Here is a 70,368-nt window from a genome sequence, read left to right as displayed (position 1 = left end):
TCTATCAGCGTAAAACATGAATGAGCATTTTTGCCTTCTTTCTCGTGTGCCGAGTCTGGAATCCAGCATTGATTTTACATTCCCATCCCATCTCCATTTGAAGCAGACATGTATAGAATGTTCAAGTGTCATGTGTGCCTAGCGGTGAAGGCACTGGCCGGCAGGAGTGCAAATAGTCTCCTTGCTTCATGGTTCCTCCACAGCAGACTCGCTCAACCACTGTTAAGTTGCTGCTGTGGCTTCCCACTATGCGGAAGATGAAGTCCCAGCCCTTCATTGCGGCTGACAGTGTCACCACATCTGGCTGTGGCTTCAGAGGACATCACCTCCATTCTCTTCAGCCCCTAGCTGCAGTTCTTATAGCTTCCTTGTTCAAGACGGGACAGGCTAAGTCCATTCTCCCCACCTGTTCTCTCCCTTTGACCTTCGCTCTGGCAGATGACATAATGAGGTGGGTGACAGAGTACATGGGGACACAGGAAGGTCTGAGACCTTTCTTTAGGTGCTTGGTACAGACATTCTTTCAAGTTACACGAGGTGTGTCAGTATGTCCCAGTTGGGGCTAAGTGCCAGCCAGCCCCTAGGAGGACCCTTCAACTCAAGGGTCTTGGTAGTGATGACAGTTCAGGCATTTGGAGAATAATCTTCAGTGGGGCTAGGTTGGCCTGTTTCTACCCTGGCCAACAATAACAGTAGAAAACGGGGTTACAAAAGAACTAGTGGGGCTCTGTAAGGTTAGTTTTACTAGCAACCTCTTGTCTTGATAGGGTTGACCATGGTCCTCTTGATTTGTAGACAGGGTCAATGAAACCACATGGCTCCTTATAAGGGGAAACAGTGATAGAATAGTGTGAATAGGTTAATGCTTGCAGACAGGCCACAGCCTCAGTGACTCCTTCCCAAGGGGGCCTGTGGAGTCCACTCCCTGGAGCCTATGCCCAGGTCAGTTGCAATGCCTAGAGAAGTCCCCGAGAGGCTATCTAGTGGGCAGTGGGGGTGTAGGCAAAAGAAAAGAGGTTATTGTCACTCTAGAGCCTTTTACTGCTGAGAGGACAATGTATGTCCTGCCTGGTGCCCTTACCATGTTCCCCATGGCCATTGCCATGGGCTGATTAGGCAATGGCTAAGTGCCATCACCCTTTCTCATCTACAGACAGTAGCAGGAGGTGCAGGAGGCTGTGTAGGGGCCAGGTTCTGAGTTCAAGTCTCCTCACTCTGTACTTCCTCCTGAACCATCTGTCCACTCTCAGTGTTTTAGCTATCTTCCACCCAGGCAGTCCCATTCTTGGCTGCCTGTGAGGGTTGAATGGAGAGTTTTAAGAAGACCACAATGCCAGACCCCTCAAATACCTTTCATTAGCATCCGAACTGTGCTTGGATACCAGGGTTCTGGAATAGTCTTGGGCTGCCAGGGTGCAGAACTCCTGATTTGTTTTTAAGCCCAGGCTTGCTCGCCCAGCTTCAGTCTCTTTTCTGAGCCTCTCACCCCTCTCCCCTGTGATGCAACCCCTCTTCCTGAGCTTCCCTTAGGGTACCTCAAACCCATTTGACACAAGTCTGGTTCATAATTCTCATGGAGCCCGTTTCTCCCTGCAGACTCCCTTCAGCAAATAAAGCCACCAGGTAGACAATAGTGCGGCATGGTGTCAGCCATAGACCCTGCCAGCTTCACCCTCCATAGACCTCATGGCTGGTCCATCATTCTGAATGTTTGCTTCATCTGTAGCGACAGCGATCGGCAGTGTCAGAAGGAAAGAGAAGCAGACTGCTTCCTTGAATACTAATCCAAAATGATTCACGTGGAAGCCAGATCCTCCTCAAGAAGCAGCTTTCTGTTCCGCACGAGACTGTGGGAAGGAGAGAGATGGAGAAGCAGGAGACTAAGGAGCACAGCCAACAGGAACCAAGGACAATTGTTTCTCCCTTGTTACTCTTCCTAGGTTTTTCTTTCGTTTCCATTTTTCGGAACATTGCATATGACTAATATAGGCAGTCATTTGAAGCTTCCTTGCTATGTCCACCTTTGAAGGGGAAACTCCCACCTGCCGACCTTCCTTTGGTGACCTCAATGCTGTTCTGAGGTTGCCACTTCCTCAGCCCTTACCTTTCCTAAGTTGCTTGGAGGTAGATGGGAGGATCATGGTGCCTAAACAGGGGTGAGGATGCTCTCTTTGCAAGTCTTGCAGAGATGACTTCTGTGTAGTTCTCGGTGAGTATAGACAGGCCATGTTGGAAATGTTTGAGGGTGTTTTAAATTTCACAGTGACTAGCCATGACTACTGGGAAATGGGGCCAGAGACACCCTGAACGTTGTCTGGGACAGCAGACAATAAAAGGTCTCAACCCACATACCTTCCTTGTCCTTGCTGAGAAATGAATGTGGGGTGATAATGGCTGAAGCTCTGTGGTTGGCATCATGAACTCAGCTTAGGAGGAAAAGTCTCTTTGCCACCATCCATCAGGCCGCTTCTGCACACATCTCACTTGCCAAGTAGAGAAAGTGATTCTTACTGGAGAGATTTTATGAAACCTGCCGGAGTGGTAAAGGCTTTCCTTAGATCATGCTCTGTGGCCACATGCACCACGTGAGGCTGGTCATGCTATTCCTTTGTGGTACAGCTGGGGAAGTCTTTTCTTATTTCTCCTGGAGGACAGTTGGAATGCTCTGGGGTCCTCTTCTCCTTTCTAGACAGAAACCCTTGAGCCTGTGGGAGTGAGCATGTTACTTAGTCAAAGGCCTGAGGAGGAGGAGGTCTTGAACCCTCCACTACAGCTACATTGAAGAGAAGAGGACCGCTTCCTCCTACCTCGATGATGGCCAACGATTTAGAATCCCTCCTAGACATTCTCTGGAGAATGTCTCTTCAAGAAGGACAGCTGAGGAACCTTCATGAGATCTGTGAACTTCATGGCCCATTTGGGACAGTCATCCATATCTGACTCCATTTACCAAAATCATCATCCTGTTCCCAACACCAGGTGGTGCTGAGCTGGCTTCCAGGAATGGACTTGACCTAGGCACTGAGGGAATGAAGAAAACATAAGCACACAAACAAACATGCAGGGAAGCTGGAATTGCGTGGGCTAGGACCTCAAATGGAGAAATCTCAGTACCCCTGAATCTCAGCATGTTTATTATACAGAACTGACTCAGAGAGCAGAGGCATTGAGTCCAACTGAATGGGAGGTGAGGTTATAACACACAGATAAAGAGGGAGGTGAGGTTATAACACACAGATACAGAAGGAGGCAGGGTTTCTGGCATATAGAGAAATAAGAAGGCAGGGTCTATGACAAACAACTGGATCAAAGAGGCAGGTGCCCAACAAAGCTACTTCTGGAATCATGCCCACACTCAAATACACACACACACACACACACACACACACACAAACACACACACACCATACACCAGAGCAGGATGAGTCCATTCTGAGGAGCAGGGGGAAGGAGTATGGGCTAGGGCTTTGCAACTGAGTTTCCAGAAGGCAGTAGGTCTCAGGGAACAAGCAGTTCTTTAAGAAGAGTCCTGCCTTCACAGAGAATTCTATGGAGATGGGTGAGATTCAGAGACGCCCACTGAAGCGTACTGGGGGACTCAGAGTTGGGTCAGGGCTCTGTTCTGAATGAAGATTATAGGCCATTTTGTGGCCTAAACCAAGGCTTTCTCTGAAGCCAAGATTAAGGCTAGTCTGAGAAAGGGTAAGGGGACAGGCCTGACTGACCGGCTGGCTGAGGTCTGTTTTGGGGTCTCATACTCAGTGCTGCTTATGCACTCCTGCTATCTTTTCCTAGCTCAGTGTTTTTATCCTCCAGCTTCCTTGGTGTCACTGGCCTTGCCTTTACTTCCCTGGCACTCAAGGCACAGCCACATTCTTCCTAGAGTTTGGGACATCAGAGTGAGACAGAAAAGCTTCAGAACCTAAGGCTCTCTGCAGAGGGAATCTACAAACTACCTTCATCAGGGAAGGAGAGGGTGGCACTGGGTTCTGGGGTTCTGCCAGCACTGGCAGCTGGATGAGCAGCTGTAATGGGATTAGGACCAGCCATGCCCATCTCCCTCCCCCAGTAGCCTGATTAGGATGCAGTGTTGGCTCTGCTGACTGGACCAGGAAGCTCTTTGTCCCCACCCCCAGCTCTGCCAGTGCCTAGCAACCCTCACAGGGGAGCCCTTTCCCACCATTCTGTCCACTAGCCTGGCCCTAGGCTCAGAGCACACACAAGCCCCACTTGCCATTTTGTTTTTACACTGAAAGGGAGCCAGCTGGTCTCTCCACATCCTCCCATGAATGATCCAGTTCCGAGTTGCTTCTGAAAGTCTAGGCATCCTTTCCAAGAGTCCTGCATCCTATCAGCGATGCTCAGATAGAGTTTTGTTATGGAATCTCTGAGTCATGTGGCCTATTCTAGAAAGCCAAAACCTCAAGGATTTTAGGGCAGGGGGTCTTAGATTGATGGGCTGGACTCTATCTAGTACTTGGTGAGTGTGTTAGAGAGGAGTGACCTAGAAATGAGGTCTGTGGCTGTGGGTCACGGGGACACAGCTAAGAGATGCTGGAAACAGAAGCTTCCTTTTATTCTTTGAAACTGCAGTTTCTGAATGTGCAGAGGGAAGGTAGGATTCAATCTCTGATTTAACAGTGTCCAGCTGCCCAAGCTTGGGCTGGAGAAACAAGTAAAGACAGATTTGACCCTCGGGCAGTTAGTGATGGTTTGGGGGAGATAAGTCTTACAGGAAGAGACAGGTGGTGTGTACTGTATGCACAGAGAGGGCTGTGGAGGAAAAGGCTGTGCCTGGTGTGGCAGCACATTAACCCTAGCATTGCTGAGAAGGAGGAGGATCCCAGGTCTAGCCTGAGTTGAGTGGGGAGAGTCAGCCATAAGCAAACAACAACAAAAACTAAAGCAAACAAATCAACTAAAACAGTATGAAATATGAAAATGAGCAAGCAAGGGAAACATGGCTCTTCTGTATCTACTCTATGTTAAGCATTCACTCCAAGGCTATATATGTATGCTCATATACATATGTACATATAAGCACACACATCTATATATTTTCACAACGGCAGCCTTAAATACTCAATACTGTTATTTAACAGAATGGCAGTTTGAACCCTGAAGGCTGATGCTGAAGTCTCTGCCTGGTCAGTACTGTTTACAGGGTTCCTGGTGGCAGGGACATGGGAACACAGACTGAGGAAGAGGAGGGACAGTGCATCTGGAGATCTGGGGAGAGGGTTCTGGGGAAATGTGTCTGTCAGGGAGTGGGCTGGTGGCCCCTTCTGACAATAAGGATGGGGGGGGAGGAGCCTGAGGGCTGAAGAGAAGCTCCCCACTAGGACCTGGTAGAAGCAAAAGCCTTAAGAGCTGCTGTGACTAGGGTAAGTCTCTGCTCACCCCAAGACGACATTCTCCTGCGACCTTTCCTTCCAGGCCACTGCAGATAAGGTCCCCCATTCTATAGACTGTCCTCAAAACACAAAGAAGCAGCCGGAGAGCCAGCCTGGTGACAGAGATCGTCAGTCAGGCTAATTAGGAATAATTGAGAACACCTCTCCCTCTGTGGCATATCATCCCCAGGTGAATCAGATCCAGGACTGATTTCCCCCAGGAACCTGAACAGAAGTGCAGGAATGAGGGAAGTAGCTGAACATCTTTGCCTCTCCCTGCACATCTGTCCCCTGGTATACAGAAGCAGTGTCTGTGACATCATGGTTGAACTGAGCGGGCTGGCAGCGTCTTTGGACAAATGACTTGGCCTCTCTGAGACTTGGTTTCTTCACCTGCATACACATGACACCATGTCCCTCACCAATACAGCTTGATGGACTCCTACAAAGACAACACAGAGCCTGTCATATCAGCTCCTCATCAACGGTGCTGCATATCTTGTTTCAGCCTTACCATCTGTGGCTTTGGACAGGTTGATGTAGTTATTTTTCTGTCCCGGGCTTTGGACTCCTCACCAAGGTACAATGGAGACAGGGGCTGGTGATTCACTTGTAGTCATCACAAAGTAGGTGCTAAACACTGTGGGTACAGCCAGATAGGCATAGGTTCTGACTTTAGGGAGGTGCTGTAGTGGGCTCATGAAACCCAGTCCAGCCCTCACACTCCAGGATCCAGATGATGGGGACTGCACTAGGTTGAATTTTAAGTAGCCACAGTTCCTAACTCTGGCATGAAGTATCACATAAATTCACTCTCTTATGAGTGTGGACAAGACTTATAAGTACAGAGTGATTTTGCTTTCCTGATTGGAGCTCTTACAAGGCAAAGAAGAAGGGATCTTACTGGTGTTACCATGTCTGTTCCCCAATGCGTTTCCTTTAAGTTTAGGAACATGGAATTTAGTCAGAAAAAAGCCTGAGTCAATCAGATGGGTCTTTGAAGGAGAGATCAAGGCCAGAGAGGCAGAACAACTCTGAGGATTACAGTTCCAGAATGAGCATCTCGGCAGCACATGGTGACTAACTTCTAAAAGCTAAGGTCCAAGTTCTACAACCACAAGCAGCAGAATTCTATTAACACCCCAGGTCTCCACTTACTGTCTTCTTTATTGCATGGAACTTGTGATGCTTGCCAGCGAGCCAGGTATATTATCTCAAGCCACCAAGTTTGCAATAATGTTTTGCACAACACTTGAAAATCAAGACCACATAGACACTGCCTTGAATATTTCCAGGATCTTAGGCCATCCCTTTCCTGCCAGTCAGATCTAGGGCCCAGGCACCTTCTGAATTTCTTATAGACAGTTCTACTATCAGCCACAGCAAAGAATTATTTAATCAGCTGCCAAACCGTTCCCAAAGTTGGTCATCAAATAACCTTCTATTTGCCCTACGTTTAATATAATTATCAGCTTCATTTGCATGACACCAACTCAGGTCTCTGTCATAGGCCCTACATTATTCTTAACTGCTTTTTCTGGGAACAGCTGTATTCATGCCTCATGCAAGCTGCCTCCTCCCACATGAATTATCTGCAATTTCCACACCTCTGTGCCTGCCTGCTGAGGCCCTTTATTAGCCAGGGCTTGTGTGGGGCTGGGGCATACTGTCATTTTTAGAGCAGTCAAGACAGATTCTAGGAAGCTGGAGGAGCAGCAAGTGGAAACCATTTTTGCCTGTGATATCTATAAGAAGGGAGCAGACAAAGGGGATGCATGAATCTATTGTGACAGGCCACGGGTAGCAGACCTGCCCTTAGCTAAGGGTAGGGTATGTGAAATGGCCTTTAAATACCATGTGGTAGCAGAAGCTGGAAGGGTCCTTTCTGCAACTGAAGAGGCTGAGCACTAACTCCAGGTGTAAGGAAAACAGGAGGGGATGGAGGGATAAGAAAAGAATCATGGCGAGAGAGAGGCTGTGAGAACAGAAGTATTTCATTCCCCATCAACCATGGGCTCTCAGAACATTTGGCTCCCATGAGTAACCAGCTGAATCCCAAGGGAAGGCACTACAGAAGGTGAATGGGAAATGTCACTCACTCTCTGACAAGAATTGCCTAAGAGTGATGAAGCTATTCGTCTGCAGGCAGGCCCTGCTGTCTGCCTGCGATCCCTCAGGAGGGACTATCTCTATCCCAGAGGAGAGGGTGTATATTCAGAGTCTAGGTGTGTGGCACCACCTTGAGAGGCTTGCACACAAGGCATTGGGGGGGGTTCCCGCGATGCTCCAGAGCACTCTGGCTGTATGTTAAAGCACCCTAGGGAGCTTTCAAAAAACACTCCTACCCAAGCCTCTCCACAGACCAATTATCTAATTATCTGCGGTGGCTAGGCCTGGGTAGAGCTGTTTCTTTCAAAGCTTGTGAAGAGGTTTTGTGGAGAAGAACTAAGAAGGGTCTTTTCTCTAGCAGAAAGTGCCAGGAATCCTGAGTGGCCTTGGATCTACAGAAGGAGACCACACCAGAAATGACAGCTCTCCACCACGAGACACCTATGTTCTGTAAGGTGCAGCTTATGTCTGTGTGGCGCCAGGGTTGGGCTAGAGTCACGGAAGGAACGGCTGCCCAGGAGAGATGAATGCTGGGTAGGGTGGCCTGGCATCCATCTCCCTCAATCCCTCATCTCAGGAAATCAAATTAAAACCCATATTTTTCAGCTGCTGCCTGCCTAGCTGGCTGGCTGGCTTGTGGAGAGGGATGAAGTACTGAGCTCCTCAGGGTGGGGAATTGTGGGTGTGGGGGCCCCTCATTCTCCTTCTCTGGGAGGGAAGGCACCTCAAGAGAACTCTGGGGGGACCATTGTCTTGGTGGTTCTTTAACGCAAACCCCCAAATACTTTCCAGATCTTGGTAGCTAGGGTGTGGGTGGTGGGCTGCCAAGCGCAGAAGGTCAAAGTTAGAACTTGATCTGGGGTTGACATTTTGGGTGAAGGAAGGTAGAGATAACCAGAGATCCTGGCTCTGTTCTGGAGGTGATCAGAAGCCACTACACATGGGGCTGTATTTGTTAGGAGGACCAGAGACAAATGCTTGTGACAGGCAATGAGTAGCATCAGACACGGAAGCTCGTCCTGACCTTATAGAATGATGGAGGGAATAGATCACAATTCACTCCTCTGCTGGGGTATGCTGCTTGATCTGGTAAGAAAATCATCTTCGTGCCCCTGGGGAATGAAGCAACTAAGAAAAAGCACCACATTTGGATCACTTCAGACATACCTGGCTGGGTGTGTCGTGGCTTTCCATCAGCCCTCTGCCCTTATCAGCTCTATTTCGGCTGGGTGCAAGTAGGAACAGAGGCCTGACTGCCCAGTCTGTAGGGGACTTCTTTAAGGTCATAGGCTTCAAGGCAAAGGGAGGACAGGTGTGTGTGTGTGTGTGTGTGTGTGTGTGTGTGTGTGTGTGTGTGTGTATGCATCTCACTTCCTTCTGCACAGCTGGCTGCCTGGACAGAGAAAGATGTACATCATGGCTACGCACCATGATGAGCAGCTGGTAACAAAGAACAGAGCAGGTTCTGGTTCCCAGACACAGATACCAAACCAGGAACTGGATGCACAACTTCAAAGTGGCATGACTCCCATAGGGGACTCTGACTGTCACCATCTCTGAGACTGTAGGTGACCCCATCTCCCCATCCCATGCATCCCCCCCCCAGTGCCAATGTCCTGCATTCTGTGCTTTGCTTCCTATCTGGAGGTCCCCAACAGCCATGCCTTCCTTTGGTATGTCTCACAGTTTACAGAGTACTTTCATAGGTGACATCCCATTTGATTGGGCTGGAGGCCGAGTAGAGATGATGACCTCCTGCTTGGGAAAACAGACTAGAAAGAGATGCAGTGCATTCTAGAGGGTGGTCTTACTTAGCACCTGACTGTGCTCTTTCTCTTGATAGAGAAGACTGGTATTCTCTACTTCTCTTCCTCTGGAATATGGCCTGAAAGGAACACAAGCTAGTGTCAGCTAACAGTGAGGTGAGGCGGGGTGGGGGGTGGCTGGTCGGAGCTTAACAGGCTGGGGGGGGGGGAGATCATGGACCTGCTCTGTCTATAGGGCACTTCACATAACTTTTGGGACATTAGGTTGCTCCTTATTCTGAGCCTTAGTGTTTTCTTTTGTGAAATGGGGTGTAAAATGGTCAGGTCTTACATGGTAGGGTTCTGTATTGCTCCCATCCCATGGTTCTTCTCTGTCTCCTGGACCTTTTATCTTCAGCTAGACTGACCTTGCCAAAGGAAGGCTCAAGTCCTTTCTCCTTACCTCTTTCTCCTTGGGGACTCCTCAAAAGGCACTCTGTATCCTAGAGATTGGTCACAGGAAGGGTAGCCCAGAACTTACCCAGACGTGGTTGAGAGCTGAGTGATGGGGGTATAGAGAACTCACAGGATGCTCTGACTAGGGACAGTTACAACCAACTGGGCATGGCACAACAGTTGGCTATAAGACCTTAGCTTGCTGAGTTCTGCTCATTAAGCCTCCACTTACCAAATTGTACCAATAACAATAGTAATTTGTTCAGCACCAGAGACTATATGAGGCTAGTATAAGCCTACTACTGGCACACAAACTGTCCTTACTCAGTGCTGTTCTCATTACCCCAGCAATAGGAACCATGATTCCAGATAGTGCAGGCGAAGAAGTCGAGGCTCAGAAATGACCCAAACTCACAGAGCTGGCAAGGCAGTCTCATTTATTTTAAGAGACCTCCTATAAGCACCATCACTCCTATACGGGCTATAGAGGTGTTCTCCAGAGTGTCACCTTTGAGGACATTGCAAGTGCCTACTTGCAATCCAACCCTTGAAGACCCGAACTGCGGGCAGACAAAGGCCCAGAGGGCCTGGCTCAGGTAGTAGGGTTGCCAGACAAGGTTTGGGACACAAAGAGGAGAGGGAGAGGGCTTTCTCTCCTGGATGTTTTGCGGTTGGACAGAAAGGTGGAGAGTCAACTCAGCCCGGAAGCTCTGCGACAGAGCTGGAAAAGGGGGGCTGTTACCTCCGCCTCCGCGCCCCGGGTCTCTGCCGCATCTCCTCCTGCTTGCGGGCTTGTGTTAGTGCGGTGGTCCTCATCCAGCTCGCGATCCCTGCCCCGGGCCTAACCCCGCCCCCAGGCGCTCATTGGCCTGCACCCCACCCCCAGCCTGCGAGGTCCGCTGGGGGAGGCGGTGGTCTGTCGCCTCCCTCTGCCCGGGGCCTGGCTGCGCAGCCGCCTCTCCCGCAGGACAGAGCGGGCCGCGTAGCGCGGGGCGGGCGAAAGCAGACGAGGGGCTCCTGGCTCCCATCCCCGGCGGTGACTGGCGCTCGCTCTGGACCAGCGTGGTCCCTGTGTGCACATACGCACTCGCCGCGGCGCAGGGACACACAGACCTAGCTGCCCGCGGCCACACGCACTCAGAGACCAGGCTCGGCGCGTTCCGCGGCTCACACGCTCCAGCCGGAGCAGCTCCAGGCGCCGATTCGCGGGCTGCGCGCCCTCCCGCACCTTCCGTCCCGGCGTCCCGCAGCCGGCGGGGCCCTGTGACCAGCAGGTAAGGTCCACCCCGGCCTGTCCCTCCTCCCCGCAGCGCACACACAGCTCCAGACCTTATTCTGGCGGGGCCCTTGGAGCCCTCCTCCAGCCCAGAGGTCGCCTGCAGCGGCATGCTACGCCGACCCAGAGCCGGTGAGGGCCAGCGCGGGGCACAGCACCGGAGCCCAGCCTCTCTCGCTGCCTTGCTTCGCTCTGCCCCATCTAAGTGTCTGGGACCATGGCTTGGGGCTACCATCCCTGTAGACCACTCAGTGGGGATCGGCCTAGCTCTTTCAGCCTTTTCTGATGCCAGAAAAGGGCATTAGGAGCAGGGACGACACTGCGGCCAGAGGTACCCTGAGAAAATTATCTCCCGGTCTCCAGGGTGGACCAACGCACCTATGCCATTTTGGAAGGGAGACACTGAAGGGTCCTTTGGGGGACTCGATTCCACAGTCTGTGGGGGTACCTGAGGGGTGGGCAATCTATGTGCTGGGGATGGAGGTAGGGCAGGAACCAGTTTAGTTTGTTCCCCAGTGGAAATAACCTTTGGGGTTGTTTAGAAAAGGATAGTCCTAGGGTTTCCCCGCTGTACAGAGGGATTGAATGAGAGATGCTTGGGCTTTGGTGGTCTAACAAGGAAACGCCCTGCAGGGCCTGTGGGAGAAAAAAATCGCTGCTGGAGTGGGGTTGTTCAAGTGGGCCCACCTGAGACCCCTGCTGACTGTTTTAAAGGCCCACAGCAGCTAGCTGCTTGGAGCAGGACCGTATCATCCATCCACCAGCAAGAGCATGGTAGTTTTGGGGGTCAGAGGAACCAGGTATCAGTGCATGGGAGTAGATCTTTAGGAGCAAGCATGCAGCAGCAAGGGGACCGTGATGGCATTTCACTTGCTGCGAGGGAGTGGAGCATCAGTTCTAGAAGGAGCTCAGAGAGCCTTCTTGGCCTGAGAGTGAGTCTTGGTAATTAATTCTTCAGACCATTTCAGGGCTGATGTGTCTGGTTACTTTTCTTTACTTAAGGCTATGTGTCCCATAACCCCTCGCTCCCCAACAAAAAGAGAAACAGGCCTCTGTTGGGATTATTTTTGGGAGTTCAGGTGCATTCCTGCGAAAGCATGTGGGAGTTTAGAGGCTATACTGAACATGTTGAGGGCAGTTTGCCCTGGGACTGCAGTTAGACTGAGGCAGGCCCCTCTGAAAGTCCAGCTGGAAGCTGGAGGGTGGCTGTGGCATGGGAAGAGAATGGGGTATGGTGATTGAGCCTTATGGGGCCCAGGGATGCCAGGGAGTTTTAGGTTTGTTCCAGAGACCCTGGGATGCATTTGCTGTGATGGGGCAGGTGAGGCTGGAGGGGCCCCATTTCCAAATGCGGGCCCAGGACTCCTGCTCCTCCCTGACCTTGGAGAGTACAGGCAAAGGCCCCAGTCTGGGCACAAGCCAAAATATGAACATACAAATTAAAGACAGGACATGCTGGAGCCAGCCTTGAGCCAGATCTCCTGACCAATCCAGCTATCAGCAAGTGTGTGTGGTGTGACCAGGAGTCAGATGTGGTTCCTCCCGTTTTCTTGCCATCAGGGGTGGTTCATTGGTGGCGAGACATCTGTCCTGAGATCCCTGAGGGTCTTCTGTCTCTGTGTATTGAGGAACATGTCTGTGGTGAGCCTGCAGGAGGATCTTTTCCTGCACTCCCGAGACTGAGCTAGAGAAAAGCCTGTGTTCACATCCTGTTTTGTGCACGTTTCAGGCTGGCAGGGGCTGATTGGTGAAATACTTGTTTTTTTTTTTTTTTTTTTTTTTTTTTTGTTCTTTGTTTTGTTTTGTTTTGTTTTTGCACACAGCCATCTTTCTGTCATGCTCCTACTTTTGAAAACCCTTTTCCTTCCACTTGATTGAATGGTGGAATGCACTCAGTGCATGTTTACAGATCAGTATACAGCTAGGACAGTAGATAGGGCCACAAGGGGGCTTTCTCACTGAGAAAGTGGCTTAACAGGGATGCCTTTCATTGCCCAGGAATGACATTGCTGCCTGCCCAATGCAGGGCCCGGGGTGCTCAATGCAGTATGGGAACTTCATTTAGCACCAGGAACACCATGTTCTCCTGCAAGCCACTCATCTTGGAGCTGACCCTGTGGTGACAGAAAAGAGCAGAGGATGGGTATGGACAGAGCTGTGATGCTCCAGACAGGAGACATCCAGAGGCCTCAGAAGCTGCCTGCCACTTCTGAATAGAAGGAACTGGGCTTCTATGCCTGAAAGGATTGGACTTCATGGTCCAACTGCCTGGCAACATGGAGGCAGGAAAACCCTTAGCTGGGATGTGTTTGTACTGAGCTCTGGATGCCGTCAGAAGCACACAATGATAACCACCCACACACTGACACACAGAGGAGTGACACACAGCTGGGGGGGGGATGTAGGCTTCCCATGACACCTGCCTGGGATCTGGGATGAAATGGGGGTAGGTAGCAACACAAACACATCCTCACACAAGATCTGGGGACACTTGGTCACAAAAGCTAACCTTAATGAAGGCTAAGGGGTGTGTGTGTGTGTGTGTGTGTGTGTGTGTGTGTGTGTGTGTGTGTGTGTTGCAGGAGCCTAGACCATGGACTGTAGCTTTTCTTATTCTTCTTTTAAATCATAAATATTTTGGGCTGTGTGGCCATCATACTTGGTTTCAGTGACCTTGTCCTGCTGTTAAGCTTGGAAACAACCACATGGGACATAATAATAGAAACTAAACCTGACTATGTTTTGGTAAATATTTTGGACACCTAATATTTTAATTTCATGCAAGTTGATTCTTTAACTTCCTGACCATTTAAAAATGCATCATTTAGAAGCCATACTCTGGTTGTCAAAAAAAAAAAAAAAAAAGAAAAGAAAAAATAGTGAACAAAGTGAATTTGACTGCCTGGAGGGGTCCCTGCTCCTGGGCTGGATGGTTAGAGACAATAAAGGGTCCAAGAGGTTGAACAAACAGGACATCTGGTCTTGGAGCTCAAGATGCCTGAGCACTAGTTGCTCCCCTTGGTCTCCCAGAGGCATCTGCTTGTCAGTGCTGGGAGAGGCCCCCAGTGTGCTCAGGGGACACCCCCACCCCGAAGTATAGCCGGAGACAGCACGCGTTAAATACTTCTGATGTCTGAGCATGCCAAGTAGTTCCTCAGCCCCCTCTCCTGTTCCTCTTATGAGGAAGAAGCCAATTCAAAATCTCACCTTGGATCTCACAGTAAACTTGGCAAGACCTCAACAGCCTAGGAAGGAGGGAAGGGCTCTTTGTCCAGAGCTGGGGACCGGAGGGTAGAATAAGTAAGTGGGCTTTCAGGAGGTGGTGTTCCAAGGACAGAGTGGCCTCTTTCCTCCCAGCTCTCCTCAGATTCTGAGTACTACCTGGCTCTTTCACCTTCTCCCCGGCAGATGGACATGTGGCATCCTGGCTGAGAGCACTGGCAGCCACTGTGCACCTTGGAATCTCTTCACTGGGGACCTAAGGCTCGGTAGGGTAGCAAGCCCACACACCCCCTGCACTTCTCTCTTGCCCTGCTGTCCTCCAAGGACCTTTCTTTCCTTTAGCATCTTCCAGGGATACTTTGCTGTCATATTACTCCATACCTCAGAATTTGGCTCACTTTCCATCAGCTTGGTCCTGATCCTGAAGGGCCCTGTCATTTCTCTTCTCAGTGGCCAGGAAAATCTCTTCCCGTGCAGTCCTCCACTGCCCCTAGCTGCTAGGCTGGCTGCAGCCTCCCCTACCGCCTGATGTCTTGCCCTGGAGGTGGCTGTGATGCAGGGCATATGTGGAAGCCTATATGAAGAGGGCAGGGATGGAACAGTGATGTCCTCATGTCTATCCCCGCAGAGGCTTCAGAGGGCAGAGGAGTTCAGAGTAGGGAAGGATGCAGAGACACCAGACTCCAACTGAGGGCCTGGACCAGCTGTGGGAGGAGTTGTAAGCGGCCTGCAGCAGAAACCACGCCCCTGCTGAGCATGGCAGATGGCCTCTTCTGGGTTTGGCATAGTGAAGGCAGCCAAAGGGTCTGCAGATCCCCCTTTTTCTGACAAGGAAAGTCTGGGAGCCTGTGTGTGAGTCACCAATCCTCCAGTGTGCTGACTGGTGATGCGGCTGACTCTGTCAGCTCCTGCTCAGCTCTCTGCAGAATTGCTAAGGAGGGAAGGTCTTCTCTGGATAGAGGGGTGGGCATGTCCTGGGCTCTCCCAGACCCTCCGAAGCTCAGTCCACATCCCATTCCAGCCAGGAATATCTCTGGGCTCCACACCGTGTAACCTTGGGAAACACCTTCCCGCTCTGGCCTCAGCTTTGCCATGGCTTTTCAGGTTGATCTCAGGCAGGACTGGAATATTCTGTTCACAGCTGCTCTTCCAGAAGAGGAAGACAGGTACAGGTAGACCTGCATGTGCCTAGGCCAGTGGCAGCCAGCAGTAGAGGATCTGCCCACCTCTGGGGCGGGTGAGAAGTCACCAGGGCTGAAGCAGGCTCCTTTACAAGTGATAGAGTGACAGAAGTCACGGGATGCATATGTTTTGGAGCTACTTTCTAGCTCTATGAGGTATTTCCTGTGTGACCTTGGAGATGTTGTATCGTCTCTCTGTGCCCCCGTCACCTCCCCTATAGAATGAGGACAGTGCCAGCAGCGTCTTCATACGTGTCAGTCAGGTTACAGGAGTCGATGGGTATTCAGGTTGGAAGAGCGCCCAGCACACACTGAGTACTTAGTAAGCACTGGCCATTAGGAGATAAAGAGCAGCCAGCCTGCTGTTCCCAGGAAATGTGATACAGGTTGGAGGTGACAGCACCATGGCACAAGAGTCGTGAACACAGTGGGAGACACCTCACAGATGCCAGGCTGAGGCACATCCTTGAAGTGCTGCCTTGGGGACAGGCATGGCTGTTATTCCCACTTTGCAGACAACATGTAGAGGCTAAGCAGGAAGCTTAAGTACTTTGCCTGAGGTCAAGGCTCAAACCTCCAGGGAAACCTCCCACTTCTCCTTCACTAAGCATGGAGGCAGAACTACCCTGTTCTCAGAGCCACCTGCCTAGTACAATGTCAACCCCAGAGAGCGCAGGGTGGCCTGATGTCCCTTCTCAGGGTGGCCCGACTCATTCCATGACAGGGACACTGGCATCTCCAAGGAGTTTTGAGGCAGAGGAAGCCTGGGCAGAGAGGAGCACCAGGGGACACAGGTTGGAGGGTTGCCTGAGGAGGACCGTGTCTGGGCCCCACAGAGCGCCGTGGGATGCATGCCCTAGGTGCTACTGGGAAAGGATGGGGACAGTGCAGAAGCACCTGGAAGAGCAGAGAGCCATGCTATGTGAGGTGTCCAGAGATGGAAGGACCAGGTGGAGCAGCAGTGGTAATCCAGGGCCAAGCTCTTGCTTAGCACCCCCCATCTCCTCCTGTCCCCCCCCCCCAGGTACTCACCTGAGGCACTCATGCTTCCTGAATCAGCGCTCTGCACATCTCCCTGGGTTTGTCTGGGAGACTACACAGAACCGAGGATCTCTGTCTGTATCTGCAGGAGGGTGATGTGTCCATGAGCTACGAGTCTCCTTTCAGTAGTATCTTCTGTACCTGGTTCTGGGTCTCCATAAAGGAACCGATGATCATATTTATGCTTTCAAATGGAAGCTTTGTGGATAAAGGTGGTTTAGTATTTGTGGACATGACATATTTTTATGCTCCTTTGTCTCAGAGAAGGGAGCGGAGACACAAGGAGGGAGGGATGATAGAATACCAAACCTGCCTATCACCCCACTCTCTGCAAGCATGTTCCTTCCACCAGAGAGGACCTTAGAGTTGCAGCCCTCTTCGTCCCAGTGTGCATCCCAAGGTTCTCACAAGGGTTAATGCAGAACTACTATAAGCCCATCTCCACAACTCAACTGGAGGGCCAGACTCGCAGGTGGTCCCAGGCTGTACTAGGCTGAATAGGTCTGGGATGGAGAGGATATAGGTGTGTCTGGGGACAGCCTGCTCCTAAAGGGACCACAACTCTGTTTTGGAGTCCTCATCTGAAGGTTACTCAAGGTGAAAGACAGTCAGCCCTGAGCACAGAGGACATTCTGTTCTTCCTGGATTTTCCGTCCTGAACTAGCTGGGAAAGATAGCTTCTCACTCCTGCTGAGGTCCCCAGAACTAGATATTCCTGTATTCTAACCAAGTCTGAAGTTATTTCTGCAGGCAGAGTTTGGGACCTCAGACTGGTAGAGGTGACTGCAGTCTTTGGGGAGCCACCAGTGCTACAACCAAGGCTGCCTGTAGCCATCAGGAGTGTCTGGGGCTGGGAGGTGTAGGGACTCAAGCATGTGTTCCTGACCTCTAACTTCCCAGCCCCCCTCGTCCCCATCCCCCAATGCTTGTCAGCTATCTGAGGCCTCCTTGGCACCTCTGAGTGAGCCGTAGACTGGGGAGGGGCACCCTCCTCTCTTCATCTTCCTGTGGCCCGTCTTTATTCGTTGTGGGTATCTGTTCACTACCTGATTGAGACCCAAAAGGGTTGAAAGAGGGTATTACGACCAAGCGCTAGGGGCACAGAGGCACGAGTGACAAAAGCTGGACACATAGGACATGTGGGCACAGGGGGCAGGCTCATTTTAGCTCCACACAACCTCCAGACTTCTGGGTTAGCTGTGCTCTGATAGGACTGCTTAATAACCCTTCCCACAGCAATGCAGTAATCACCACCATCGCTCTGAAGGCTTGACAGCACTCTGCTTAGCAGGGCCAGTGTGATGGTGCTGCAGTGATTGGCCACATGTATGTTGTTTTCTGTCCAAGGGCAAACCTTCCCCAGTGTAGAGCTCCTGAATGGCAAGACATTTGTATCAATGGTCAATGTTAGGAGCAGAACAGGCCCTGGACAGGTGTGAGCTTGCTTCCCCAAGTTTCCTCAGTTACCTGTAGCTTTTCTGGTCCCCTCTGGCTCCCTGGTCCTCACACGCCTGTCCTTGAGGCCCAGCAGCTCTAAGATGTGAGCACACCCTTTTAGTAGTCTCTAAGGACAAAGTGTGGTAAGACAGGCTGAAAAGAAAATGTAATGGTCCCAACTGTGCAGTGGGAGCAAAGAGGCCTTTTCAGAGTTAACAGATGGTATAGGAGTTCATTTTTCCATACCAGAGCTGTTTGGAGTTAGCTAGGCCACCCAGGCTGGAGAGGTGTTGTGTTACCACACAGTGATCCTGGCTCCTGCTCTGGTGTCGTTCTCCAACCTCTGGGACTTAGTCCATCTCCCTGTGAAGATGTGGGTCCTGCATTTAGAAGGGGATGGGAAGGAGTTGGGAACACGTGTGCCCTGCACAACAGGCTCACACTTGTGCCTGAGAACAAGGGAGCCTGGTAAATGTCACCGCTAGGTGGGCATGCATATGCCAGCCAAAACGCTGTTCCTGTGTGGAAGAAGAAATGTGGAGATGTGGAGACAGCTGGTCTACTGCAGAGGAATACACTACCCTAGCGTGTTCCAGTAGCTTTTGGCTGAGCTGGCACGCACCCACATGAGGCGTCTAACTGTGGGCCGAGGGCAGATGGTGCTAACTCATGTTGGTAGGACAGAAGAGTAAAAAAGTTCAACCCCCAAGGGTTAACCAGGGCTGGAAGCCTGGACTGGGAACCCACCACAGTTGGTATTGACACGGTGTGTTGTCTGTCTTTCAGTCTGTGGACAGCGGCTCTGGCTCTGACTCTCCACGGCTGGGAGCAGCAGCCACTGATAGAGGCTGGACGGCACCATGGCCAGAGTCCTGCAGGGCTCCCGGACTGCTCTTCTCCTGCTGCCTGTGGTAAGGGCCCAGAGTCTCCCTGCACGAGTGTGCGGAGTCTCCACCTGGAGGAGCACTTGTTTCTGTATACTCTCAGCCAAGCTGTCCCCTAGGCTGGCATGTTTGTCAAATTCTGTCAACACTCACCACCCCCTCCCCCCTCCACACACTGCACCACTCATGGTTCTGTGGTGTGAATTAGATAAATAATTTCCCTCAACTGCTGCTGATTGGACTGGAACTGGCTACAGAATTTACAAGGTGGTGACACGTGCTGTGGCATTTAGAGTAGCATAGTATCTGGATACTGTGTGCAGGGTCTCTGGTCTTCTGGTCCCCATCTCATGAGACCTTCTGACATCTAAACTCTGGGGCTTATCCTCTGCTCATATCTCTCCTGGGCAAGGGTGAAGATCAGAAAGGAAGAAGCTGTCCTTAGAGCCCCTGGTACCCAGCCTCCTGCTCTGTATCTCTTTATGTAACAGGACAGGCACATCCCTCTCTCTGTAAGCAGCTGGGCTTGGATCTGTCTTGGGACATGGCCCTTGCCAGCTCAGATCTTTGCCAAGGGAATCATTTCTGACCAGGGGATTGATAGAAATGAACTTGGTCATCTATCATGATAGCAGGGCAGGTCCCTGGATCCTGCTGTGGGACCTGAACTGGTCTTTGTACCATACCGTATCTGAGCCTCTCTCTCTTCCTTTAAAAGAGAGGTAAGGCCCCTGAATCCTACCATTACCATTTTGTCTGCTATGGAAGGGCTCCTGTAGCTCTCGGCTAACCAGCTCTCACCTCTCCCCTAAAGTGCAGCAGGAACCAACACATCAGGTTCAAACCCCGTTACACTGCCGTGTGTTATGGAACAAGTTAACTAACATCTCTACTTGGTTACATATCTAGAACAGAAAATGATGACAATAAAACTAGTCCCTCCTTTGCAGTGCTGATGTGTTTCTAGCATGCATGCACACACAAATGCTCAGCGGCTAGAGGGCAGCACACACAATGGTTAATGTCACCATAGTGTGATGGAGACGGAGGCTCTGGAGCCTGTGGGAGCCACACATTGAGTTAGGGCCTGGGGAGAGTCCTCATGGCATCTGTAACAAAGTAGATGTCGATGCGCCTGCTGGACTGAGGTCTGCCACCCTCTTCCTTAACACTTTGCTTCTAAGTCAAAGTAAGGGGCTTTCAATGGAGATCCTTGCTCTCTCCTTGTCTGTTCCTCATGTCCTCCAGGTTATTGCTATGCACTCTGATTGCATCTTCAAGAAGGAGCAAGCCATGTGCCTGGAGAAGATCCAGAGGGCTAATGACATGATGGGCCTAAATGAGTCTTCCCCAGGTGAGCGCGGTGGAAGATGGTCCTGGTGTCCTTAGCACATGCAGGCTAGCCTTGCAGAAATGGTGGGAGGGTGTGAGAAACTCTGGAGCCTGCAGAATGTCCTCTGAGGCCATGGTGTTCGACATCTGCCCTGCTCAGTGACACTGGGTGTCTCTTCTAGTGCCAGTCTGGGCTGGGCTGTTCTGGGTGGCTTAAAGTGGCCACTGTTTTCTCTTGGGCCTGGTCTGGGTAGCAGCTGTCAACAAGCTTGTTCACAGGCCACCTGGGACCAGTGGCAGCAGGAATGCATCTGTCATGGTGGTTGGGCTGTAGAGTATGGCCAGCTGGGGACAAGTGTGTGGGGTCAGTTCCTGTCTCCTGGGTCCAGCAGACAGCCAGGGTTGAAAGCAGAAGCCAACCCAGGGCTCTGGATAATGTGGAGTTCCTATATCCTGTGCTGGATGTGGCCCCATACGTCTTTAGCCTGCTCCCTCAAATAATCCCAAGGATTAGAAAAAGTGCCTCCTAACAGTCCATGTCCTGAGGGAGAGGTGCAGCCCCTGGTAAGACCCAGGGGTCTTCTTCCAACTCTCCCGGTAGGTGGGTGGGCATCTTGGAGATGCCATGCTTTTCTCCTACTCCTGTCCTGCAGAGCACACTGACACTACCTAGGGGTGAGGCTCCACTCCATCCTGAGGGGTGTGCCTTTCCCTCTGGGCTCATCCAGCTCTTCTGAGAACAATCTGCTTGAATGTATGATTAATCAGCAGCCCAGTAAACAGAGTTTCCACTGGACCAGCTCTCCTTCACAAAGACTGGCCATGGGGAGATGTTCCCAGAGTGGCATGGTTGCTTCCCTACCAGACCAGAAAGTGGACTCTAGCCCACACCAACTAGGGAAACTGAGGAAGGGGGCAGAGGGGTACACAGTGTGTGTGTGGGGGGAACCTAAAGACTAGGCGAAGAATCTCTGATCTAAGCGGCGTCTTTGCGTGGGTGCTGAAGGCAGTAGCTATCCATTGCTTGAGTACCATGTGGGTAGACCCCATGTGGCCAGCCAATGACCTGGAGTCATTGGTCCCAAATGCCACTCTCAGGAGGGGAAGGAAGAGAGGGGAAGAAGGCATAGGATATGAGGCTGTGTATAGTTTAATTACACTCCTCAGATGTACACTGGGTGGAAGGATTTGACAAGACAGGCTTGCTCATAGGGTGTCCTTGTCTAAAGCAAAAGAGGACAGATGTGAGTAGAACACTCATATAAGGAGGGGTGGGTGGGGCTTTGGAGAAGAAGAGGTGAGGGCCAGGAGGAGCAGGAAGAGCTGGAGTAGCTCTTCCCACCAGGGGACCTTTTAGGCGAACATCCACAAGCCACAGTCCAGAGTAAACCAGAATCTCGACTTAACATAGTTACATGACATTCAATAGCTCCCAGGAGGTTCTGGTGAGAAGGTAGAGCTATGAAAACCAGCAGGGCAGGGGTGGACATTGGTAGCAGGAGAGTCAGGACCAGTGGGAGACCACTGCAGGCTGGGGAGTGGGGTGTGATCACTCCTACTCAATAGACGAAGAAACAGGTGCAAGGGAATGCTGCACCTTGCTTAGGGACACAGTTCATCACACGTGGGACCTGAATTTGAGCAGTGTCCTCTGTCATGGCCTCAGGACAGCACACTCTGAGGCCCGGCATGGCTTCCATATCACCTTTGAAGACATGCAACAGCTCGGTTTTCTTGGTATAATGGAGGGGGATTAACACCTAGCAGCTGTCATCTGCAGGGAGCAGGAAGCAGGACCTCAGAGTCACTGCATCTGTGCATCTCCCTCACGGTGTGGGAAGCTACAGCTTTCCTACCTTCTGCTAGGTCAGAGTGCTGGTGAGGTAGACACCATTCAGAAGTGTCTGGAAAGTTTTTCTGAAAGAGAAGGGCATATACTCAGACTTTCTTGGACTGCCAGCCCCCAAATGATGACATGGAAACTTATTATTAATTATAAAAGCTTGGCCTTTGGCTTAGGCTTGTTCCCAGCTTACTCTTATAACTAAAATTAACCTATTCTACTAATTACATTCTGACACGTGGTGGTTCTTTATCTCCCCTCCATTCTGTATGTCCAATTCCCTCAGTGTCACACTGGCTTCTCTGGAGCACTTAGATTCATCTCCGGTTCTTCTCCCCCTCACCCCCTCCCTGGGAGTCCTGCCTAGTCTCTCCTGCCTAGCTGTTGACCATTGGGCTCTTTATGAAACCGATCAGAAGGGGCCTTTCACACAGTGTGATCGAATATCCCATAACAGGGAGGAGCTGAGAACTAGCCCTGCCTTCAGGGAGCTGAGGAGAGGAGGGAGCAGGAAGAGCAAGCAAGCCTAGGCAGGGGTGGCTTATCATGGGTGAGACCTGTGGGCTAGCACTTACAGAGTAGGTGTTGCCAGAGGAGATGTGGGTCCTGGACGCTCATGCCTGCACACAGCTCCTCAACCCAAGTCAGCGGTGGTATTTCCTTCCACTTGAAGATGCGGTTGCCCACTCAGAGTCACTTTCTAGCTTCCTTGCCCATTATCTAGAAGTTCATGCCAGGGTGGTAAGAGCCAGTGGGTGTTTTGAGACGGGCCCGGAGATCCCAGCTCCCCTAGTCCACTACACTGCGGTTGAAGAGTGAAAAGTCTCCCTGGCTCCAGCTTTCCTCTTTGCTGGACATATGAGGAGTTGTGGCCTGGCCTGCTCAGAGTAGAGCCCCACAAAGGCAAAGAGTGTTTGCATAGGTGTTGCAGAGGTGGAAGGCTCACTAAGGAAGGCAAGGGCAGAGGAAGGGGACCCCTTGGGAGGGCCGGGCTGAGTAAAGCATCCATCAAATCCATGGTCTAAAGGTCCTGTGGTACAATCTGCTGCAAACAAGCATCTGAAAAGGCAGTTTCCAGGCCCCATGCCAGGGTTCAGGGGTCTACGAAAGCTAACCCTTGTTGTCAGCCCCCAAGGGAAGGCCTTCATGTTTTCGGAGCCTCGTATGAGCCTCATGCCTGTCTCTAGGGATGTCTTCATCTGGGCCTTCAAATTAAACAACCTTGTGCCTCTAGAGCAGGGGCCATCTCACTGTACTTCACAGTGCCACCGAAGTCCCTAGGAACAATTTAAACCACGAGCAGTCCTTTCCTACCTGCAGTGAAGGTCAGCAGCAACTGGGCCCAGGCTCCAAGGAGGTGTGTTCTCAGAGCCAGCCTCTAGCTCACTGCAAAGTGTGTCCAAGTCTGACAGCTCTAGAGAACCATCTCCACCGCTGTGTCCACGTGAGTCAGGTATGGGAGAAAAGGCCAAGAGCAGGTGAAACAGGCTAAGATCTCATATCTGGGAGTGGCATGGGGTTAAGAGCTGGGTTGTGTTGCTAGCCTTGGTTGGGGAGAATAGGGATTGGTCAGCTGTTGTTTCCTCCTGCCTCTCCAACCATGTTGTCCCTGAGCTCTTATCTGCATGGACACTTTCAGTAGTGGTGACCCTGAGACAGGCTTGAAAATGAAAGCCTGCTAGTTTGCTTCGGCGCCTGCTCAGGGCTGCTTTTATACACATGCACACCCACGCATCCACTTGCTTCTCAATGTCATGGCCACCCCAGGGTGGCATGGCTGGGCAGCCTCTTAAATCACCACGCAGGGCAGGAAATGCAGACCTTGGTGGTCTGCTCAGCCACTCCACACGACCACTTTGCGCAGTCAAGAGACTGCAAGCAGGAGGTGTGTGAGAATATGTAGCATGTTGCAGCGCTTCACGGTAAAATTGAAAAATTAAGTACACCATGAGTTAATGGTAGAAGTATAGTTTATTAGATTCATGGGCCAAGAATTTAGTCAGTTATTGTGCGCCATACATAATGTGTGTGCTGTGCTGTTTCACGTGGCTGGCAGTGAGGTTCCCACCAGCATCGCCACAAACACTTGAGTGACTTTCACATGGTGATTGCATCACTAGTGGCAGGCACTTCTCTAGTGTAAGGTTAGGAGACAGCCACGGCTGTCTAGTAAGTTGGGACTGTTGGAATGAAAGCCTGGCTTGTTGGAGGCAATGGCCATGTGTGGTACTATGTGGTTGTGGATAACTGTCTTGGAGAAGCACCTATATTCCCTCATCTTCCTGATCTCCATTATTTTGAGCTTGTATTGAAGGGGTTTCATGGGGAGAGAGAGGACTGGGGATGGAGGTATGTCTCACTGTTTTGTTTCTCATTCCAAATCCCTGGATCCTGCATGGGACTTGCGCCAACTCTGAGTCTGGCTCTGCCATATGACACATGAAGCGGCTAGAGCCAGAGGTGCTGTCACTGGCAAGTCGCATGGAGAGTCTCAGCCAGCTCTGGGTGGGTGCCCAGAGCTCCTGGCTTGGGAATTCCCTCTCTGCTGCACTGTAGCAGTGTCCTTGGAGGAGGAAAAGGACAGGGAGGGGGCCCCCTCTGTGCACAGGACCTGGGACTGGTCTATGCACAACAGGCCATGTAGCCATTCTTTGATCCCTCTACCCGGGTCAGGTTTGCTTGTCTAGGCTGTGGCCAGCAGCACCTCCTCCTTTGGAGGGCTTTGAGCTGTGAGCATTGGGAACCTTCCTGTGTCCCAGAAGAGCTGGTCTGGCTAGTCTTCAGTGATTTCCACATGCTGAGATGGGAAAGGCCTGTTGCACTGTGGCAGGTCAGGAGAGAGGCCTTCATGTTGCCTTTCTGGATTTGTCCTAGGTAGAGTTCGGGACAAGCCCCAGCCCCAACCCCGACCCTGTTAGCCTTCCAGCTGCTCCAACAATGACCATCCCCAAACATGAGGAAGTAGGTGTCTATAGAACCCTTGCTCTGAGTAACTTGCCATTTGTAGTGTTCATAGAAACCTGACTGAAGGCTTTCTCAGACCCATATTCTCCAGAAGATGGCCCCTTTGGAACTCAAGCATGTATCAGACTCTCCTGGGGACTTGCTAAGCACAGATTTCTAGGTGGTCCCAGTGCATCTCATACTTAGGTCTGGCTGGGGGGTCTGAGCGTCTACATTCTGCGAGGCTGCCAGGTGTGTTGCTTGCTTGAAGTCATATTTGGAAATTTGCTGCCTTCATCTCTGTCCCTTCCCTTTAGCACTGACATCATGGGGGGGGGTCCTCATTTGATGAAACAAGAAACCTTGGCTGTCAAGTGATTTTTCAGGGAATTGAATTGTTTTTCACTCTCAAATTGCATGTTCAAATGGAGGGCTTTCTTTAAGAATACCTGAACTCCCTGGGTGAATCTTGAAAGGAAGGGGGCGGGGCGTAGCTTTGTCTGTCACTCTGGTGTCCCTGGACTCATGAGTTTTGAACTCTATGTGGAACTGGACAGAATCATCACCATGACAACCTGTGATTAGCTCCTCATTCTGTTCCCTTCAAAGACTAATGGCTCGTGCACTCTCTCTTAGCTCCATGCCTAAGTAGATTCTGTCTCCTCTGCTGTCACAGGAGTCACTGCCGTCAGAGGGAAGTGGGGACAACTCTCAAAGTGTGCAGCCTTTCCTGGCTCATGGTGCCTTCATTGCTCAGTAGGGCTTGTGTGGGTTCAGCTGGGAGTGCTGGAGTGTGTGTGTGTGGGGGGGGGGGGTGCAAACCTAAGGAGTAGAGAGGAGGTCACCGGGGGGACTGGGTGTGGAGCGATCAAGTGAAACAACCTCAAAGGGACCAAGGCTGCACTAAGGGTGAGAACTTGAGCACCTTCTCCCTGAAACGCGTGTTCCTGCTGCTGTCTCACTTCCTGTCCTATTTTTTCCCTGCAGCCTTCTTAGCTAGCTCTACTTCTAAACCTTGGCATTCTTGAGTGGTCTTCTATGAACTCAGTTTCCCACTGGATAATCATCTAGCTACCCTGGCAAACATGCCCACCGTCTGTCATCTGGTTTAATTTTGGCTCTTACTTCTATCTCAACTCCAGCATACATGAGACCAAACATGATTTCCTACTTGCCTAATTCTCCTACCATTTGACTCCTAACTAGTCCATATATTATGACAGTCTTAGCATACATCTACCCTTCACCTCCCACCCACTGCCCACCTATCCATCTACCTACCTATACATTCAAACATCTACTAGTCCATCCATCTGTCTATTCATCTTCCCACCCATTTATATCTATTATCCACAAACACACTCAAGCCAGAAACCAGGATGAATCAATGATACATTCTCACCTCTCTGGTACATGACTCATCATCACATAGACTATACTGCAGTTACAAGTCAACCTTAAAATCTAGAGATTAGAAAGAACAATGACCCCTTTTTTCCCCCTCCTTATACAAGTCATCAGTTAGTACAGTTAGCTATCATGGGAAGATAGAATTTAGCATTGCCTGGTCATTGAGAGACCCAGGCTCCTTCTCTGTTGGAACACTGACACCCTTTGTATGATAAAATAGGTTTTCTTTTGGACCACAAACAGTTTCCAAATCATGACACAGAGACTTATTATTAGTGATTAATGCTCAGCCTTATCTTGTGCTTGTCCCAATAGCTCTTATAACTTAAATTAACCTGTTTCTCTTCATCTACCTTTTGCCTCAGGGCTTTTTACCTTTCATTCTGTATGTTCTACTATGTGTCTGTGTGTCTGTCTGGCTCCTGGTGTCTCCCTCTCTTTCTCTCTTGTTCTTTTCTCCCCCTCAGCCAAGATTCCTCCTCCTCTTTATTCTCTCTGCCCACCAGCCTCCCCTGCCCAATCCCTCTACTGCCTACCTATTAGCCATTTAGCTTTATATTAGACCAATCAGGTGCCTTAGGCAGGCAAAGCGATACATTTTTCCATCAGTAAACAAATGCAACACATCTTTGACTAGTTAAACAAGCATTGCACAGCAGTATGTGGTCTCAAGGGTACTGCTGAGAAGAAAGACAGAGAAAGGCAGTAGAGGCTCTGAGGGTAGCTTTCGAGACTATTTCACCTTTTCCGCCTCCTAAGGGCTTAGAGTTCAGGGAAGTAGTCATGATATTGGGGCGCACGAGCCATCTACAGCACACTCCAGCCCTGTCCTTCACCATCCCTGTTGTTTCTGCCCCACACAGTTCTGCGCATCTTTGCTGCTGTTACTTTGAATCAGTCCCTTTCATGGTTCTTGGGCTACCACCATGTCCTGGCATGGCTCTCTGTCCCATTCTTGCAGTAGTGCCATCTCTCTGAACCACTGGGACACTCTCCTACAAGTTCTCTGTGGAAGGCACAGAAACATCCCCTGCTACCATCTGGAAAGATATTCTTACATCTCAGTGCCCAAACCTGAAAATATGGGACCTTACCTGACAGCGGGACTTCACACATAATCTGGTGATAGCGAGAGTGCCTTGGGTTGCCTGGATGGATGCAGAGGAGATGGGAGAGTTGAGGAATCTTAGGAGTTAAGCTCCTAATTTCGAAGCTGGGGAAGGAGCACCGGTGAGCACTTGAATTTGGCATCTTGCTGATGCCCCGTTTTGGCTGTGTGAGACCCATTCCAGGCCTCTTTCCTCCAGGATGGTATGACAGTAACTTGTGCTGCCCAAAGATACTAACTTGCCTTATAAACCTCCAGCCCCAATAGGGAACTAGCATAACACTCACTCAGCATAGTACTGCAAACCATGTTAAGCTGTGAGGCTCAGACCGGCTGCCTTTGCTTTATCTGTACTGCTGAATCCATTGTGTCTTCACTTCATTTCTTTTGAATTAATGAGCAAATGAGAAGGAAAAGTAGAAAGTGGAGAGAGAAAAGGATGAAGGGTGAGGGGCGTGCAAGAGCACAGGCGTTGTGAAGGCTTCTGCTGCCACCAAAATTAACTGTGCTGAGCTGTGGAAAATGCATGTGTGCTCTGTGTGTGGCGGGGACATCGTTTCTGTCTCCGCTAGAAAACCCAAAGACCCTATTGAGAGCCCACCTCCTGTCCTGTCTAGAGGTGGTCACACTCATATGTCCCGAGGTCCTGGAGATCTTGTTCTGGGTTTTCTTGATATCCTGGTCTCATGAGAAGACAAAACTGGGGACAGAATTTAAGACTGGGAGATTTTTTAGGCTTGTGACAGGTATATCCTTGAGAATCCTGGAAAAGGTACTTGGCAGATACATCAGAAAGTAGTCCCAGTGGCTCTTGCCACCCCTGAGGCAGCAGACAGTCCTGCGAACTATCTGTTCCAGACCCCAGCTCTGGCCACTCACAGTTGGGGTACCAACACACACCTGGCCCTTGCTCTGACACTGGCCTGTGAATCATAGCAGAAGTGACCATATATAAATCTGGGCTCTTCTAGGCCAATTCAGAAGGGAGGCCCTCTCTGTCCTTCCTACATCTTTGTCCTCTTGTGAGCTTCATGAACATCTGGCACAGGGAAGTCACTGAGAAAGCTTATTACGACCATGCATCACTTATCCTGCCTCCGGCTCAGGATCCTGGATGCTGCCACTCCTTGCCCCGCAGCCCTCTGTGTGACTCCCTGACCTCAGCATTGTCAGCTGGAATAGCAGCTGGTTGTGCCAGGGCCTAATATTCCAATTATGGGAACATCTGATGGCCAGGGCTTCTGGGGTATGGGCCAGAGATGGCCATGCTTCATGGGCATTTCACAGTTAGCATGGGCCATGGCAGCCAAAGATGTACTACTGGGTCTCTTTCAAGGACATGATGTCACAGCCAATTGTGTGCTGGTGAGACATCCTGGGTGGACAGGAATCGTTGATAGTGGCCTGATGGGACATAGATGACTTTCCTCATCTGGTCCCCTGAGTGTCTGTATACTTAAACTCAGCTTTAACTGTTTTCCTAGCTCCCAGAGGGGGTCGTTCCATAAGCAGGATGCCACAGGCGGCCAGTGTCATTAGTGTGAATGCCAAAGAAGCTAGGTCTAAATTCTGAGAGACCTAGAAGCTGAGAATGCCTTGTGCTGCCCGAAGACATTTTTGTGACAGAGGAGGCATGAGGTCAGGAACCCTGCCCAGGCCACCGCTCTGCATGCTCAGGTTTGCTCTGTGTCTGTCAGCAGCTTTCTATGTCACCAGCAGGGCTGCCCCTCTAGGGAGTGACCCCCAGGAATATCTAGTTGAAATAAGGGAACTAAGGCCAGTGGCAGCCAACATGCGTGAAATCAGCATGATGCTGATCATGGAACTTTCTGTACAGGAAATCATTAATTCCCTCCCCCCCCCAGCAGTCCTGGGAGGTGGGAGGTGGGCAGTCACTCCCTTCCATTATGCGACAGTGAAGTTCTCCCACCTGAAGACCCTCTGTAGGTCAGGCTCCTTTCCTGAAGCTCTCTGCTGCTGTCTGACATGCTCTGCTCCCCTCCCCACCCCACTCACCCCTGCATTTTGGCATATTTTCTCCACTGCGTCACTACACATGCTTCCTTTGTTAACCCCTAAGTGTGGTACCCTGGGGCTTCCTCCCCCTTGCTGTTCTTCTTCACATCCTTTCCTTGGGAGACATGACTCACGAGCTAGAGAGATGGCTCAGCCACTAAAGGCCAGGCTCACAACTAAAAAAGACATGTCTCACCACTCAGATGCTCAACAGGAAGTAAGCTTGGCAGGCCAGGTAGGGACAGGGACAGGTAGGCAGGGCATGGACAGCAGGTGTCACACTTATGAGTTAGGGTATGAAGAAGACAGGTTTTAATGGTTGATGCAGGGAGACACAAAGCCATGCCGTTTGAAGACATTTTGGTCCTAGCTGTGGGAGATGCAGGAGGAGGTTGTGATCCCAGTGAAGAATGATAGGTTCCATTGTATGTCGGGAGGGAACCAAGCAGGACTTGATGCCGCATATGATGGGCATGGTGTAAGTGACTCTCAGGTATCTCGCTGGGCTGAAACAGATGTAGGTTTAGTAGGAGGGTCTGGGTGGAGTCCAGAACTTCTGCATTTGACTTGACTTTGCACCTCCAAAGTGAGAAAATGCAGTAGGTAACTGACATTGGAGTCAGCCCAGAGAGTGGCTGGAGGCCAAGGACTAGACATGTCTAAATGTGATTCGATTAAGTACCTGAGCTGGTGAGCTCATCTGAGGTGAGTGGCAGGCGGCCCAAGACAGGACGACTCCCAAATCTGTAGCCAGTCAGTCAGGTGGGCAGCATACAGCTCAGCTGGAGTTGAATGAAATTGTTCCCCAGATTTGGCAGGGAAGACGTTGTAGTTGACCTTGATGAGTGCTGCCGCAGTGCAGAGGAGGTGTGGGGAGAGATGGTGGCCATTTGGGGAGAAAATTCACAGGACAGGGGGATCCCAGGAGCCACCACACCTCCCAAATCAGAGTTAGTTGAGCCTGAAATACATTTCTTCCTCACCACTCGCTCCAGGAAGACACGATTCCTAAGTCTCCTGTGTACCTGCCCCTTCCCATCTGCTAGCCAGTGCCCACCATAGGGCTCTGACCTTGGCCTCCTCAAGGACTCTGCCTCCATCACCTCTTTCGGTTCCAAGTCACTTCCAAGCTTCTGTCTGATTACTTTCCATCCTCTCAGCTGGGGAAACTGTGACCTCACTTCAGGGTCAGCTTTGTGTGTGGCAGATCCTTGCTCCAGGCCTATGCCGGGAAGGAGGTGGGCTGTGGGGTGCAGCCTCAGCTCGGCTAGTCTGGCCTCTACCCTACTCCCTTGGAGAAGTGAGCCACACTGTGGAGGTGAATATGTTGCCAGAGCCCACAATGGTGGTGAGACCAGGAGAATGCAGGTGCCTGGCAGGCTGCAGGCAAACTGTGCCATGGAGAAGAAGGCCTTCCTTTCACAGAGCCTCCTGCTCTGGAGTCCCTACAGTGTCTTTCTGAACTACTCCTGGAGGTCTTTTCCTGGTGCAGGAGCAAGCATTCCCCATACAAGAAGACTTACTTATCTTTCTCCTTATAAACTGTTTGCCTTGTGCAAGGGTCAACTTCTGAGCAGTTCATACTGTGTGTGTGGGGGGGGGGTGTGTGGCTGTCATTTATCATTATTATCACCTGATTGCAGTACCTAATAGCTATAACTTAAAGGAAGATCTATTTTAGTTCAAGTTTCAAGAGCTCTGTTTGTGGATGGGGAAGCTCAGTAGAATAATAGCTCAGCTCATGTATGGTGCCTAAGAAGCAAAGAAATCAGGAATGCTAGCACCTACTAGCTTTCTCCTTTCCTCCTTTTAATTTGCCCAGATTACCAGCCCATCCACAGGTAATACCACCCACATTCAGGGTGGATCTTTTCTCCTTAGTTAATCCTCTCTGGAGATGCCCTCACCATCACCAGAGGGGTGCCTCACCATCTCTTAGGTGATTCTAAATCAAGTTAATATTTTAAGCTAACCGTTACAGAGGGGCATACATGTGTACGCATCTATCTTATGTGTTGTGAGTATGTGTACCTGCATATGTAGATGAGTATGGTGTGTTTGCGTTTGGTTGTGGTATGTGTACTTGTGTACACGTGGTGTGTACATGGCTAGGCACACTCAAGGTAGCTCTCTCCTCCAGGTTGCCCTGGCATGTGGGACAATATCACATGTTGGAAACCTGCTCAAATAGGTGAGATGGTCCTTGTGAGCTGCCCTGAGGTCTTCAGGATCTTCAACCCAGACCAAGGTAAGTAGAGCCCAGAATCTCTCCCAGCTGTGTTGGTTTAACCTGAAATCCACAAAGCTATTTTCCTGCCTGGAGTTTAGCTTCAAGAACTCAGGTACCCGATGGACAGATGGCAGACAGGATGGGATGGTGTTCTTCATGTTGGTATAGGCCATGGAAACACTTCTCCAACAGCACCTAGTGCCTGGTATGCATTGCCAGGAGAGTGTCTTGGTAGGTGAGAGCAATCTGGGCTACGGCAGCTCTACTGCTTACCACTTTAGGAACCTTCAGCAAGGCAGGCCATCCTCAAAGTTTTGGTTTAGCAGATGGTAATGTGACACAGTGGCTGTCTTCCAGGTGGTCTGTAAGGATAAAGTGAGGTCACTTGTAGAGATGCTATGTAACACCTCACCTAGTGCATTTTGCATATTCAGAAGTAAAGTTAGCTGACATCATCACATTTACCATGATGATGACATATCCATGGAGATGTCACAGAGGCCTGGAGGAACATATGTATGGGGCTGTATGATCAGACACCTGTGTTATATTCTTCAACCACTTTATGTGGGCAGGTACCTAACCTTCCAGCCTGATAGCTAGTCTTCCAGCCCACCAGCACACACATTTGCTCAGCAAAGCATGTCCCTGGTCCTTACTGCCCTCAGATGACGATTCGGGAAGAGGAGCTGGAGTCCTGTTCCTCTATCCCTAGCTGTCCAGGAAATGGCCTTGGACACCAAGTAGTCTGTGACATGTGGATACTGGCTTCAGGGATATGTGTGTGATGATGTGTCTTGGTTAGGGTTTCTATTGCTTCAATGAACACCATGACCAATAAGTCAAGTTGGGGAGGAAAGGGTTTATTTGGCTTACACTTCCACATTGTTGTTTCATCACCAAAGGAAGTCAGTCAGGAACTCAAGCAAGGCAGGAACCTGGTGGCAGGAGCTGATGCAGAGGCCATGGAGGGTGCTACTCACTGGCTTGCTCAGTCTGCTTTCTTGTAGAACCCAGAACCACCAGCTCAGGGATTGCATCACCCACAATGGGCTGGGTCTTCCTCCATCAATCACTAATTTTAAAAAGTGCCTTATGCTTGATCTTATAGAGGCATTTTCTCAATTGAGGTTCTCTCCTTTCAGATACCTCTAGTTTGCATGTCAAGTTGACATAAGACAAACCAGCCTGTGCCAGGAAACCAAAGCTGGGTGGAGGGTTTGGTAGAGTTCACATGGCATGTCTGCTCATGATCTCTGGTACCATCAAAATGATGTGTAGACTTCCTGGGGCCAGATTTGGATCCCATGGAATGGGCACTGTGATACTGGATACAGAAATGTGAAACATGGAACAAGGAAAAACTCTACCCAAAGACAGGAAGGACCCCAGTGTGCCTGACATCATGGAGCTGGTGTCAGGCCTGTTCTGGGAGATCAGAGGGAGGCCGCAAGCCTCCACCCTGTCTTGCAGGAGAAGGAGACAGAGTGGTATTCTTTGGGGTCCTTGACTTCCATCTTTGGTTCCCACCCAGAGCACAGAGAAGGTGGGGATTTATCTATATAGCCCTCCTCTCTTTAAACCCACATCTTGTCCACCTCCTGCTGGCCCAGAAGAAGCAGGTTTCTGAATGTTCCCACCCTGAGCGCTTGGCCCCAGAGCAGGCCAGAGGGTAAATTCTGGAGGAGGATCTAGGTAGAGAGGCAGAGTGAATAGAGGGAAGAGAGAGGCTGTCTGGGACAAGGCCCAGCTCCTAAGATTTATTCTCATAGAAGCCAGCTTAATCACTTCCTCCATGTGCCCCTTGCTTTATTTCAGTTAGTTAGCTGAAGCTTCTGGAACATCCTCCCTAGGCAAAATTCCAGCCACAAGAACTTTTTCTTCCCCTACAGCAGCAGCCACAAGAGGTGACAGGAATGAGGGGTAAAATGATTTTCCTCAGCTGCACCCGCCTCAGGGAGCAGGGAATGTTATTTACACCTTGCTCTTAATGGTTCATTAAAGCAGGGCCTTTAGCACCTCTGTTCACAAAGCCTGGTAGTGAGGCCTGCCCTCCCCACAGAAGGGAGGGAACTGCAGTCGCTCTGCTTCTCATTCCTGGGAAGCTCAGCTACAGTGGCCTTCTGAAGGTGTTGGCTTTGTGGGAGCCCTGGCCAATGCCTCCTCTTCCTCCTCAGGGACTGACATGGGGGTGGAGTTAGAGGCCTCCCCGAGCTTGCTAGATCCTAGCATGGGATCCTCAGGCCTTCAGGACCGTGACAGAGCTCTCTCAGAGTTGGGGGTTCGGGGGAGAATGCCCTATGAGGACAGACCTTACTTCATCAGCCCTGCAATCATATTCATGCTCTCTCTCTCTCTCTCTCTCTCTCTCTCTCTCTCTCTCTCTCTCTCTCTCTCTCTCTCTCTCCCTCTCTCTCCCCGTCTCTCCCCATACAGTGTGGATGACAGAAACCATAGGTAAGAGGACCCTTGAGAGGACAGACACAGTTCCATCTGCCTAGCAGGAGTCCAACCATAGGGGATCCAATGCCCCTGGCTGCTGGAATGATGGTCGGGTAGAGTAGTGTGCATGACAGCACCAGGGGCCAGTTTCTTCCCTCCATCCCACAATTTGGCCATCATGGAGGCTAGGAGAGATGGAGGACACAGTGACTGGCTTAAAGCTGGGTCGGGAGTTTATCACCAATGGAGGGGTGGGCTGGCCCTGTTTGTGAGTCCATGCAGAGACTGTCATTGGGAGGTGGGAAGGGTACCTACTGAGCAAGAGAAGAGAAGAGAATTAAGGGCAGATCACCCAGGGGGGCAGGGAAGAGGTCAGGGCAGACTCCTGAAGGAGCTGCCACTTCAGCTTAGAGATGGATTTTGAAAAGTTGAGAGGAAATGGGGCTAACTTCTAGGCTGTCCTTAGACAAACATCAGAATAAAGGTGGGGAGAAACTGCAGATGAACTTTTTGGGATTTGAGGGTTCTTTCAGTTAAAGAAGACTTGGAGCAGCAGTGGGGGTTGAACTTCAAGAAGACACCCCAAGGCCCTGGCTTATCCACTCCTCTTTGCCCACCCGGGAGGCTCTTTGGTGGGGACCAAGCCATGGGCCATTCTGAGCATCTTAGCCATGCAGCTGCCACCCTTGTGAGATTGGTGCAAGGGAGTGTGTGCCAGAGGGATGTGCAGCTGCTGAGTGGGATGCAGCCTCTTGATCCCCACCCCACTCGCTGCAGACTGGGCAGCCTTAGCCTTGGATAAGGGGGCCAGTTGATAAACGCAGCATTCTGACCCACATTTGTGTTTTGCAGGGGATTCTGGTTTTGCCGACAGTAATTCCTTGGAAATCACAGGTAAGCGGAAAGCTGGAGGAACTACCTTGCTTGGGCTGATGAGGGTGGAGGGCGGCTGCTGTGAGAGCTCCAAGAACCACTTTGTAGCTGGACTTTATCCTGTGTGGGGACTTGAGTGTCTGGGTGTTCTCTCCGAGAAAGCTGGGTGTTGTCTCCTTGGAAGATGGCACTTAGGTCCCCAGAGAGAAGATGGTACATCCATCATGCACATAATCATGTGCTGGGGTGGGGGGAGCTAGGGCTGTCTTGAAGCCCCTTCATGTATTGTGAGTGGGGAGCCTCTGGATTATGAGGCTTTGGTGGCTTTGAACCTCCCACAGAGGTTCTCAGAGTTTTGCACTGCAGTCACCTGGATGGGGTCAAGCCATGCACCAGCCTGGGCATCACAGCCGTACAGCCGTACAGCCTGGTGAGACTGCAGATGCAAGAGGCTGTGTGCCCACAGGGATGCGCCGTGGCTGAGTGAGACGCAGCCTCCCTGTCTCATCCCCGCTCTCTGCAAACATGGGAAAGTGCAGATCGGGGTACCACCCGAGCCTCTGATATGGCCAGCTGGAACGGGGCCAGATGCATGGCCAGCCCTATCAGGGAGCGTGCTATGCTCCTACGGCATTGCTGGTGCAAAACAACCTAGTGAAAGAGATGCTGTCACTGTGAGTTTGTGACAATCTGGAGAGTGCCCCATCTTCCGGAGATTTCTATCAGAACAATACTCACAGAACCATTTTGGGAAGAAAGGGGTTTATGTTTTTCTGAGCCTACATCGTGTTATTAAAATAAAGAGGGGAAATAAAAGACAGGAAATGGCTTTTCCCTCTAGGAAGCTTTTCTTTTCTTTTCTTTTCTTTTTTTTTTAATTGATTTTTCAAATTCCTGTGCACCTTTATTCCCTTTCTTCTTTCTACCTCTGTGACATAGGCAAGGCAGAGTCAACCAAAGCCCAGAGAGGGCCGTAGCTTGGCCATCTGGCTCCCAGAGGAGATGGGGTTGGGGGGGGCATCAGGTTCTGAACTGTTCAGGAGCCTTGCAAGGAGGTTGCCAGCAGCAGCCCGAGACACATTTTTCTCAAGAGGAGACAGTCTGGTGACATTGCCAAGAGTGACGTCCCTGGCCTGCTGCAGTCCATTCTTGGCTTGTCCCAGGTGTCAGAGAAGCTACAGAGACCCTCCCATTCTGAGCAGATTGTTCTCCTGGGCGGGGACACTGCTCTGCCATCCCTCCCAGTCCCATTCCTCCCAGTCCTAGGGAGGATATGTCCAACGCTCTTGGCTGAAGGCATTGGCCTTACACCTTCCAAGTCTACCAGCAAGAAGAGATGCTGGTTAGAAAAGTGGGGGTCTTTCCCCCTCCCTCTGCCCCGCACTGACCTACCACCTCCTCAGAGGCTACCTTGATCACAGAGGACAGGATCCTTCCAGCAGTGTGTGCTGCAAACTCCCTATCCACAGTGATCTCTTACCATGCACAAGTCGCTGGTCTCTGAAAGCTATAACTGACTGTATCAGAGAGTGCAGGATGAGACCCCAGATTCCGTGCTCTACACAGTGACCAGGGTGTACAACTAAAGTTTAAAAGTCTCTGTTCTGTCTCTGGGGCTTTAAAACTACCCTTTCAATGTTTCCTAAGAGATGGGTAAGTCTTGAGCCGCCAGCTAGGGACAAGTATCTGGCGCTGGCTGGAAGAAAAGGCCTACTTGCCTTGTACTTTCCTGGGCCTTAGTGGCTCTCACAGGCTCAAAATGGCACGATGCCATTCAAGGTTGAAGTAACCCATTCACATGAAGAATAGCCTACATTCTGCTTTGCAGGTAGCAAATGCCTCTTTCAGTAGCCATGGCTGCTCGGTCCCTCCAGCGTCCCACACAATGGCCTTAAAGTCAATACAAAGAGAATGAATGCACTCTGATGGCAGGAGACAGACTACAACACTCTGAAAGGCAAAAAGAAATCAACAAAACGACAAAGGTCCACTGAGTTTTGTAAGGTTGGAAGTGAGTGACAGAGGGAGACAGGGAGAGGAAGAGGGAGAGAGAGAGAGAGGGAGAGGGAGAGAGAGAGAGAGAGAGAGAGAGAGAGAGAGAGAGAGAGAGAGAGAGAGAGAGAGAGAGAGAGAGAGAGATTAGGCCTGGGATTGCTAAAAAACAGTAAAGCCAGGTGCCCCATGGGTGTGAGCTGCCCCAGCTGCAGGGTATCAAATTCTTACCCTACCTCATCCAATGAGGTCTTGGACATACTGGATGCCTTGCCTGGGGCTGGAGTTGAGGTTGAGACTGGGGTTGGATTTGAAAGCAGTGTTACAAGTTTCTAGATGCTTCTGCACGTTGACATTTTAAGAAGTGCTGATCCAGGGCCTGGGGGCAGGCTCCAGATTCTCTTCGGGTGAGTGTTACAGGAGAGGTGCAGGCATACTGGATTCTTGGTTAAGGGATCAGGTTGCCCATTCATCCTGTCATTAATGAAAGAGGAATGCCAGTTCTCCAGCAATCACTCAGTCTTGGGCCTTGTAGCTGGAGCCTCCGGGCGAACACATGGGTTTTCAGGAATTCCCACTCTGAAACATCTTCAGGGTCATGTAAGGCTATTTACAACCTTGCTTAGCTTTCTGTTCTCTGCAGACATGGGGGTCGTGGGCCGGAACTGCACAGAGGATGGCTGGTCAGAGCCCTTCCCCCACTACTTCGATGCTTGTGGGTTTGATGACTATGAGCCTGAGTCTGGGGATCAGGTAAGCCAGGTGGAGGGTTAGTTCTGAGGAGCTCAGGGCTCTGGAGAGCACACATGAGCTCCTGTTGAATACTGAGCCAGAAGCATGGAGGGAAGGGTGTTCATTCTCCCTGCTGGGGCTCTGTCCCATCGCAGCTCCCCTCAATCCTGGTTATTTTTTCAGGACAGTGCCTTCCATGTAGACTAGCAATTGAGGGCTCAATGCTGGGCTAGCAGGGAGTTTTTCCCACACTTCTCAGGTGGCTGAGGCTGCTTGCTGTTCTGATCGACTGGGGCCCTTGCCTTCAGTACTTTCCGAGCATGTTTGGAGTACCGACCTTTTGCAGAGAGGAGCAGGCATCCTGCCAGGAGTGAAGTGATGGCAGAGAGGGGGAGATGTTGGGCCTACAGGTGGGAAGACCCTGGTCTGGGACGCTGGGTGTGGGTTCTAGGAGGTAGTGGCTGGTCCCAAGTGGAGCCCTGCGTGTCCTGTGCCCTGCTCCAGGATTATTACTACCTGTCGGTGAAGGCCCTCTACACAGTCGGCTACAGTACTTCCCTCGCCACCCTCACCACTGCCATGGTCATCTTGTGCCGCTTCCGGTGAGAGCCCAGTAGTGTTATAGCCAGAACTGTCCATCCCGTTCAAAGTGCTCACCTCCCACCATCCCTGGGATGTCCCTATCCCTAGCACAGTAGGTGGGAAGGTGGCCTGAGAGGGCAGCTCACTTTTCCAGGACCACACATTCAGGCACTACCCCTTCCAGAAATCTCCTTTGTTTGTTTTCATCTCCCTAATCTAGGTAGAGAGGCGGTAGGAGGGAGAAGTCTGGCTATCAGATGACCAGGGTGGGGAAGACAGAGGATTATCATGGTGGGAGAAGAGGGTGGTTTGGGAGAGGGAGCCCCATTAAGATGAGCTATGAGTAGACCCAGAGCAGACGTCTCGCCCTCCGAGGGTGTGGCATGCTGAGTAGTAGTTCATGGCCTCTCCATCCTGGTCCATGTAGGAAGCTGCACTGCACCCGAAACTTCATTCACATGAACCTGTTCGTGTCCTTCATGCTGAGGGCCATCTCCGTCTTCATCAAAGACTGGATTTTGTATGCTGAGCAGGACAGCAGTCACTGTTTCATCTCCACTGTAAGTGAGTCAAGCAGCCCAGACACCCAGGCTCTGCCCTGCTAGTGCTCTAAAGAGAAGGTGTCTCTGCAGGCGAAAGCCTCATCCCAGGACGTGTGGAGGGCAGGAGTTATGGAGTGATTACTGTAGCCAGTGTATGACTCCACTCCCAGACAAAACACAGTCGGGCCTGTTGTGGGGCATTTGTCCACCGTGCGAAGATGTTTTGCTGTGATCGGTGTAACAAAAAGCTGAACGGTCAATAGCTAGGAAGGTGTGATTTCCAGGGAGAGAAAGAAAGAGGAAGAGGGAGCAGAGGAGACCCAAAGCCGATATGGAGAGTTGGACATACAGAATGAAAATGTAGATTAATAAAAGCAGGTTAATTTAAGTTATAAGAGCTAGTGGGACCAGCCTAGGCTAAGGATGACCTTTCATAATTAATAAGTGTCTGTACCATTATTTATGGGCCAGCGGCCCAAAGAAAAATCCAGCTACACAGGCCCTCAGCCTGGACCTTGGGCCAGGAAGGCCGTGTGAGAAAGCCCTTTGCTGTGTAACCAGACATGCGGAAATCTGTGTGCCAACTGTCTAGGATCTTTGCAGATGCTTCCCAAGCACGGATGTGTGAAGGAGATACATGCAGAGAACTGGCTTATGATAGAGAAGGATAAGAACAGACTAGGCGAGGGCTTCACTGAAAGGGCGTGGTTTGAGGATCTGTTTGAGAAGAGACTTCCCAGGACCAAGGTTTGTGTCTCTACCTACTATGTGCTCAGCCTTAGCCTGTTATCACCTGTCTTGTACAGCATGGTCCTGGCTGGGAAGGTTATCCCAAGTCCTAGGATGCTGTGTACTCTGCCTCCTTCATCCATGAATGCCTATAATCTTAGGCCCTAGGGGCACCTGAGGCTGAGTGGGCCAGTGCTGATAGGCCTCAGCATTTCGCCTGTTCTGTGGAGCTGGATTTCAGGATTGACCTGGGGGCAGGGCAGAGAGCTCATCTTCCCTCTGCTGTCTGTGTAGGTGGAATGCAAAGCTGTCATGGTTTTCTTTCACTACTGCGTGGTGTCCAACTACTTCTGGCTGTTCATTGAAGGCCTGTACCTCTTCACACTGCTGGTGGAAACCTTCTTCCCTGAGAGGAGATACTTCTACTGGTACACCATCATTGGCTGGGGTAGGTCACTGGCTGGGCCCACGTGGGCTCAGGCCTCCTGGCCAGTTGTGTCTTTGGTCCCACCTTTTGGAAACATCAGCTAACAGAGCCCTCACCAGGCTGTGGGCTTCTTGTTAGTTCTTAGAACCATTTCCTTTTTTACTTCCTTCCTGTGGGACCCCATTTTCTGAGGGAGAGCTATACCCAGGGGTCATCTTGGGAGACCAGATGGCCTGAAGCTGGGGGAGATGGAAAGTATGACGAGAAGCTGAAGTATGAGGAATAGTTTGGCCCCCATGACCCCCCACCCACCCAAGGCTGAGAGTGTCCTGGGCAAGCTGGATTTCCTTTTCCTGTTCTCCAGGGACCCCTACTGTGTGCGTGACTGTGTGGGCTGTGCTGAGGCTCTATTTTGACGACGCTGGGTGAGTACAGCCCCAGAATGAGGCTGAATCACAGAGTACATCTCCAGGCAGGGGTTCCCAGTGCCTGCTTGGCTTCACATAAACTCCCCAACATGTCCCCTGAATAAAACCCAGCCCTAGACAACACCTGAGTGTTCCCCAATATGATCAGCCCTGTCTCAGCCCCAGACCTAAGCCTGGTCCCTGGCGCCTCCTCAGTGTCACCCTGTTCTCAGCCTTGTCTTAAGTGACACCCCAGCAAGAGGTTGGGTACATTTCTGAGCCCCTCTGGAGAGGAGGAGGAAGAGTGTTGAAGATGGGGTCACTCTCAACCCCAAGGTTAAAGACCCTGGATCTGAATGGAAGACATGTCCCTTCCAATGATCCCACTGTGACCCTGATTCTTGGGCTCCAGTCTCTGCCATGACAGAGGAGCAGAGGGAAAAAGCAGGCCTCGGGTGAGGGGTATTCTTCTAGCCAGTCCACCTCAACTTCCAGATTGCCCTGGCCAGGGGGTACAGGGGAGAAAAGTACAGGCCCCCAGCTAGCCATGTGATGTTCTGCAGGCGTCTGTTGTGATTTCTCCCCCTTGTCTTTTAGCTGCTGGGATATGAATGACAGCACAGCTCTGTGGTGGGTGATCAAAGGCCCTGTGGTTGGCTCTATAATGGTGAGTGTCCCTGGAACAAAGAGGGAAGGGAGAGACAAAGACGATATAGGGGAGTGGAAGATAAGCTCTGTCACAGCTGTATTATATGCTGTAACATTGACACACAAATTAGTAAGTTATTCCTCTAGTGTTGGACCAGGCATGTTATTCCATTTTTAATTATTATGAAAGGTCGTGGGAATAATTTTGTGCATAATTTTGAGCATTTCTAAGTTTCTCTTTCAAATCAATCTCTAGAGGTGGAATTGCTGGTCAAAGGGATATACATGTAACGTTTTAGATCCTTCACCATTTTGCTAAAATGCTTTAAGAAATCACATCCCCCTTGGTGGCTTTGTTCCCCGACATTCCCTGTACTTGCAGTACTGTCCTTTGATGGTGCACAGTCCTGGGGAGGGTGATGGCGGCTTCTGATTGGCGTGTCTCTTTCTCTGTGTTGTTTGTGGGCCCGGGCCCTTACTTTTAAGCAGCTTTTTGGTGTCTTGTTCTTATTTGGGACATTCCTGTGAACTTCTTTTGTTCTGTCCTCTGGCTGATTGACTTTCAGATCAGCTGAGGAGCAATGGCATCTCTTGGCTACTTCATCATGTTCCCAGGCCAGCATGACTTCCATGAATTGGAGTCCTCAGGCCTCAGGCTTCATCTTCATGATCCCCAATCTTAGTTCTTGTTTATAAAGGGTTTCCATCAGCTTAAGCTATACAACCAATTTCCTCTTAACTGCTTCACAACATGGTTGTGGTTTAGATTTATTGATGTATCTTTAAGAAATGTATGTATAATTTGGTCAGTTTTAAAATGTTGCTTAGTTTTCTACTTTTATAGTTTTGGTGGCTGCACATTTCCAATTCTCAGTCTTCTTACAGAATCTTATATGCTGAAAAGTTATTTGTCACAAACATCTATGCACTGTGGGTTGGAGACCTTTACCTTTGTACTATTCACATGCCTGCCCAGGCGGCTGTGCCAGCTACTGTGACCCTGTATGTTTTAGTACCTTTATGTAAATTTCTTATTTGTTCTGTTGAACATTTTTCACACATTCACTTAGTCAGGTAGAATTTAGAATATCCTTGGTAAGTTATAAGAAAAGGTCCAGTGGAAATCTGTATTGAATTATGTAACAGTTTGGGGGAGGATTGATTTTCTCTAAGAACAGGACAAAATTCTCTGTCTGTGGAGTCCTTCTTGCTGCCATTTGCTTACTCTGAGGTGTTCCCCAGCCTGGACCTATGTCGAGTCTAGGGATCTTTCCTTCATTGTAGTATGGGTTATTGGGGTCATATAGGGAAGTGATCAGTTTCTGTGATTTCTTGCCTAAGCTACAGTTTTGAATTCTCCCATGAGTTTAATCCCTTTTTATTTGGTTCACATGGGGTTTCTACAAAGAAAATTATGCAACCTGTAAATGAAAACAGCTTTTGCCCATCTTTCCCAATGTTCCTTTTATTCCTTGTTTTTATAGAGGACAATGTTTTCTCTAGTTTTGGCAGTTGTCTTGCATGCAATTGGGCAAGGGTTTCTTCCTGGCTTGCTTTTGTGTGTGTTATTATGAAGCTAAGCACGGGTATTACATTTGATCACATGTGCTGAAGAGATCATGCCCTATGACAGAATAGAATGATATACTAGTCTGGTTTTTCTCTAGTGCTAGGAATATATTTGTATCTCGCTTTGAGCACATGTGCTTATTTCTTTGGAATAAATCACTAGGAATAAGATTCTGGGGCAAAGAATATGCATTTACTCTTCATATGGCTAAGGACAAGGAGCAAGGGTGGTCACTTCCTGTGTTCCCCATTCAATGCTGATGTTTCTATTAGTAATTAATTTGCCAGTCTCACAGAGATGATGGAGATTGTTTCTTTCTTCTTCTTCTTCTTCTTTTTTTTTTTTTTTTTTTTTTGTCATCTGTCATCATAAGGAATACATGTCTTTGCTTTCCTAAGATGGTTTGTGGTCTTGAGCTGCTCGATCTTTTTATGTAGCACCAAATTCTGTTTGCTAATGTTTTCCTTAAATACTTTGCATTGCTCTCTGTATCTAGATGCCAGTGTGAGTTTGTTCTGTTCCTGCCTGGCTTTTGTTTTGTTTTGCCTTTTGAAGCAGGGTCTCCCTATGTAACCAAGGCTGGCCTCAGATTCATGCTCTTCCTCCTTCCATATCTCTTGAGCTCTGGAATTGTAGGTCTGGGTCACTGTGATCCCCATGCGTGTGTGTGTGTGTGTGTGTGTGTGTGTGTGTGTGTGTGTCTGTGTGTGTGTATCTGTGTGTGTCTGTGTGTATCTGTGTGTGTCTGTGTGTGTATCTGTGTGTGTCTGTGTGTGTGTGTGTCTGTGTGTGTGTGTATCTGTGTGTGTGTGTGTGTGTATCTGTGTGTGTGTATCCCTGTGTGTGTGTGTGTGTGTGTGTGTGTGTGTGTGTGTGTGTTGGGGGGAGGTCAGAAGAGATCAATCTTTCGTGTCATTCTTCAGAATTTGTCCCATTTGGATTTTTCCAAAGGATTTCTCACTGGCTGGGAATGCAGTCCTGGATCTGCCTGTATCTGCCCTCAGATTACAAGCACATGTTGCTATACCTACCTCTCTCTTTCTTTCTTTTCCCTTTTCTTAACCTGAGTCCTAGCGATCACACTGATCACACTTAGTCCTCATGCTTGTAAGGGTTAATTGGCTGAGCTACCCCTCTGCCCCCTCTTTAGGTTTTATTTTATTTATTTATTTGTTTTTGGTAGCAGGAGCTTTGAGATTTTGTTTTTATTTTCTCAGAAGCAATTGCATTTCGGGGAAATTTCATTTTCTTTGCAAGTTTGCACAGTTCTGGGGCCCATTGCTTTGTAATGCATAACCTTTTGACTTAAGTTTCCTTCTGAACTTATTGCTCTTCTCAAGCCTTCTGCTTCCTAGTGAGCTGTTCTTGCTAACTTTAGATCCCTGGTTTTGGTCAACATTCTCCCAAGATTTGAAGAAGTCTGTTTCTTGTGTTGCTCTCTTTATCACCCCTAGATAGTTAATGGTACTTTCTCCTTTGCAGTATTTGCCGAGTTAATTCAAGCATTAATTAGACAGCAGCAGAAGCAGAAGCAAGCTCATCAGCGAGCAGGGATGTGCTTTCTTGTTCTAATTGACCTGTGAAACAAAGAGAACACCCCCCCCCCCATCGCTTCTGTTCTGGTTTCTTTCTCGTGATTCTGTACCTGCATAGTACTCCCTCTTATCACTCTCCAGCTTTTGGATACTTAGTTGTTCTCAGTAGCTGTTATTGTTTTTAAATAGAAACATGTTGTTCTTTTCTTACCGGTGGCTTTGGCTCTGACCCAGAGATGTCGCTGTGCCGTGCTGTCTTCTTGTTGTGCCTCCTTTGCATTTATTTGCAGCCCTTCCTCCTCCTTTCTCAGTACACACGCAGCTTCCCACTTTGTTTGGAGAGCATCTGTCCCCGATGGCACATGCTGCTATTGCTGTTCACAGGCAGTCCTCTAATGAGGAACGCTGCGGCTGCCTTCCCGTATTCCATGACTCTGAACTTGAACTTTCTCTCCCAATCCATGTTCCCACCTCTGTCTCTCTGTCTCTGAGACAGGATCTTGCTATATGTCCCAGGCTGCCATGGAACACACAATCTTCCTAGTTTGGCTTTGCAAGCCCTGGGATTACAGGCCTGCATCCCCATCATCCGCCGAGCTTGGGGTCACCTGTGCAGTCACCTCCTCAGTCACTTTAGCACCCTAGCCTTCTTTCCCCTTTCTCTTCCAGACAGTGCTGTCTCCTGGCTTACTCCCTGTGCTCTCTATTTCCAGGTTGTTGCACTGAATTATTTTTCTTGTATCTTTTCTTTCATTGGAATGACTCTGTGGGAGGCTTAGACGTCTGCAAGGGAGCTCGCCTAGCAGGGAGAGGGTGGGGAATGCCAGGCTGGACAGAGATTCCAGTGTGCTTTTCCTTTACTCCTCAGGTTAACTTTGTGCTTTTCATCGGCATCATCATCATCCTGGTACAGAAGCTGCAGTCCCCAGACATGGGAGGCAACGAGTCCAGCATCTACTTGTAAGTATGTTATGTGGATATGTGGACGCCACAGCCATTTCCGACCACATGGCCTGCACTCAGGGTCACAGGCAGGACAGAGCTTGAACTTTGCTGGCAGTTTGACCTAGCATGGGTGTGTGCAAGATCTCTTCCTCATTAAAGTGCCTGTGGGCTATAGCTGCCCTCCCAGGCCTCAGCCAATGCAGAGCTCCTCAGCTACACCGGCACTGCATGGAAAAGGAAAGAGAGAGACTTCCAGGGCCTCCGGTGGCAGGAAAATCAGTGGAGAACTCCAGAGTCCCTGGGGCAGCTAGGGTCTTGGTTGTTTAGAAGTTGGCTTTCCTTTGGGGATGCTGGTTCTGTGGGAAGAAGAACCCACTGGAGGCATGTCTGGGACAGGCCACTCCCCCTGCATCCACTATGCTGAAGCTGCCAAGTGCCTGGCAATCAGCAGGGGGACTTTCCCTTGTTCATCCTCTGCATGGCCATTCTCTCTCCTCCCCCCTTCCTCAGAACAGCTCTGTCCACCTCTGAATCTGTGTGACCTTCTGCCTCAGCCCCCTCTGTCCCCAGCAGATGAGCATCAGCTCTGTGATTGCCACTGAGTGCAAGGCTTTCGCTCCACTTACAGACCTTTGAGTTCCGAGAAGTAGTTTTGCAGTTGCTACTCTAAAAACACATGACCACCTCAATCGCAGCCCCTTCCCATTCTGAAATCAGACAGAGCTTGGGTTGACTCACCCTTTGGGCTCAGGAATGGGGTGTGGCATGTGGAGACACTGCTAATGACAAAGAGAAAGGTCACAGGCCCTGTGAAGTAGATTGGAGGGGCATAGTAGCAGTCTGGGGTAGAGGGGGCGGAACATGGGACTTTACAGCATTGCTGGGGTCTTTGTTATGAACCCAGCCTGAAGCTCGCAACCTTGATGGCTTCCCTGGGAAAAATGGAGGGGACAATAGAGAGAGGGAGGCAGAGGGCCCTACCAGCCATTCTCTTAGGGAGAATAGGATGCTGAGCCCCAGACCTCCCTCAGGGCTCCTTTAGGGGGAGACAGAAACCATTGTATCCCAGTGCCAGTGGTTGGCATAGTGCTGGTATTATTTACCACATGTTCTCTGCCTCTGCAATAACTGCATAACATTGAAAAAGGACACCTTTGTGGTTATTTTACTGCCCTCCCCTACCTGCTCCATGTTTTTTTTTTTTGGGGGGGGATGACTATTTATTATTTATTTTTACTTGTCTATTTATGTTTTGGTAGCTATTTTTATGTACTTGTTTATGTATTTATTACTACTTCCTTGTATCTGTGACGCCATGGGAAATTATTGGTAAAAGCCCTGGCCTCTTTTTAAGGCATTACTTCTTGCTGCTTGCCCTGTGCTGGAGAGAGACCCTTGTCTCAGGGAGTCACAAAACAGCCCCCTTCTCCCCTCTGCCAGCTCCTTGTCCAATGCAGGAAGCGAAGCCATGTCGCTATGCCCAGTCTCAGTTTCTGTGGCTTGCCTTGTAGACTGGCTCCCCTATGGACTGTCACCACTTGTCACTGGAGCTGGCGAGAGGTTAATGTAAATTCATTCCTTCCCTGTCCCCTTTCCTCAGTCTCCTCTCCTTCCTGGCCGGATCTGCATCTCCTTCTTCTGCCTCTGAGCCATCTTCTTTGGGCTGGATGGGAAGATCCTTCCAGCTTCTATGCACTTTGCCCTTGCCCAGACACACACACAAGGGCTCAGGCTTAGTAAATAATGAGGCTCTGGGAACCTTGGTCACACATTTACCACATCAAATGCCCTGCCCCAGACAGCAACAACTGCCCATGGCCTGATGGGAAAGAGCGGTGGCCTTCCTAAAGCACAGATAAGAACCACTTGTAGCTAGTATATGGTTTTTATTTATATTTATATTCCGATGTTGATCCAGAACTTTTTTTTTTTTTAAGAAGCAGCTAGTTGGTTTGCTTTCTTAGTGTAAAAACAGCTCTTTACAGGTGTGGCCAGTGCTATTTGGTAGGAAAAAAAAACCACAAACATATGATAGCCTCCAGTTTCAAAGTCTGAAAACTCATATGGATGATAGCTATAAGCCAAGGCAAGGCTAAGGCTAGACAAGGGATCAGCTTGATCCTGTTGAATTCAGCTCTGTGTCTCAGTGTTCCCAGGGTCACGGAGACCTTACTGATCCTGGCGACAAAGCCCCTGAGAGCTGCAGAGCATGAGAAAACACTTGCACACTGTTGATGCTCACAGGCACAGCTGGGCAAGGTGGGCAGACTATCCCTTACTAGAAGCCACCTTTACAGCAGAGGACACTAGTGCTCCATGAAGTTCAGTGAATCCAGGAGGAAGGGGCTAGGCTGTGACCATAGTACAGACTGTCAGTACCAGAGCAGGCTGGTGCCCTCCTTCCTGGTCTCAGGGAATCCACAGATTGGAAAACACAGGGTGAAGCCAGCACATAACATCAAAGGCTTTCTGGATAAAGATCCCTGGTAGTCTCCAGACCCCACCCCCCATCCCCATATAAAAGTACTCCACTCCCAGTGCTTTAGGGAAGCTGGCTCTAAGGGGAGGTGACTGCAATGGGGAGGAGGGAGAGCAGGGGTGGGCAGGGCATGATGGGAGATTCCAGGGCTGTGCCTGGGATCCCAGATATGTGTATTTTGCTGTAAAGCCCCTTCTGGTCTGCCCACAACAGCTCTCTGGTTTTTTCCTCTGTTTCCAGAACAAATTTAAGACTGAGAGTCCCCAAGAAAGCCCGAGAGGATCCCCTGCCTGTGCCCTCAGACCAGCATTCACCCCCTTTCCTGTAGGTTGGTTCCAGCTGTGCAGATGCTAAGAGTTTGTCCACTGTCAACCAAGGTGCTCCTGGCTCAATCTTGAAGGACCTGTCGGATGTGGGGTCCTGTGGAGGGCAGGGAAGCCTGGGACTGGGTTAGGGTCAGCAGGGGTTCAGGTTAGGGCTGTGCAAGCATTCAACCCTGGGCTGGTCAGGGTTTGTTTGTTTTAGCCTGAAGTCTGAGTTTCTGCTGGGCACAACTCCCTGACTCTGGAGGGTGGAGGAGAAGGAGATTTTCTGGAAGACTCAGAATGACAAGGAATGGTGCCATCCAGCCATGATATACACATTCTTAGCGTCATTCTTGGTGCCCATATCTGGCTCTACTCTTGGAGGTTGGCATTGGAAGTTTCCTCTTAGGTCTGAGATGGGGAGGGAAAAACCTAAGTGCAGCTCTCCCCACCCCCCCAAAAGGATTCCTCCACCACCTGCTAGAACAGGCTCTGTGTGGTCAGGCAGCCCTTCAATCAGGATGTTCAGACAAGGGCTTGGCCTATAGGTATGGCCTTCCAGTTCCTGCACCCCATAAACCCCATCTTATCAATGAGCATCTGTCCCCAGAGTTCTGTCAGAGGTGGTTTGGGGAAACTGTTATCCTGAGAAACCCCGGGAAAAAAAATCCCACCCCATAAGTCAGTGGCCACAAAGCCTTGAGCCCGGTGTGGATGCTTTCTGGGGTTCCAGGCTCACTGTGTCTCCTTGTTGGAGGAGGGAGTGGTGAAGAGCCATACTTCTGGCAGGAATGCTATTTCTGAAGAATGGTTTCCGCGGACTGGGCAGGTGAGCTAGTGTCAGGAGACCATCACTTATAGACTGCCAAGGAAGCAGTAGTACATGGATTCCTAGGCTCAGAGGTGAATTCGATGGGAGTGTTGTCAGCACATGGCATGGATAGCTGTCAGGGGTCTAGTACCCTGGGGCTACAGTCCAGCCAGAGCCTCACACAAAAGGTGCTGTAAAAACTTTGTGCCAGATTCCCAGGATAGACTTGAGAGCTGAGTCCCTGGAATAGCTCTGGCCTTTCCACAGAGGAAGAGAAGCCATGTCAGAGCTGGACCTGTCAGCCAAGGCTCCCTGACTTGCAGAGGGGGCTCAGATCCCAATACACCCCCCCACCAAGAGAGGTCTCCATCTTCTGATTGGGGGAGCCCACCCAGAGCACTCCTGAGTCTCTGGTGCTTCCTTGGCCTCAGGGGGTCCCCCAGGCTGGCCTGGGTGTATCTCCAGATGAAAGCTCTCCCCCCTCTTGCCTGGTTACCCTGGGAGTCCTACACACCGCCCTCTCTGCTCAGCTCTTCTGCCACTGCCCACCCTGCTGCTTTTCAGTGAGTCTGTTTGCAGTCGCCGCAGGCCGGGGCAGGGACTTGGGAGAGGGCCTCTCCCCCCCTTTCTCTGGATAGTCTCCCCTGAGAGCCCTCTGGATGTTACCCTTGCCTCTGTTGTCCCTTGACTTGACCTTCCTCTCCCATCAGGGCAACCCATCCCAGTAAACATGTCACTGAGTTGTCTTTTGGCTATCTTCAAGAATTTTTAAAGGAAAATCAGAGGAGTCTGTTATCTGTAAAATGTCATGGATCCCCAAAAGGGAGGGGTATGGGACAGCTTCGGGGAGGGAAGAAGATGTTTGGGGGGAAGGATGGCTAAAGCTTCGGCTAAGGCCGAAACAGCAACTGATATGTGGATATGCAGGGTCTTAGACTTCCCCTGTCTGTATACTTCAGCCAGGGTTGACGGTTGTTAGCCACTTGGTCTGGGCAAGAGAGAAGACAAGTCAAGAATATCCACTGTTCCTGCAGACCTAGAGATCTTTATTTTCCTTATTTGGATCTCTCTCTCTTTCTATAGACAGAGACACAAATAGACAGGCAGACAGACAGACAGGCCAACACACACACACACACACACACACACACACACACACACACACACACAATCTAGTCCTTTGTCATTGACTGAGAACACATAAGAAACTTCTCATGAATACCTTGCAGTAGGGCTTCTCTGTTATACTCCCAAGCTGAGGCTGAAATGCAGTTCCTGAGCTGCAGGTCAGTAGACCACAGTGGCACCATAGTAAGTTACTGGTGTTCCTGTAGCTGTTCTGGGGAGACCTCGAGTAGCAAGGCATCAAATAACACTTACAAAATAGGCCCACAGCACCCACCTCATAGGTGATAGGAAATAAAAGACGCCATTTATCGAATGAGTACCGCAGGCCTGGAGAGGAACAGCCTGCGGGCAGGCTGGCATTGGCCTCCTCTGGAAATAGGCAATACGCATTCTTGCCTCAGCAGAGTAACCTGTCCCCAGACTCCAGGTGCTTTAGATCCACTCTCAGCTGGAGTCACAAGGCAGGTCTCTGAGTGTGAAGGACCTAATTGTTCCTGCCATCCTTGTCTGCATTGGCGTCTAGTCCACACCTAATTAATGCTTTCACTTGCCAGTATGAGGAGCCCAGAGCCCTCCACAGGGAGGTAACTTGTTGTCTGGGTGCCATGACTCTTGATCTCTGGTAGGGAAGCTAGTGTCCCTGCCTTGTGCCAGCTCATGCATGAGCAGGACCAGACAGTCTCGGCAGAGGCAGGAGTGCAGGTAGATGCCTCTGTGACTAAGGACGGCACGGTGCACAGCCAGCCTGGCCTGGCCCCTGTTCTGCCCCCTCAAGGTGCTTGTTTCCATGGGCTTTTGCCCTTCAGCCCCTGTCCATATACCTGAATGGAGCAGTCTAGCTTAGTGCTGTCCCGTGTAATTCCCCAAATGTCCTGTGTTTTTCTATTCAGCATGGTCACTGCTGGCCCTAATGTGACTATTAAGCTCTGATACTGTGACTAGATTGCTGGGACAGTAGAGTTTTCATTTGATTGGATTTTAATTAATTTTAATTTGAGTACCACCTAGGGTAGTGGCTATCTTAGTGGGTAAATACAGGTCTAGACTAACGAACCCATTAAGTCTGGCCTGCTGCTACTCTCCTGTCTCCTTACACTGAGAGGAGGTGGGGGAAGAAGAGATGGTCAGAACATCCATGGTAATCTTTGCTAACAAGCCCAGAACTCTGTCTCCTGTCAGCTGTGCGTGAGACCCACAGCATGAATTTCCAGCTGTTCATCTTACTGTGTGACCTTGGCAAAGTCATGCTCTCTGTATGGGGCTGACACAGAGATGGCCTCCGGCTCCCTGTCTCATTCCCTGCTTGGGTCTTATCTCCTGAACACACCTGCCTTTTAATAGTACTTGCCTTCTAGTGCCCCCCTCCCCGTGTGTGTGTGTGTGTGTGTGTGTGTGTGTGTGTGTGTACATACACGTATACTAACGGACATGCATTCCTTTGTCCAGAGCTGACTGTGTCCTTTAGTTCTTAGCTTCCTCCTTCTCCTCTGAGTGACTTCCTTAGCTTGTCTCCATTCCCTCACTTCTCTGCCCTCCCTGTGAACTCCCAAGTCCTATTCAGTTTCTTCATTGCCCAATGCCCCCCAGCTGACAGAAGTGCTAATCTTGTCACACCCAGCAGCTGCGTGCAGAAATGCTACTGCAAGCCACAGCGGGCGCAGCAGCAGCAGCACTCTTGCAAGATGTCAGAACTATCCACCATTACTCTGTAAGTGTGTGTGGCCGAGGCTGTGGCCGGGTGTCCTGGAGGGGTGGGGGATGCATGCTGCTGTTGCTGCCACCGCCACCTTGTGCTTGTGTTCTGCTAGGCTGGAGGAGTGTGGAGAGCCGCCCTGAGCCTCCCAGCCTACCCTATTCCTGGCTGTTGCATGCTGACATGTGTCTCGTGAGTTCTCTGCAGTCTTGTGGGTGGGGCTCGACGGCATGTGGGTATTGGAGCTGTGGCATTGCAGGGATCTCTTGACTTGGTGGCTACTGCTGACGCCTGCCTCGCTCCACAGTCAGCAGTTAGTGGCTGCTGACAGAAGCACGCCCTTCCTCAGATTCCCCACTTCTCTGGACTTTAGTCTTGGTAGTTTCAGAACTGCCAAGAGAGGGGATGAGTTCACTATGTGTCGAGCACGTGTGCTACTAGGCTAAGTTCAGTCTCCACAAGGACCCTGTAAGGTGGTTTCTTGCAGTCTCCATGTTTTAGACAAGGAACCTGGAGCATGATGAGGTGCAGTAAGTCACATGGCTGGGAAGGCAAGGTCTGGAACCTACAGCATCCTAGGAATCATACCCCAGGTCCCCTATGACACCCACACTGTAAGAGGCGTGGCCTTCCTGTAACCCACAGATAGTTTGGGTGGCTCTGAGCACCAGAAGCTCTTCTTGGGACTGTAGGACTCTTCTTCCTATTGATGGCTCTTCAGGATAGGCAATCAGAGGTAGAGGCCATGTCACTGTCTTTCTGGGTTAATCACACTTCAAGGCTTAAAGCTTGCCTGCAAATTCTCATTCCCAGACAGTCAGCTCAGACATCTACAGGGCCCACACACTGGGTTCATGAAGCCTCTCATTTGTCACCACTGCCCTGTCTGCCAAGCACCTCTGAGGTGTTCTGAGTCCCCTAGTTGTCATCCCTGCTTCAGAGCTGTGGGAGGGTGGATACTGCTCTTGGGTCACACCCTGAGAAACGCTATTCAGTTCCACATCTGCCCTGTGGCTGGGAAGGGTCTGACACTATTTCTGAAAGCCAGTTTCTCAGCCTGAACCCAAGACATGGAATACTACTGTGAACACTGGCGGGGCTTAGCATCTTGGTCCCCAGGTTCCTTTTACTCTGCTGGAGCAAGAACTAGGAATGGGACCGCTGTAGAGGGGAAGGTGGAGGAGGAAAGCCGGGCCCTAACCTGCTCAGGACCCAACAGGATCCGCGGATCTGCCATGCATGTGTTTTTGTAGGCACATCTCCCAGCTCTCCCAGCTTCCATTCTGTCCTCAGGCACACCATGCTGCTTCCTGGTGCCCGATCCTGGGCCCTGAGAGGCAGGGGGGACCTGGTACCCGGGAGATCCTGGCTTTTAAGGACTAGCTCGTGCACCTGGCAGCCCTGCTGCTCTTCCATGGAACAGGCATTTCAAGTGTTGACTGTGTGCCTGAAGGTACTTGCTGCGAGACCTAACAGATAAAAGAGGACCCTCTTCAGGGCCGACAGGTATAGACAGCAATGAGGACAGACTGCTAGCAACCCAGGTGGGCTCATTGCATCTCTCACATCCCATTCACGCTGTCCTGGTCTAAGGACCTTCAGTGACAACAGAATATGCTGCCTTCGAGCAAGGTGGATACTGTGAGCCCTACAGTTGTGGGTTTCCTCCTTATTGGGCTGAGGCTTCTCCTAAAGATCACCTCAAACTTCTATTCATCTTTCCCTCTTCCCCTGCTCTCTTTCCTTGTCTCTTCCTCTCCCCAATCCTCCTTCTTGTCTTCCTTCTCATAGAAGTTGGGGCACCAAGGACCTTGTTCGGAACCTAGAGATTTGGCTTTTCTAGTAATACGGAGTCCAACATGGGATGCTTCCCCCCTCCCCCCAGAAACATTGGGAGTGGGAGATGAGTGGCACATGGTAGAATCGCCCCCAGTCAAATGGTGATCCTTATGTTTACTGTCTACTTCTGAGGGCTAAGCTGTGACAGGGTAGTGTGAGGCTGATGGTCCTGGGGTAGGGGGGGTTGGCACTGGATACATCTGAGGGGAAAACACCTGCAGAGGACACCTGGGTTCTTTGGTAGGTGCATAGTGTCCTGGGATGTGGAGAGATGGGCCCACTCAGGGAAGCCCCTGTAAGAATTCACTCCCTCCAATGCAATTCCCAGCCCATGTGTGCCTAATGTTCTCACTGCAGACCTCTTCTGTCCCTGTATGGTTAGAAAGGGCCCTACCCTACTCTTGGCTCTATTGCAAGAGCTAAGAGCAGGAGAGGGTCTCAGGAGGCGTGGTGAGCTCTCTTGTTAAACCATCCTTAGGCTGGACCTCATCCTTTGACTCAGTTTCTGGGGCAGCAGCTCTCTTCTGTGCAGGTAGATTTTCTGCCCAACCAGCAAGTCCTTCCTTGAAATTCTCCCATGTTCCCCTGTGGTCCACCTGGTACCCTCCTTTCTAGTCATCAACATTGTTCCCAAGTGTCCCTAGTTATCCCCAGACTCAGAAAAGCCCTATCTCTATGTCTTCAGGCAGCTGGTTTTGAAGTCATGCAACTTCCTTCTGAGCCAGGACAGGTTTACTTTGGCTCAAGACTCTGGAATCCTATCCTGAATTTTCCTCTGAATTACATACTATGCGAGGGACCCTATAAATGATACATTTTCAGTGGCCCTGTAAGATACTGACTAGGTACCCTGCAGACTGAGGAAGCCTCCTTTCAACATCCTAGGAACCCTGGGCTCTAGTTGACTCCCTTACACCTAGACCCCTTGCACCAGTAAAGGACACCAAGCAAGTCTGTGAACAGGGACACTGAGGGGTAGTCAGGGCCGATGACAGGCCCTCTGCCCTCCCTGCTCCCAAGCTCTGCAGTCCCCTGAGCAGATTTTTGCTTTCTCCTGACAGAAGGCTGGCTCGCTCCACCCTCCTGCTCATCCCCCTGTTTGGAATTCACTACACAGTATTCGCCTTCTCTCCAGAGAACGTCAGCAAGAGGGAAAGACTTGTGTTTGAGCTTGGACTAGGCTCCTTCCAGGTAGGCACGATGCATGGGAAGGACATAGCTTATTGGGAGCTAAGCCCTGACTTCTGATCTGCTGCCAGCTCCATTACCCTGTGAACCCTGACTTCTAACTTCAGTGTTGGTCTCTGACATGAGTGCTGCAGCATAAGTCCCCTACAGTCCTTTCTGCTGCTCTAAGTCTGGCTGTCACTGTGCTAGGGGATCCTGACCCAGGTGCCCTGAGGAACTTGAGATAAAAGAGCTCTATAAAGCCCCTGATAAGGGATGACTTTAAGACCCCTGTGCTGTGTCCACATCCCAACTTCAGCCCTGCACTCCAGCCACATAAGGACTGGAGTTCTCTTATCCACCCTGAGTCCCTGGTGCAGGGGACCCCAGTCTAGGGCCTGACACAGAACTGAATGGGCTGGAGGTACCTGGACAGATCCTTAAATGAATGGGTATGGGGGCAAGAAGAGGAACAGAGTAAGTGTATGTGCAGGCATGGCTATAATGTATGCATGCATCACAGCTAGGAAGTGAGTGGTGGCACTAATGGTGGCAGGTTGTAAAAGGGGGCAGCTCTCCCTAAGCCACATTTTTAAATTGGCATTTGAGTTTCATGGTCAGAAATTACTCTGCCCAACTGACTTGAATTTTAATTCAAAGCCCTAACTCCCATGATTTCACATTCTGGTGAGCCTGGGAGCATTACAGATAAAGCTCTAACCCTGGAATGACAACCCAAGGCTCCCATCTTTATGTTTGCTGGTACAGTCAAGTCATAAGTAAGTCCTTTGACATTTCAAATGACAGCCTAGGGTAGTGAGGTCCTGCAGACTCAGTTTCCAGCATTCAGCGAAAGGGTGCTTTGTTTTGTGCTGAAGAGCTAAATCCATGCTCTGCCAAGTACTTGCCACACACGGTTTGCTTTGCTGTGTATAGAAGCAGCTTGCCAAGGGAGGGCAGAGCAGGGGTAGGGATGATAAGATCATATGGGTCTCTTCTGTTCCGAAGGAGTCCTGTTCTCAGAAGCCTGCAGACTAGTAGCAGAGCCCAGAGAACATTCTGGCTCCTCTAGAAAGGGCGAGCAGCTTCCCTAGGGCTGAAGATAGTCTTCAGCAATGGGAAGGATTTGGCCACGTGGATGTGGGAACCAAGATGAGATGTATGTCCGTGGGGACCGGTCTGTCAGTCATCTGGCGTTGTGGACGTGCCTGTCTTAGAGCAGCAGGATGCATTCCACGTTGCTGTAGAGCCCTGCACAGGTGTACCCTGTCTAGACTGTGATGGCTTTCTTCTCTCTGGCATCTTTTCCACTGCCCTTCCTCCCACCTGCCCACAGTGTCTCATGAGGTCCCTTGCTGGTAGGCTCATGGTAGTTTGTGTTCTCTCCCCAGGGCTTCGTGGTGGCCGTGCTCTACTGCTTCCTGAATGGGGAGGTAAGACACGGTTTCCCCCCTTCCTCAGCAGTACAGGTGGGCTTTGCTGGGGCGAGACTGGGAGCAGATCCCTCAGGTGGGACCTTCCGGGTTCCCAGTGCTGAGGATAGGTGACGTAGATGCTAGTGTTGTGTGGCACCAGACCCACCTGTTGCAGGGTCACTCCAATTCTACAACTAAGGCCAAAACTGAAGACAGAGTAGGTAGAGCACATTGGTGAAGGCATGGCCTGCGGAGAGCGCACCTCCAGAGCACATCCATGGGACGTGCCTCAGTGAGCAGGAGTTAGTACCTACAGGTTATCAGGCTGTGATGTGTAGAGCCGCTGAGCCATGGTAAGTCAGCCTGACTGTCCCCGCTAGCAAAGAGCCTGTGAGAATTTGGAAGAGGTCCTAAGGAGAAACCTGGAGCCTTCCTGAGGTGTTTCATTCCCAGAGCTAGCATTTGGACATACTTCTCTATCTAGTCTGCTGGGGTAATGTTCTGGAGCAGAACCCAGGAGAGAGGTGCCAGGGAAGTGTGGGGACTGGCTCCAGGGGATGGGTTTGCAAGTAGAGAGAGGTCTTTTCCCCAAGGCTCTGGTCTTAGTGGAAAGATCTTGGCCTCATCAGGCTCTCCCTCTTGTTTGCATCTAAGACTCAAGACAACTAAGGTTCCAGGATCAGTAGGCCTACCTCAAACAGATTATAACAGATCAAGAGAGCCCAGAGAGGGCCTTGCATAAAAATCCTTGGGAGCTAAGTGGGAGTTATGGGCAGCTTGTCAGGAGTCTGCTGAGGGAGTGGAGGCACGAAGTGGAGAGAGTGGATATAGATGCTGCTTCTAGTCATGCAGTTTGTATACTGCATAAAGGTGCTTGCTTGGCTATGTTTTCTTGGCATGGCCAGCATTTACTATACGCAGAGCTACATGGAGGTTTGCCAAGAGGCATGGGCTTTTCTAACTCTCAGTCTCAGAAATCTTCTCTCCTTGGAAGTGTTCAAAGCTGTGGGTGTCTAGGCCTTATCCTGAGATGTTGACATCACCCTTCATAAGCTTTGGGCATCTGGGATATTTCAAGCTATTTGAGTAAACCTCATATGCATCTGACAGTGGACAACAGGGGTGATGATCTTTATTTGATCCATTTGCTTCAAGAAGTTGCTAGGAGAATTCTCTTTGGCAGTTCCAAAGGACTGGTCTCTGAGAGGCCCAGACAGCAGGAAGCTGCCCGAAGACCTTGCCAAGATGGACTAGAACGAGGCTGCAGGATACAGCTGGGAAGTAGGAGTTGGGTGGGTGGATAATAGCCATGATGGCAGCTGGGAAAGCACCAGGCCAAGGCATACAAGATGTTCACTGGGAATTCACATCCACACTGCTCATTGCAGGTACAGGCAGAAATTAAGAGGAAATGGCGGAGCTGGAAGGTGAACCGTTACTTCACAATGGACTTCAAGCACCGGCACCCATCCCTGGCCAGCAGTGGAGTGAATGGAGGAACCCAGCTGTCCATTCTGAGCAAGAGCAGCTCCCAGCTCCGCATGTCCAGCCTCCCGGCTGACAACTTAGCTACCTGAGCCCTGTCTCCCTTCTCCTGCACAGGCCGGGGCTGCAGGCCGGTGCCTGCGCACGTTTGTGCCTCCCCTCTCTCCTTGGGCAGGCCCTGAGTAGGAAGCTGGGCTCCTCCCCAAGGGGGAAGAGAGATAGGGTGTAAGCTGATATTGCTCCTCCTTTTTGGGTCCCATCTACTGTGGTCCATTGAGCTCAATTTGACATGTAAATACACCTCAAATTTGGAAAGTTGCCCCATCTCTCCCCCAAATCCATGCCCTTGCTCATCTTTGCCAGGTTCCAGCTTGACCTGCTATGTCAAAGGCCAGCTTCAGTGATGACCTGATCCTAGGCACAAAGCCTTGTGAGCTGAGGCTGAAGTATGCCTGTTTTGGAGAAGCTGGGGTAGCACCCACCCCAGAAGCCTTTCACTAAATTGACTTTGGATGTGGGACCTTCTCAGCCTGTACCAAGTACTACAGTTGGCCAGGGATATAGCTCAAGGGGCCAGAGCATCTTTTAGAGTGGGTCAGTCTGAGGCTCCTTTTGCTTACCTGACATCTAGGTTGTCCAGGTACTCAGCTCCTGTGTGCCTGGATGATGGGAGGGCTACAGGGCTCTTTCAATCAAAGACTTAAGTTGGGGTGGGGTGAGGGTCAGGGAACGTTCTGGTGCTTTTCATTTGATCTAAGAGCTGAGAGCCAAGAATACAGATGCATTTGGGGAGGAAATGGGATAGCTGTGCCCTGACTCAAGACTTGATCGTGTGGTAGCTTCACTTCTACCCTTCTTGCCTACAGTGGGTGGTCTGAAGAAGCCGTTCTCCAGCCTTGCCAACCACAGAGAGCCCCTTAGCTCTCCTCTCTCAATTTCCCCCAAAGTCAAAGCCATGTCTAGAACGAACCAGCCACCTCACAGTCATATCAGTTTCCACAAGCCAAGTCCTGGGTCCACAGCTACACCTCTACTGACGACAAGGAACTGTAGAAGCCGCCCCCAGCCTGGACTCCATTACTAAACTCTGATGTCTGCAAGAATTCCTCCATGTCCCCTTCACATTTGAATCACGTGTGCGCACGCCTCTTAGAGTGTTTGGAGGGGATGCTGTTTCTGTCGTGCGCATGAGCAGAAGCTACAGATGATGGGTGGAGTGGTGGCTCTCTAGCCCCCATCTTGACTCTCCAGCTGTAAGTTGCACAGCCATGACCTAAGATTTTAAAAGAAGGCCACACCCAAATTTGGGAAGACAGAGGGAGAGAAGTAGTGCCATGGGCCACGTGGCTCAGCTCTTTCCACACTGATGTTTGTTTTTGTCTCTGGGGACTTGCTCATGACCGTGCTCTGCAATGCATGGGGAGCATGGGGTGCTGCCTTGCTGGCCTTTCTATTAAGTAGAAGGAACTATGGGAGATCAGAGAGTGCTGCTTGGAGGAGCCATTAGAAAGCCAGGAGAAGGTTCTAGTTGATATGGTACACCTGAGTTCTATGTTCTTGACTAGTGAATTCAATTTTCGGATCTTTGGCAAAGCCAGAAGGGGAAAGCACCTCCTTGTTCCTTCCCAGAAATATTTGGTGGCTTGGACCAGCCACTAAGTGTACATTGACCCATTGACCCAAACTGTATCCCCCTCCCTAGCTCCTCTTCTGTTCTGAGAATCAGGTTATTAGCCAAATAAGAATCAGTTGATCACCTTGTGCTTTGGACACTACTAGGGAGCCTGAGCTGTTTAGAGGAAGCCATGGTTCAGGATTCCCATTGACTCAGAACGCTGTGACCATAAACGCATGTGTACTGTGCTGGGCCAAAGCGTCCTTGTTTGTGAAATGAGGTGTTTTCTTGTGTTTCTCCAGGTTCAATATTAGTTAAAAACCAAGGCAGGTAAACAGACATGTATTTTTTTGTGCGTATCCTTCAAGGGCTGTGCACGCATGTTGTGTGCACGCATGTGCATGTTTGTAGTGAGGGGAGTGGCGTTCTGCTTATTTTGCCATTTGGATAGCACAGTGCAAGTTTGTAGAGCAGAGGAAAGCTCAGGCTATGGTCATTTGAACAGGGCCTCGGATAGGATGTGCAGAGCTCGTCTTCTAGGCCGGGCAGGGGCAGGGGGCCTGAGGCACCCTCTGTCTAAGGTGTGGCCCCTGGCTATGAACCCCATTGACTTGTCTTCACCTCCACCAGAGGGTCCTGCTTCACTGTGGAGGAAGAAACTGTGACTTTCTAGTTTATCACTGCAAAACAGCAAAACCCAGATCAACCCTGAGCCCTCGCTGCTCCCTGAGCCCTCGCTGCTTCCTGAGCCCTGAGTCTACAAGTTGCAGATGCTTTGTTTTTTCTGTCTGGAGGATTAGTATTAATATTATTATTTTGCTAGTCTTGTGAGCAGATGTACATGCAGGATTCTGCATGTTCTAGGAGGGTCTGGCTCTTAGGCCACAGGCAGTGAAGGGTTGGCACAAGGCTGGGAAAACCCGTCCCCTTTGACCTCCTTATGTCTATAGTGCAAGCAGTAAGACTTACCGATTTGTGTGTAGCCCAGTGTACCTTTGCGGCTCTGTCTAAACAACAACCATCTTCTCTTGGAATGGGCTCCAGTCAAGGCTTGCAGTAATACAGCCTGGACCCAGAGAAGGGAACATGATTAAGAAATGCTGTCTGGTGGGTGAAAAGGGCTTCATGGACTGAGAAACCCTGAGGCAGTGTCAGAACAGATCCAAGGGGCGCCCGGCCTGTAGGAGATCATTCCTGGGGAGTGGGGTCTTGTTCTATGAAACTCCGAAGGCCAGATCTCACGGACCGTTAGGGGGGAAGGACAACCTTGTCTTATCCCAGCTCCTGTCATGACTGTTCAGCTACAGGGTAAGCAGGAAATGTCAGAAAAGGGTCTGGTCCTCACAAAATGGGATTCTCCATTGGGAATGCTTAGAGTTCCGGGAAGCCACAGGGAATTGGAGGTGCTGTGGTTTTGAACCTTGGCATCTACCACACTTCAGACCTGACTACCCTCTCGGTGTGCAGCAGTGAGGTTCATCTGGACATGCTCAGGAGCCCTCAGCGAGGGAAGGCCCTAACCCCATCTTCCCTGGGCTGACTTGATCAGGGCCCTGTGCTGGAAATAACCCTGCATCTGTCACCCAGCACCAAGACCTCTTCTGATTGGTCTGTACCCTCTCTTCCTTGGAGGAAAAGCTGTGAGAGACACTTTAATCCCTCGTATACCCTTTGCCCCTACAAAGAGAAGGCAGCAAGTACTGTGACACCATAGATGCCACTTGAGTCTAGGGGGCCTGGAAACCAGCTGGAAGAGCCGTGAACAGGGACCCTGGGACTTGGGCTTCCCCAGCTGAGCACTTACCTGCTGTTTGACCTTGACTTGTCCCTATAAGGGGAAACTCAAAGACTGTTAGAGCTAGGAGCACCTTGGAGATCTGAAGGGTGAACCTTCCCCATGGGCTCACGAGGAGGCAGGTGGGCCTAGAATGTTTTTGAATGAGAATGTGGCCCTACCAGCATTGCACAGCCCTGCATGTGGGCCAGATACAGCACTCCAAGCAGTCACAGAATACACTGTACCTTTTGCAGGAGTGGCTGCCCCTGCATAATGTCCCAGAGTCCGTGATATAGCACAGGAGGGACGATGGAGTTGGTGTGGTATAAGATACCTGCTAGCAAACTTGGCCCTCTCCGACTGTTCTGGTACTCCATCCGTACTGTCAACCCCCAGTCTGCAATGGTATGGCCATGGTTATAGCATTATCTACCCCCTATCTAGGGATGAGGTGGAAGGGAAATGCTCCCTGCTGGTTTACCAGCTCTGAAAACCACACAGCTGTGTGCTCATTCTTAGGGTGAACACCCTTGAACGGTGTCCCTTGTAACCAGTCTACTGTATTGAGCCTCCTTGGGTTAACTGTTGCCCAGTTGTAAAACCACCAGTAGCAAGGGTGAGGGTGAGGCCACAGGGCCCTGGGTGGACGGACATTAAACTCCAGCTTTGTTGTCTTCACTTTGTTCAGTTTGCGTTGAGGGTAAGGATGGGACGATCTCTGTGAGTGCTGTGAGCACCTCTGTGCCATCCGCCTAGGAATCCTCCAAGCGTATGAGACATTCCTCAAGTGGGGCAAATGCCCATTCTTTCTCCCCCCCCCCCCGAACTCCAGGTCCTGTGGCGTGTCTGTACTCAGCCGTGTGTGTTTTGTCTGCTGTCTGTCTTCTGAGGCTTTGCGTCTGTCAGGGCTGGCTTGGTTCAGCCCTTGGTACTCCAGATTAGTTCCAGGCCCACTCATGGGAGCTGGACCAGTCTGGGTTTAATTTCCCACAACAAAGATAAATCCCGTGGACCTCACCGCTACTGCTGCCTCTGTTAACGCCGTGCTCACACCTTGTCTGGGATTTTAAGGATGTCAAACTGCTGTAGATGATTCAATAAATGTCTTATCATTTTTTCTTGGTGCCTGTACATTGCTGAAAGCGGAGGGTAGGGAAAAGAGGCAGGAGGGGAGAGAACTCCTGCCCCCAGATCTGATTATCCCAGAGCAGTGCAGTCTGCAAGGCCTCATGGCCTTTTGGATTCTAGAAGAGAGGGGTTAGAATGGGATTGAGTGAACGGAAGATGGAGGAGGGTAGACTGGAACCCTGGCCTTCAGACGATACTTCTGTGATGTGAGCGGTGTCTGAAAATGGAAACGGCTTACCCTGAGGTCTTTGATGCCTTGTGACCTTCACGTAGTTTGGTGGGAGCATCTCCACAATCTAAAAGCTTTTCTGCAGGGCCTGTTCCAGCTCGGCCCATGTGTGCCCTTGGCTGTCAGTGTTGCGCCTACAACATTGCTGGAGAGTCAGAGCTACCACCAGCTCTGCCACGTCAGGGCTCTCATTTCCTTAGGGGCCTAATGATTGTTATAACTCTCCCCTCATTGAGTCAGTCATACTTTAGTTGCCAACAGCAGAAAGTCAGGAAAAGAATCATGGAATTTGTGACAGGGTGAAGAAACAAGAGTTACCCGAAGCTACCTGTCATGCCACAATACTGATGCCCAGGCCATTGTCACAGTACCTGCCACCATCCCAGTGATGACTTCTTTATGCTGGGGTCTTGACATTGCAGTTGCCTCTGAAGCCCATAGCTTGAGACAATTCGCTGGCAAAGCAACCCACGTGTAGCATCTTCTCTCTGGTTGTACATTTCTTGTCAAAGCCTCATCTGACCTTTGCCCAGGGCTGTTTTACCTGGCGGTGTGGTGTTTTCCTGGATCGATGTGAGAGGAGGTCAGGGTTTCAAATTTGGAGACTTGTAAATCATTCCCGAGTATTAAAGAAGCCTGAGACTAGAAAGTACTGACCACAACGGGCTGGAAGTCTATAGTCATTACAGAGCTAGCTCCCTGCAGCTATCAGACTACCCTGAAGTGAAAGGCAATGAGATAAACGGAAAGCCAACAGATGTCAGCCTTCCACCCGATAGGCCCTGGAGGCCTCCTACCCAGTGTCCAGGAGGCTGCACTTCCCTTTTCTCCTTTTGGGAGATTGTCGGGTCACATCCCATGATTCATTTAACAGATGCCTCCATCTGAATGTTAATCTCTCGGTGGGTCAGAATCTGTTGGCTACTCCCTCAGAAGACCTTTCTAGAGCTGTCATTCTTTGACCAGGACAAATGGAGGCTCCATATTTTATTCCTAGAGGTCCTACTCAGAAGCACAGGTGAAGAGCGAAGTGTGGGTTGGAAATCTTGAGTTCCACATTAAGAAGGAATTTCGCGGTAACTGTAGTTATCAAACTACTTAGTTCATAGGAGTTAAATTCCTTTGTCCCCAACACTGAAGACTATTTTGGTCTTTTTCTTCACATGTCCAAGGAAGCTCTGAGCTCCGTGTTTTGTTTTGTTTTGTTTTGTTTTCCTAGATAACTGCTGGCTAGTCTTTGGTAACAGCAAGTAAAATTCCTTTCAGAAATCCAGGGTTCTCAAGCTTTTGGCTGAACCAGAGCCACCATATATAGCTGGGCCCAACCTTCAGTTTCTGATGCAGCATGGCTGAGTTTGGGCTCAACAGTCTATCATGACCTCCACTTGGAGCTAGCACTGTAAGAACCACTGCTCTACCCATTCCATCCAAGGGGATTTGGCTGGACACTCCAGCCTGTTTGTGAACCCTGGACTTGGACAGTGGTTCAATTCCTAGGGGCTAGTTAGCGAACAGACACTGACAGCATAGGGTCGCTGTCTGTAGTAGGAGACCCAAAGGTCTATAAAAAAGTTGGCCCTTAGATGTCTTTTGAGGCATTGTCATCACCTCTGGGTCCTGTAGACCATCAGAGATAATCTGAGAATCCAAATCCAAAAATACAAACTATCTCTCATCTTAGAACCATCTTGGAGGATAATTAGGGTCAACTTCGGAGGTCATAATTGAAAACTCCCAACTTCAGAGGTCATAACTGAAAACTCCCAATAAATGAAAAGAGGCCTAAAGGAGACAGATTTCATCTTCCTCACATTAAGTCGGCAATAGAGAGCCCAGAACTGGAACTGTGGATCATGGTTCCCCAGGAGCTATCTCTTTGCATATGCATCCTTAGGATGGGAATCTGGTCCCAAAGTCAAAATGGTACCTGCAACTCTGGAACCAGACTTGGAGTGAAGAAAGAGAACACAGGTACTTTCCTGCTTACCTCTCATTGGCCGTTGTTTAGTCACATGACCATACCTCACTCCAAGACAGATGTCTTAGCAGGCTAGGAAGAGACACCATGACCACAGCAACTCTTTTTTGTTACACATGGTTTCTCTGTGTAACAACACTGGCTGTCCTGGAACTCACTCTGTAGACCAGGCTAGACTCAAATTCACAGAGATGTGACTGCTTCTGCCTCCTGAATGCTGGGATTAAAGGCGTGTTCTGCCACCTCCACGCAGAGGCAACTCTCATAAAAGAAGGCATTTAATTGGGGCTGGATTACGGTTTCAGAGGTTTATCCATTATTGTCTTGGCAGGGAGCACAGCAGCATTTGGACAGATGTGGTGCTGAGAGCTCTGCAAGCAGCAGGAAGAGAGAGCCGCTGGGCTTGGCTTGGGGCTTTTGAAACCTCAAATCTGATCTCAAGTGACACACTTCCTCCAACAAGTCCACACCTCCTATTCCTTCTCAACTGGTGCAACTCCCTGGTGCCTAAGCTTTCAAACATGAGCCTATGAGGGCCATTCTTGTTCAAACCATCGCGACAGGCAAACTAACACAACTGCCTTTATCCTGGTAGGCAAAGGCATACACTGCCTTTAGAACAGTAGTCTGTGTCATACTTCAAGCCCCCGACTCTCTGGTAAGTCTGGAAGTAGTCACCTGGCTCTTTCTGCACCTGGGCAGGGATTGTCTATCTGGAGATGCCACTTTATTTGAAACAAACAAGAAGATGCAGTGTCCTAGCTGGCCCACAGAATGACTCTGATGATTCTCAGTCAGAACTGGTTTTTCCTACCCCGGTAGCCTTGCTAAGATCAAGGGATGAACACGTGCTGCATTGTTTGGGGTTTCCTTTGTTCTTTGAGCTCCTTCAAATGTCTGTTTTGTGGGTGTATTTTGTGCTGTGGGAACTTCATTACATGCTTTTTAGTTAGGGTGATCTTCAGAGAGAATTCTTTTGGCGAGGGGAATGAGCATCATAATTGCCCTGAATTCGTGATTGTTACTTCGAGTAAAAGCAGGCTAAATGCTTCTGGGCTTCTGCCTTTGTTAGGTCGCCCTCTGGTGGACAGCACTGTGCTGTTGCACTGATGAGAACTCAACCCCTATGCAGCCTGGCAGCTGCTCTTCTGTACACCCATTCTATATTAGAGAGGCAGTTCTTAGCAGAGGACTGAGTGGCCAGAAGAAAACGTTATCTTTTAGACACTGATGGAAAGGTCATTTTTCTTCACTGATGTACTTACTCCATTAAGAAGCATGCTAGGAATAGCGATCTTTTTGGAGAGTACAGCAGTGACAGATTGAGCATGTGGCTTTCATTTGTTTATTCAGTAGCTACTTGGTGAGCATTCATTTCTCATTGGATCACTCTCTAGTGTGTGCCTTGCAATTAGAACTGCTCTACGGCACTGGTGAGTGTCTCAGAATAGTCCTCAATGTCATGGCTCATGTTCTGCCGAGTCAGCAATAAGGAAAGAAACACTATCGTTTCCAGTGGAGGTCAGTGTCATGAAGAAATAGTTATAAAGAGGGCAGCTCTGCAGCCGCGGAACTATTTTTAGAGTGGATAGGCAGAAAGATGGGAATGCAGGAATTTGAGCATTGCAATTTTCTGAGTCTTGCAACATTATTAGGGTCTCCAGAAATACCAATTGCAAAAGCATCGCAGGTAAAGAGCTACCATGAATGAATTCTCTAGGGTTTGAAGTGAGGCTCACTCATAACGTGCAGTGACTTCCTATAGGCATCTTAATAAATTACTACAGATCTAGGGAGGGGCCGTCAGGCGATTGACATCCATTCTCTCACAATTCTTGAGTCTAGACATCAAGTCAAGATGCTGTTGGGGCCGTGCTCTGTCTGAAGGCTCTGGGGAGAATGTTCTATTTTGGGGGGTGGTGGGATTTGGATCTTGCCAGTGATTTTCTTTTAGCATTGGTTGACTTGTAGGTGCATCACCTTGCTCCTCTGTCATCACATGGCTTTCTCTGTGTCTGAGTCTCTGGGCCTGCTGTACTTCATTGTAAGGACGAAAGAGATCTCAACCCATCTCATCTCCAGACACTTATTTCCAAATCTGGCTCCATCCCTAGACACTCGGTGTCAGGGCTTCAGTATATCATCTGGAGAGACACAGCTTACCTGCAGGAATAAGGAAAAGTTTGCAGCTTCCCTGGCTGAGCTGGCACACCAGAGCCACTGGGCTATTTAGAAAGAAGAGTTGTGGCTGAAGGGAAGTCAGGGCAGGGACTCGAGCCAGGATCCTGGGGACAGGAGCTGAAGCAGAGACTTCGGAGGAGCACTGCCTGCTGGCTTGCGTCTCCTGCCTTGTTCAGCTTACTTTCTTGTGCAACTCAGAACCACCTGACTAGGGCTGGCAATACTCCAGTGGCCTGGACCCTCCCATATCAATAATCAATCAAGACAGTGCCCCCACGGGCAAGCTTAAGGCCAGTTTTGATGGAGACAACCATGACCTTGGTGGCTAAACTGGGCCTGGTGTCTAGGCAAGTCCATAACATGGGTACAAGCTGTGCAAGAGTCCCATGTGCTTCCTGTCCAGCACCATAGACAGCTCCACACACTGAGCTCCCGTGTGCATGTGGCAAACGTAGGCAGGTTCTATGGGGTCTGAAACTCCTATTATTTGGGGTTTCCTCTTTGACAGAAAAACAGGAAAAACAGATTCTTTTTAGTATGATAAAAAGCTGAAAACAACCATAATCATACTTTGTGTATTCTTTATTGAACAATATTTATGTGATTGTCTATATATATTAATTGTAATATAATATAATCCTAAAGTGAATTAAAAAGGAACTTTTAAAATGGATTGGCCTCTATACTAATGAGAACAGAATCCTCCAATTAAAAGTTCGATACACAGCAGGTGATGGGTTTTGAATTGCAGAACAGAGCCTGGCTCCACACATGCCCCTGTCTTCTCCAGTAGCAGGGGGCTCTCTAGCCCTGTGTATGGTAGGGAACGGAGCATAATAACCTAACTGTAAAGTAAGGCAGGCTTCACTCATCTGCAACCCACAAACCCAGCCTGAATGCATCTCTGACAACTTCTCCTTGGACTGATCACCAAAATTTTCCTGGCTAGTTTAGAGCTACTTAACATGTAAGGAGATGAGATGAGAGGAAGCCATGTTGCAATCAGGCTGCATACTTACTGGATCAGGGACAAGTTCCCCCAAGATCTGAACTCATTTCTGTGATTCTGGCCTTTGGAAACTGAGCAACTACTGGGACTCAGGCTTGTTGGTCAAAGCAGAACCTTTGTCTGTTAAAATGCACAATGTGCCTGGAATGCACAGACCAGAAACTTCTAAGTTTCGCCCCCTGGATGATGTCACATTCCCTGAAGCACTCAGTCACCCTCCCCCACGCAAAGTTTCTTTTCAGGCACTAAGGGTACCAGCTCTGCGGAGATGCCACTCATGGTCAGGTGGCATCCCAGCTTGCTTTCCGAGGCTGTGATGAAACATTGACCAAAACCAGCTGAGGGGAAGCACGTGTCTATTTATTTGGTGTGTAGTTTGCAGCCCATCACTGAGCAAAACCAGGCAGGAACACAAGGAGGGGAATCGGAGATGGGAAATGGAACAGAGCTTATGGAGCAGTGCTGCTTACTGGTTGCTACTGGTGGCTTGCTTAGCCTGCTTCCTTATACAACCCAGGGTCACCTGACTAAGGGTAGCACTGCTCACAGTGGGCTGTACCCCGCCCTATCAATGATTTTAATCAAGGGAATGCTCCACAGATATGCCCACAGGCCAATCTGATGGAAACAATTCCCAACTGAGGCTCCCTCTTCCCAGGTGTCTCTCATTTGTGTCAAGGTGACGAACAAACCATCTCAGATGGAGAAGCTGGAAAGAAAAGCCATCAGCGTTGAAGGTGATGTCATCATACTTAACCCTCTCAAGGAATCCAGGAGTGTGTGACTAATATGACTGTAGTCCTCACTTCCCTCGAAGAAGTTTCTAATTTGGGGAATAATTGCTCTAGAATAATGAACCCACTCCTGAGTTACATGACAGGCCTGTGAGCCATGTGAGCAAGCTACATTTAATACTAGGGACCAAGAAGGAGCACACTATCGTGTGATACAGGTGATACTCCTCACCAAAGTGAGGACTGAGGCAGCTGGGGCCATTCAGGAAACACAGTGGAGGAATCAGGGGAGAATCAGGCAATTTGCGGATGGAAACCAGCGCTGTGGTACTACCATCCGGCTCACTGGGTCCAGCCTCGACTGAAGGCTGGCCTCGCCTCTCTGACTTTCTTAGGGGTTGATGGTGAGTTATTTGAACAGGTTGCACAGTGGAAAGTCATCTTGTTACAATTAAGTTTTCAAATAATGCACCAAAGTATAGAGCACACACAGAGGGTTCCCATGCCTACTCTGGAGCTAACACTTGTGAATATGTCATCATGCTTAATTAAGCCATCTTTTTCTTTTAAAAATATTATTTTTATTAAGCCTTTGAGAAATACATACACCATATTTCAGTCTTGATCATATTTTCTCCTTGTCATCTCCTCCCATATCTACCCTCTCCATCCTCTCTTCTACCCACAGTTTTGAGTTTTATTTTATTTTTGTCCACCATTGACTAACAATCATCTTATTTTTTTTTTTTTTAGGGATAATTCATTTCTGTTTTTTTTTTTCTTGCTAGCATGTTCTATTCTAATTGGAGTATTGTCTGCACTGTTTGGCAGCTCCATTAAAACTATATATGTAACACAGGGGTGTGTGTGGGGGGTTGTGGAGAGCTGCCTTGGTCCTGTCTCTATGAGATGATGTGGCAGACTTAGGAGACTTCCTATGGGAGGCCTTACCATCTCCGAGGAGCAGATGGGAGATGGGAGGAGTGGGGGGGGGGGACCAGGAGGAGAGGAGGGATTAGAATGTAAAAAAACTAAATAAGAAAATCTATATATGTATAAAACTTAGGAAGCTTTGTTATGAGCAGTTTTCCCGCCAGCCTGGTCCCACAGCTGTGTCAGCCCCAAATAACACACAGAGACACTGTATTAGATATGATGCTATTGGCCTGTTACTAGTGTTTCTTATTGGCTAGCTCTGTCTTAAATATTAACCCATTTCTATTAATGTAAGTGTTTCCACGTGGTCTTATTCTTACCGGAGAGAGGGTCTGGACCTCTTCCTCTCTCAAGTCTTGACATCTTGAATCTCCTACTACATCTCCCAGAATCCTCCTTGTCTCCTAGTCCCACCTATCTTGCTTTCCTATTTGCCAACAGTGCTTTATTCAGTAACCAATAAAAGAAACATATTTACAGAATGACATCTCCCATCAAAGCTTCTATAGCAGTAGATTTTCCTATGGCTTTTTCAAAGGACTAATAGTATTAGCTATCTCTCCTAATATTTCCTCCTAATAGCCTGCCCTCCCAATCTTCCTACCCTTGATTTGAAACATTCTAGATAGAATCTGAGTATCTAGTGTCTTTGTGTCTACTTCCACAGCCAGTCACTCCTGCACACGAACTTAGAACGCATCTTCCCCATTCCTGCTGCTGAAGTGTGTTCCAAGGTCAATGCCAAGGCTCTCTGGAAAGTTTTAAGCCAGGGAGTGATGCTTCCTTTATATGTTAAGGTCATTGTGTCCTGATGGAGAAGGGGTTAGGCTGGGGGGGGGGCTTGCAGGATGGCCTCAGAGTGGAGATGGGCCATCAGAGATGAGAACTGAGTGGATGTGGGGGTTTGGAGACAGCAGGAGGTGCTCTTGGCTTGGGTGTGATGAGGGAAAGCACCTAGCATCAGATCAGGCTCCTGGCTGGAGCCAAGGGTGGAGATGATGGTCACTTAAGGGGATGGCAAGAGTTTGTCACAGGGGAGTCAATGTTCAACCAAAGGGTAAGTCAGAGAAGGGAGAAGTCACCACAAGGAATTGTAAACTTACAGAATTCTGGAAAGGTGACAGCCTGCATTCCTGGTGCTCCCCACTATCAGCAGCAAGGTGAGTGCTCACCCAGAACTGAATCCCAGTGCTCCCAGTAAAGCAGTGGGCTAGAAGTAGCATTCAATTCCAGCTGCTCTCACCTGCACAGTGCATGACAACTGGACTGGGCAATAGTTGGCTAGGAGTAGAGTGGCTTTGTTACCAGCCTCCCTTCGCCCAGGCTAGATGGGCAGCTCTCTATGCTTGCAAGAACCAGAGTGGCCTCCCCAGCAAAAGTCTAGACTAGCGGTTTCCTTTCCCTGGGTT

General features: G+C 50.0%; 1 protein-coding gene across 4 annotated transcripts; it reads left to right on the top strand.

Annotated features, from left to right (window-relative positions):
* Nucleotides 1-10,830: 10,830 nt before the first annotated feature.
* Nucleotides 10,831-57,690, top strand: Adcyap1r1 (ADCYAP receptor type I). 4 transcript variants are annotated; one of them, XM_051202920.1, is made up of 16 exons: nt 10,831-10,977; nt 18,647-18,771; nt 19,993-20,098; nt 31,537-31,644; nt 34,063-34,083; nt 34,921-34,962; nt 37,577-37,686; nt 38,170-38,267; nt 38,675-38,807; nt 39,813-39,966; nt 40,310-40,370; nt 40,950-41,019; nt 44,974-45,065; nt 54,367-54,496; nt 55,864-55,905; nt 57,276-57,690. In XM_051202920.1, exons 2-16 carry the CDS (start codon nt 18,721-18,723, stop codon nt 57,462-57,464), a joined length of 1,407 nt encoding a protein of 468 aa, XP_051058877.1. In that variant the 5' UTR covers nt 10,831-10,977; nt 18,647-18,720; the 3' UTR covers nt 57,465-57,690. The 4 variants fall into 4 exon arrangements, with proteins under 4 accessions (XP_051058877.1, XP_051058878.1, XP_051058879.1 ...); XM_051202921.1 differs by lacking the exons at nt 54,367-54,496; nt 55,864-55,905; nt 57,276-57,690 and adding an exon at nt 51,392-51,540; XM_051202922.1 differs by lacking the exons at nt 54,367-54,496; nt 55,864-55,905; nt 57,276-57,690 and adding an exon at nt 51,395-51,532.
* Nucleotides 57,691-70,368: the final 12,678 nt, after the last annotated feature.

The sequence above is a fragment of the Phodopus roborovskii genome, unplaced genomic scaffold (assembly GCF_943737965.1).
Source record: "Phodopus roborovskii unplaced genomic scaffold, PHOROB, whole genome shotgun sequence".
Lineage (NCBI taxonomy): Eukaryota > Metazoa > Chordata > Mammalia > Rodentia > Cricetidae > Phodopus > Phodopus roborovskii.
This window is presented reverse-complemented; position numbering and strand designations above follow the sequence as displayed.

Excerpts from the sequence above, each read along its gene's own strand:
- Adcyap1r1 (XM_051202920.1), top strand. The coding sequence starts at position 18,721 with ATGGCCAGAGTCCTGCAGGGCTCCCGGACTGCTCTTCTCCTGCTGCCT. Across the intron at positions 38,268-38,674 it reads GTCATCTTGTGCCGCTTCCG|GAAGCTGCACTGCACCCGAA; the intron begins GTGAGAGCCCAG and ends TGGTCCATGTAG. Across the intron at positions 55,906-57,275 it reads ACTGCTTCCTGAATGGGGAG|GTACAGGCAGAAATTAAGAG; the intron begins GTAAGACACGGT and ends TGCTCATTGCAG.